General features: G+C 46.0%; 1 protein-coding gene and 1 pseudogene across 1 annotated transcript; both read right to left on the bottom strand.

The window, feature by feature from the left end:
• Positions 1 to 23,477: 23,477 nt before the first annotated feature.
• LOC133907216 (acyl-[acyl-carrier-protein] desaturase 7, chloroplastic-like) lies at positions 23,478 to 30,914 on the bottom strand (annotated as a pseudogene).
• Positions 30,915 to 60,405: 29,491 nt separating this feature from the next.
• On the bottom strand, positions 60,406 to 61,751 carry LOC133907773 (uncharacterized). The gene has a single exon (XM_062349857.1). It carries the CDS (start codon positions 61,513 to 61,515, stop codon positions 60,583 to 60,585), a length of 933 nt encoding a protein of 310 aa, XP_062205841.1. The 5' UTR covers positions 61,516 to 61,751; the 3' UTR covers positions 60,406 to 60,582.
• Positions 61,752 to 72,089: the final 10,338 nt, after the last annotated feature.

Here is a 72,089-nt window from a genome sequence, read left to right as displayed (position 1 = left end):
TGTAGCTAGGCTTGAGTCTATTTAAATATTACTTACCTATGCTACTTACCATGATTACAAGTTGTATCAAATGGACATGAAAAGTGCATTTCTAAATGGACCAATCTCCGAATTGGTGTATGTGGAGCAACCACCCGGATTTGAAGATCCCATGTATCCTTATCGTGTTTTTAAACTCCATAAGGCGCTCTACGGGCTTAAGCAAGCACCTAGAGCATGGTATGAATGCCTTAGGGATTTTCTTTTCAAAAAGAGCTTTAAAATAGGCAAAGCCGATTCTACTCTCTTTACTAAGAATGTTGATAATGATTTATTTGTTTGCCAAATATATGTCGATGACATTATATTTGGTTCTACTAATAAAAACTTTTGTGAAGAATTTAGTAGGATCATGACCAAGAGATATGAGATGTCAATAATGGGAGAGTTGAAGTTCTTCCTAGAATTTCAAATTAAACAATTTAAGGAAGTAACTTTCGTATGTCAAACCAAGTATATCAAAGACATGCTCAAGAAGTTTGATATGGCCCATCAAGACTCCTATGCAAGCAAATGTACATCTTGATCTCAATGAAGATGGCAAGGCCGTGGATCAAAATGTATATCACTCCATGATTGGTTCTTTACTTTACCTTTGTGCATCTAGGTCCGATATTATGCTTAGTGTGTGTATGTGTGCAAAGTTTCAAGCTGCTCCAAAAGAGTGCCATTTGGTGGCCGTTAAAAGGATTCTTAGATATTTGGTTCATACCCCTTATCTTGGCTTATGGTATCCCAAAGGTTCATCCTTTGACCTTTACGACTATTCGGATTCCGATTATACTAGTTACAAAGTGGATAGGAAGAGCACTTCAGGGACTTGCCAATTCTTGGGTAGGTCCTTGGTGTCTTGATCTTCAAAGAAACAAAATTCCATAGCCCTCCCTATCCACCGCCGAAGCCGAGTATGTTGCCGCGGGCGCTTGTTGTGCTTAACTTCTTTGGATGAGATAAATCTTGAGAGATTATGGCTACAACATGACCACAATCCTACTTTTATGTGACAATGAGAGTGCCATCAAAATAGCCAACAATCCCGTGCAACACTCAAGAACCAAGCACATAGACATCCGTCACCATTTTCTAAGAGATCACTCAACCAAAGGGGATATCGATATTCGCCATATGAGAACCGAAAAACAACTAGCCGATATCCTCAGAAAGCCACTTGATGAGCAAAGGTATTATGAGTTGAGAAATGAGCTAAATATTCTCGATTCTCGCAACATGGCTTGATATGTTGCAAGCAATTGACTATTCTAGTTTTATAGTTTTGGTAGCTAGAATTTTGCAAAAATCTCTTTGATTGCTATTTTCAAAAATTATTTAATTCTTGATCTTTTGATCATATCTTGCTACTTGTGATCATAAGTGGTAGAAAGTTCTTATATGTACTTTTGTTTGTTGGCTGATCACAAGTGGTAAAAAGTTCTTATATGTACAACAATCCTTCTCCCAATTCTATCCTTGTCGAGTTCTAGTACCCGGAGTCTCTGTATTAATCCGGAGTGTCCAGATTCTGGACATCCTGCTGTTTCTGTTGAGTTGATAGAACCCAGAGTCTCCGGGTTCACCCAGATACTCTGGGCTCTGTCACTCGACCCAGAGGGTTTGGGTCACCCTCTGGGAGGAGTCTCTGTCTACTCTCTAACTCCAACCCGGAGTCTCCGGGTCACCCAGGCCTTTTATCCTCCCCTGACAGCTCCTCTTTTATTCTATCTCCACAACTTCTCTTTCACCTCTCTCTCCGTGGAAAGGTCCCTCTAGTGATCTCTAGCTTTTTCCAAGGATTTTGGAAGTTCCTTTTCAAGTCAACTTCATCCCTAGGCCGGATTCTCCAGCCCTCCCTCCCGATTGATCGTCGGTGCTTTATTTGCCCTAAAAAGGTATCTCAAGAACATATTCACCCGATCTCTCAATACTTTGATCTAGAGTCGGTTTCCTTTGGTAGATATGCTCCATATACTTCCTAGAATCACATACTTCAAGGTTGTTGCAATGCTTTGATTCAATCTCTCAAACCCTAGCACTTTGCCCTGGAGTCGGGCTACCTGAAGTATCCGGGTTGACCCGGATACTCCGGGTTATTCAGTTTTCTACCAATCAGCTTCGTTCATCAATTCCTTCTTCTTGTGCAATCCTTCTAGAATCTCAAATTGTTCCACTACTACTGTATCTCAGAACTTGTGAAGATGGGACAAGAAAAGGGAAATGCCTATCAAAGGAGAACAAAAGCAAAATACGATCCGCTAGCTCAACCTCCTCCACAGCAAACAGAGGGCAGCGGGAGTAGCAATGGCAGTGGCAGTGGACATGGTCGCTCTTGCACAGTCATTCAGAAGGTGCCAACTTCATCAGCAGGCACTCACATTCATGAGACCGTTCCAACAACAAATGCACCTCGTGGGAGAACGAAGATGCAAGCAATGAGAGGGAGAGGAAGGGGTGCAACAGAAGAGCGAGGCAAAGGGAAAGGTGTTGCTTCTGGGTCTTGGAGTAAATGGCAAGAAGAAAGTGAGGAAGAAGAAACTCCTATGTTGAGTCCTCTGAAGCTTCATCGGCCTCTTAGATTACATACGACAAATGACATGCCCAAACAAGCTGTAAATTACATGAAGAGGGCAAAAAAAGTCAAGAAAGAAAGATATGAGGATCCGTTTCAATATGTGAAGAATGTAGCTGATCACTGTTTTTGGAGTGACTTCCAAGCAGGTTTTTATGAAACAGCAATCCTTACCAAGAAGAAGCCAATAACTCCCATGCAATGGATTGATTGGGATTACATGGCTAACAAGAATGATCCTACTTTCAATGAAGTAATCTCAGCTTGTGAACACAAAATGATCAAATCCATCTTGGGTCTTAGATATGATTGGAGTGAGGAAGTGATTGCTCAGTTTTATGCAACATTCTGGTATGATCGTGAGGAGAATCAATCCATGTTCTGGACAATCGAAGGAGAGAAGTATGAGATTTCATATTGAGCTTTTGCTCATGTGTTTGGGTTTGATATCTGCGACACTCAAAAGACAAAGATTCATATTGAAAATCAACTATCTGCAGAAGATATGGATTTTATGTATTCAAATCATGGAAGAGTAATTCATAGCATGGTCACTGGCATGAGGCCCTTCTACAAATGCTTAAACTCATTATTTCGGCTCACTTTGGCTCCTAAGAGTGGAGATGCCACTACAGTTCAAGGAATTTCAAGAAATCTTCTTGCTATGATGTCAAATGAGGGAGATCCCTTTAGTGTGATTGACTTCATTTGGGAAGAAATTCATACTGCATGACACACTCCTAGCCGAAGCTGTCCTTATACCTCTTATATCATGTACATGATTGAAAGGGTCACAAAGAAAAGTTTCTTTAAGGAAATGAAGCATGAGCCATATAGAATGTGATTGGTGAGCAATAAATCATCTACACCTCCACCTTCACCTCCTCCTTCAGCTCCTAGTGCTCAAAGGCCAGCTCCACAACGTGTGTCTTCCTCCCGTGGCTCTCTATCTTCCATCAAAAAGGCTCTCAAAGCAATATTTAAGGTGCGTGCTCACATTGCTATTAAGATCAAAGAGCAAAAATATAAGACAAATCTGATGTTGAGGAAGATAGAAGAGAAACAAAAGGCTATCTATGCTAATTTGAGGATTGAGCTTCCTTGCTCTCCAATTGCCTCCGAAGAAAAAGTGAGCGATCCAGAAGTGTTCGAAAATCCATGGGCATGGTATGATGAAGCCCAAACAGCTGCAGCAGGAACTTCCCATGCCCAAGATGATGATGAGGAGACTGAAGAAGAAAATTTGGGAGGAGCCGAGGAAAGTTTTCTGGAAAACAATGATGACTCCGGTGATGATGGAGATCAGGACTTTGAAGGAGATAGTGACTAGATCATCTTCGATGCTTCTCTTTCTTTTTGGTGCTTGATGCCAAAGGGGGAGAGAATGCAAATCTTCTTATGATGTCTATCCTTTCTTGTTTATCTCTTCGAATCTTTATCATATCCGTTGGACATGTAAGGCATATGTATTTTATTTGTGATGAACAATGTGTGGTGTGGTAGTCGTTGGATTTATATTTGTAAGATAATATTTGTGCTAGTGTGATGCCATGAGATGTTTTGATATATAATGTTGTTTCTCTCTTTCTTATGTTTGTAAGATATCTTGTCATATGCATCACGTGATATCATGTTTACTCACACTTGCACCCAACAGATTCTAATATATAGGGGGAGCTCTCACAAAATTTCTTTGAATATGTGCATTTGATCTCAAGTTCCAATTTCAATCAATGCACACATTTAGGGGGAGCTCAACATAGATCTTAAAATTCAAAACTCTTTAATTCGATTATCTTGTAAGCTTTAATCCTGCTGTCATCAATCACCAAAAAGGAGAAAATTGAAAGTGCATATAGGCCCCCTATGTGGGTTTTGGCTTATTGATGACAAATGATTAAGGGACTAAAGGGTTTGCTGAAGTTATGAACAGGTTTTAAGTCCAATTGGATAAGCTAAGAGATGGTGGCGTCCCTCAAAAAGAAAAGAGAAGCAGCGTGTAGTTACTCAACAGGCTTTAATTCATTTTATTTTGAATTTGAGTTAAGGATAGCCGTACTATCAAGATGGATGCATGTTGATAGTCTTGAAGGTGTCTCAGTGCTCAAAATATACTTTTAGAACCAAAAGTTGAGAGACACAATCACCCACGGACTCCGGAAAAAACGTTTAGTTGTCTGAGCCCGAAGTCTCTGGGTGAACTCGGATGCTCCGAACTCTGATCAATTGGTCTGAGTCTCCAGGTGAGACTCCGACAGAGAGTCTTGGTTTGAGTTTGAGAGCTTAACCCGGAGTCTCCGGGTTAGCCTGGATACTCCGGTGTCTGGTATGTGGTCGGAGCCTCCGAGTGAGACTCCGGTAGAGAGTCTCAGTGTGAGCATGAGAGCTCAACCCGGAGTCTCTGGGTTAGCCCGGATACTCCGGAGTCCGGTTTGTGGTCGGAGTCTCCTAGTGAGACTCCATGAGAGAGTCTGGGGTAGGCCTTTAGTGCTTAACCCAGAGTCTCTGGTTTGTCCCGGATACTCTGGGTTCTGGTGTCTCCAGACCCTTTGGAGAGGCTGTCACGCCCCGAAATCCGTAATTGCATGTTTAGTATTAAACATGCATCATTAGCTTCATATTTGAATCTGGATCGCTTTCGATTGCCAGATTGAAATTTGCATTGCGAATTCGCGATTAGGATCTCCTAAGGATTTGAATTAGGACATAAAATTTTCGGAGTTTTTGGAGCTCTACCGCACCTTGATTTGGATTAATGAGGTTGTGGAAAAGAAAATTGGAGAGAGAATTGAATTAGAAGCAAAATCGAACTTTTTCTCTAACTTGTGAGACCCACATGAGGGAAATATCCCTCACTCTCTCTCTCTCAAGTGGGCAGCAGCCCACCCTCTCTCTCTCCTCCCTCACTCCCCCACGTGCTCCTCTCTCCTCTCCCAACCGGCCACACCTCAGGGAGCCCCCACTCTCTCCCTCTCACTCTCTCTCTCTCAAGCTCTCTCTTTCCCCCTTGGTTCCCGCCACTACAAGCAAAGTCGAGGTACGTGTATGGTACCCACGCGACCACACACTCGAGAGCTACTCATCCATCTGTTTGGTTTTCGCCGTTTCGAAAGATTTGAGCTAGTATTCACCATTTTCTTCCCCTAGGCACGCCCACCTTTCGGAAGCCAGATCCGGAGTTTGGAGCTTTCCGGTGGAGAAGTGATCTGCTAGACAGTTCGCCAACGACAAGGTGAACATCCCGATACCCTCTTTCCATATTTTTATTGGTCGAATCGTCGGCATCTAGATTTTTGCCACGGAACAACACTTTTCCAATTATAGATCTACTTTATGGGTTCTACACGTTTGGGCCACAGATGTCGTCCAAACGTCCACGTGAAACGTTCACATACGTCCTAGAGTTATTTTAGTCCAAACCGTTTTCGAAGTTTTCGCCGAAATCTCCGTCGACGGCCCCTCAAAAGTCTAGAGTTTTAAAAAGGTATTCTGTCGCCGTGCTAGCGGTCTGACCGCCACCAGGACGGTCTGACCGCAGGGTTAGAAACCTACTGAGTGGGGGTGGTCTGACCACCAGAGGCCAAAACTCTCTGTACACTGGCGGTCTGACCACGTTTCTAGTGGTCTGACCGCGACTCTTGGCGGTCTGACCGCCCATATGCCTGCGGTCTGACCGCTGTCAGCTGTTTCAGCACAATTTTCTGTTGGCTGAAACTTGTAAAATTCATAACAAATTCTTTGTAACTCCACAAATTATGAAACCAATTTTGTTGGTTTCATAATACACTACTCTATCTATTAAAAATATCCCCAGCCAATAAATGTTGAATTAAGTTTCTGAGATTAATTAATTATGTTAAAGCTTTATTAATTCATCGATAATTCTTCACAAGTACAAAGTGGGTGAATCCAATTTTGCTAGTTTTATTATGACTTGTTCTAGCTAGGAAAAATGTTTCAATGAATTGTAAAGCATATTTTTATGGCATTTCATCTTGTGCATATTGAGGCATGCATTGTTGCACTTTATTCATACTCATGGCATTGCACGCGTGTATGTCTTATAATGACCGCCGATCTATCGATTCCGGAGGCCGAAGTCGATCCCGTCGCGCCGTATCTTTCTGATCCCGGGCAACAAGGCAAACATCTATCATATTGCACCATGTTAACTTGAAAGTCTAAAGTGTTATCTATGCTTATGTATGTATGCATGTGTCGGGTACCTTTGGGTAGAACCTATGCCGTTGCATTCTTCTACCTTGGTCACGAGTTCATGTATGTTCCTTGAATCTTAGAGGTGATGTCGATGTCTAAAGGTCTTCGCTATGTTTAGCGATGCTTAGGTATTTCGGTAGACGGCGTTCTCCGTTGTTTGCGAGGATAGGATCTACTACTGTTTACAATTACATGTTGTTGGTGATGGTATGGTTGGTGAGTGGTAAGTATGAAATGAGATGTGAGCAGTGTTAGGGGTGTCGTCTGCCTCGGTGGAAAGTCCAGGGGGCAGGTTGGGAGAGGAAACCCGAGCACCATAGACCGATTGCATCGTTTAAGGCCGATCGTCGGGGTAGTTGACTTTAGCACTTACCTTACTCACCACATGCCGATCTAATGGTAAGGCGAGCTGAATACCTTCGCAGATGTAGCTTTGTGGGCGTGAACATCGATGGTGTGAGCGGACGGGCTTGTAAGCGGTACTAGTTTATTCCGGGAGTAGTTCTAGTATCACTGCGCCGAGCGATGCATGCCCCACACGGTTGGGGCTGGTTGGGAAAGGTTGTCATGGGTACCCCCTTGTGTGCACTTTAGCAGGTGGCACAAGTCGTATAGTCCTCATATTGTGTGGGTCCAGGAGTATCCCCTGCAGGGTGTATAAACAGTTCGAACTGCCACGCTCTCGGTTATGAGCATGTCTATCGCTTATCTGCACCCGGTCGTAGAGTTATCGTTGTGGTTTGTCGATGATGGCATGAGGTTGATGGTTGGGCATGTGATTTTGGTCTGGGTATGGTGGTTGGTGGTTCGAGTTGGCACTTGTTCACATTGATATACTTGTGGTTACATTTACATATACTCAGTTGTTGGTTGTGGCAGGGTAGTTTCATATAAGTTGGTTAAGTTAGTTGCTCACACCTATGTCTAGGATGCTTACTGCTTAATTAACTTAACCATATTTAATTCTTGCTACCAGCTTAATGCATGATCCTTGGAGTCGGGAATATATATACCCATACTTTGTAAGGCTTGCGAGTACCTTCATACTCAGGGTACTGCCCTTAAGCTGTTGCAGGTTCAGAGGTCGGTGAGGAAGAGGCGGTGTTCGGCTACTTTGTGCCTGCCGATCACGGTGGTGGGCAGGAGTAGCACACTCTACTCCAAACTCGATACTTTTGGGACGGTGCCTAAAGGCATATGGCGCCGTCGGCTTTTGTTGTATAGGTTTATCTTCCGCTGCGTAGTTGTTGTTTCCTTTTGATGTAAATTGTGGAAACAACTTCTTGTTTAAATACTTGTAATATAAATGTTTAATTACCTGCTCTTTATTAAACTATGTTGTGATGAATATGTTGGAAGGCATGTGTTCCGATCCTTGGGCACAAAACACGTGCTGGGACTGCCGGAGCGGTATTTTGATTAATCGTCGTGGTTGTGATTATGCCAATGATCCGCCTAATGATTAGTTCAAATAATGTTTGGTCAGGTCCTCAGAGAGGCTCTAGACAGTATTTTTGCATGCGTTCCCATGTGTTACCCGGAGTCTCTGGGTGAACTCGGATACTCCGGGTCAGTTCAAAATACACAATAACGGCTAGTTTTTGAACTGAGCTATAAATACCCCACACCCCACCTCTTGAATAGCTGCTGAACCAACTTATGGACAAACTCATTCAAAGCCATTCAATAGCCCTCATAACTCCTCTAGAGCTTTAATTCTTGCAATATTTGGAGATTAGGGTTTGGGAAGTGAGATTGAGTGCTAGAAAGCAAAAATCCACTCTTGAGCACTTGAGGTCATCGCCAAGCTTTCAACTCGTGTTCTTTTCTCTTGAAGCTTTGCGCTCCTAGACAGCAAGGCGTCACCTGTAGAGCACCCAAGCTTGTGGAGTGCCCCGAGAAGTTTGTATTACCCCCTTGTTTTGTGTAAGAACGCTATCTTGATCTTTGTGGTCGCTTGGGTGAGGAAAGGGTTGAAAAAGACCCGGCTCTTTGTGAGCTTCTCAACAGAGACGTAGGCACCTCTTTGTGAAGTAGCCGAACTTCGGGAATAAATCCTTGTCTCCTTTACTTTGTTGCACATTTACTTGTTTTAGTTAATCTTTGGGGATTTTTCGCGATCTACTTGTTTGTGTGCGTGTGACTGCAGGTTATTGGTGATAAGGTATTTAGACTTCTTTTAGAACCTGTGGTAACTTATAGAATCATTTAGATTTGCCCAAAAGTTCATAAGTTTTAGTTTCCTATATAATCCGGATTATCTGAATAAGCTCAAAGTATCCTGGTTCTATATAACCCGGAGTTTCCGAATTGACCCAAAGTATCCGGATTCAATAATCCGCTACAATGTTTTAAATTTCAGGAAATGCCTATTCACCCCCCTCTAGGCGACATCTCGTACATTTCAGCTACGAGCAGACAGAGTTTGTCCCCGAAGATGTCGAGCGTGCGGATGAGAGTCAGGCACGCCTCGATAGTTGGTATGTCGAAACTCCCCTGATCACAGAGGAACAGTGACATGGCAGCGCGTTGCTGAGGTGACGGAGATGTTGCCGGAGTTGGTGAAGAAAACGACGTGAGCTCGAATCGACTGGTGAATCGATAGGGTTTAAACGGGATTAGCTCTAGGATGTCCCTAGCCTTTCCTACTCGTGCGACCGGAGAACTCGCTCTAGCCGTTGTGGCACCCCGCCTTTCCCACCGACGCCCATGCCCCACAATTCCGAGCTCCAAGCTGTGTCATGCCGCCATGCCAAAAAATATCCACCGTGGGCTAGATATTTCTGAGCTCTCCACTGCCTCTCTCCGCCTACAAATAGGCCAGAGAGACCCTCCATTTGCCTCACCACTGACCCACAGCTCCCACTGCTCTCATTCTCACCTCCCATCTCCATTCCTCCCCTCGTCCCCCTTGGATCCGGTGAAGGATCAAGCCGCTATCGTCGTGGATCTCCCGCCGACTACCCTTGACCAAGACAAGCCCTAGGTAAGAACCACCACTCTCTCCCTTATCCTCCGCCTACTCTCTCTCTATCTCTCTATCTCTCTCTCTCCCTCTCTCTCTCTCCCCCTCCCTTTCCATGGCCTCAGCAGCGCAGCACCGAAGCTCCCTGTTTGCCACCACCTTTCTTCATCTTCAGCCATCTTCGGTCCCCTTTGGATGTAGCCAACGTTGTGGATGAGTTCCCCATGTCGCGGAGCACCCCTCCTGTAGGAATCATTGACGTCCTAAGATGTGGGTGAATTAGGACACTTAAAACTAATTAGCTCCAAAAACTTCACAAGATAATCCTATATCAATTTCTATTTAAATGTGTTCTAGGTTTATTTAGTGTGTCTACTCTACCATTCAAAAGAGATTACAACCTATCTAGAAAGGTAAATTTCAAGAATGTAAATGTGGAAACGTAAATAAGGTAGAAAGAGCAAACTCGGCGCAAAAGATTTTTATCCCCTGGTATCGATGGCATAAATGCCACCCCTAGTCCATGTTAGAGTAGCCACCTAGGCTATAGCTCTCGGATGGCACCTGGTCATGGCTCTTAAGCCACATAGGCCTCAAGTAGGTTGAGCCACCAAGGCAAGGCCTCACCACAAGACTCTCTTTCTGTCACTTGCCGCCGTCTTCACTTTAGAGCTTGAGCCAACAAAGCAAGAGTCTCTGTATCCCTGTACAAGAGTCTTGTCGCCGTTTCACACCAAGTTAGAGGGTCAACCAAGATCCAAGGTGTCGACGAGTCACCAAGACTTCAAAGTGTCGGCGTACCACTTGGTACAAGCTAGGATCAATCCTTGATCCTCTCTGTAGGCAGCAACATGTAAACACAGCTCTCTCTAGGCCTATTAGCACTAATCACTGTCTAACCATGTGCTTAATTACCTTGGATTATCACTTTAAGCACTTCGGTGGCTTGGATGTCTTCTCAAGTATATGTGAGCTTCTCTGTACTCCAGCACATTTGAATGACCGAGTAGAGGAGTATTTATAGCCTTAACCCTATAGACTAATTGTTGCCCCAATGGTTCAACTTTACTGTATACGTCAGATCATCCGGTGTAAACAATATTGTACTCACTGGACCATCCGGTGTGTACATTCTAAAAAACTAGCAGCTGGAACCTCACTTAAATCCTCTGTGAACATCGGACATTCCAGTATACTCTCCAACTCCATCGCCGGACCTTCCAGCGTGTACACTACTTTTGCCTACTGAGCCACTTCTTCTCTACACAAAATGCTGCAACATAGGCAATCTTCAGTGCCGGACCATCTGGTGTGTACAACCACGCCAAACTGTCGTTGAAGTCTTCTCTACAAGAAATACTCTAGCGTGTAGAACTTTAGAGCGCCAGATCATCCGGCGTGTAGCATCTTCAAATCCTTCCTCAGAAAATACTCCGGCGTGCACCTTCTTCATACGCCGGATCCTCAGAAACACTCCAGTGTGTACAACACCTCTATCGTCGGACCATTTGGTGTAGTCATTTTTCATAGGACTTCCCAATTCAACCAATCTTTTTGTCCCGGCTTTGGTGGCTTCTTCATGTAGGACCTATTAAAGCATATACTTAACAAACATATTAGTCCTATTGACTATATTATCATTAATCACCAAAATCACATACATACCCTAAAATGGTTGCTACAATCTCCCTAAGGGCATGTTTGCTACACCTCCCGAGCACGCCGTTAAGAACCCCTCAATCGAGTGGGGATGGGAATAGAGAGAGCCAATGAAGGAAGAAGAAGAGGGTGAAGCTAACATGCGTGCCTGATCTAACTTTGACAGGTGGGCCTATATGTTTTTTCCTTTTTATCTGCTTATTTGCTCAGTGGTTCCATGTATTGTGTATGCCATTGTCCACGTAGTAAAACTACTAACACATCAGCGCCACCTCAGAGCAAAACAACATTTGGATGGGGCAAGAAGGAAAAATAAATGGTTTTGTATTGTTGAGGGAGCCTGCATATCTGGTTTTGCGGCTGAGGGAGGAAAATCGGACTCTGGCAATAGTTGAGTCAAAATAGACTTTTTCCAATAAAAAATGTTGTCATATATCCAACTGCAGCATCTGATTCGGTGGACTCCACCAAGGTGAAATTGATTTATTGTGATACTACAGATGGTGAAGAAGAGTTTGGATATGACATATACATTTGATTTCAAGTTTGCACGTTGAAATCTGGCTTCCAGATGAACTTTTTTGTGAAACTTTTCATGATTTTTTTCTTGAATTCAGTGAATTGTCTTGTTTTAAACGACAGGGATTTCATCCTCTTACTCACCTTTCCAATACCCAAATGATGAACTTAGTGGAGGATCAAGATGTAACATGTATTTGGGTCGAACCATGTGACCAATGTTGTTTTTTAGTTAAGGTGTTATTTGTGAAAATCAAATCAACCACAAGTGGGGCTCAATTCACATCCAAACTATCACAACTTGTGGTACAAACTAGTGATGTTATTACTAATATGCAATTCTATGATTATATGCGCAAACTTTGAGTAGTTGATGAAATAGCTTATAGAAAGTACAGTTAGATTTTTATTTTTGGTAATTTAGGCCACATAAGTGTAGTGTGTAGCTCTTTGAAACTTACCCAATTAGAAATATGTAACAAACTGAGGTCCTATTTGGTTGAGTAGTGGCTTTTGGAAAAGCTGTGACTTTCAAAAAGTATATTATGGAATGGATTCTAAAGTCAATAAAGTGTATAATATATGCGATATCTGTAGTGGTAGCATCGGAACACCATCGTCAGTAGTAAATGCAATATATTAGGAATCAAAAGCTAAAACAAACAGGGCTTAAAAAATATAAAGTATAGCATTAGAAACAATTGTAATAAACACATTGTGTTGAAGGCTCGTCACTTGAGGCCCCGTGACCACCTCCCATTAACAAAGAAAGTTACATAGAGGTTGATAACTGTCCTTTGGAGGACATATTGTGCTGATTTCTCAGCATAATTATTGACTTAGTCTCTAGGTCTGTTTGTAAAAGTAGGGAAAATGAAGGGATCTCATTGAATTCCTATGAAACCTTTTCGAATAAAGGAATGGACTTCCACAAATCTTATTATATTTCTATGAGATGAGTCGTTCCATGGTAATTTTAGGGTAATTATAGCATAAGGCTCAATCTCTTGGCAACATTCCTTTATGTCAATCTCTTCACTGAAATTCCTATCTTTTTCCTTCGTTCCATCCAAATGGTTATTTCTGTAGCTTTCCTATCTTTTAGCAATCTTCTGTTTAACTATTTTGCGTTTGCAGTCCTTAAAATATCCTATAATTTTTCTATTCCTATGTCTTGTCCTTCTTGCGTTCCAAAGAGATAACTTTTTTTATAGATAAAATTGTGCCTGCATCATGAACTAAGCTTATATTTTGTTATACATGAATTTATGGTTCTGCTAGCTATACTTCTAAAAAAAGATTGATGATTGTTTACTTGGCATTTGTTTACATGAAGTGCCAACTAATCCTCCCTCTTGTTCTAAATATAAGTCAATATACCTCGCTTCGCTCTTGTACAAATATAAGTGTAGCGAACATGGCCCTTTTAGGGCATGCATATGATTTTGGTGATAAATGACAATATAGTCAATAGGACTAACATGTTTGTCAAGTATATGCTTTAATAGATCTCATGGATACAACATGTAAAGAAAACAACAAAGCAGGACAAAGATTGAATTGAACTGGATATGTCCCAGGAAAAATATACACATCGGATGGTCTGATGCTGAAGGGCTTGTACACGTCGAAGTGTTTTGTCAGAAGTGGAAATTTGAAGTTGTACATGCTAGATGGTCCGGCGATAAAATGTTGAACATGTCGAATGGTTTGACGTATACACCGGAGGCTTCGCCGGAGCAATGTCCAGAGGGATTTCGTTCGGTTCAGTGGAAGAATGGGATATACACGAAAGATGGACCAGCGCTTGCATCAGAGGAATCGTTGGAGGATTCATAGAGCTGCAATGGATAGTTAACAGCTAGTGACAGCTGGCAACAGAGGTTGTGAGTGGAGGATACACACCGGATGGTCCGGTGTTTAGAAGTGGTGCACGCCAGAACATCCAACGTTCACGAAAAATGTGACTGTTGGGGCAATGACTAGTTCACGGGTTTGAGGCTATAAATACCTCCCACTTGGTCATTTGATTATGCTGGAGTCCAAAGGTCATATACACTTGAGAAGACATCCAAGCCATCAAAGTGCTAAAAGTGATCGTCTAAGGTAATTAGTACAAGATTAGAGAGTGATTAGTACTATTAGGCCTACAGAGAGTTATTTCTAGGTATTGCTACCCAGAGAGAGGATCAAAGAGTGATCCTACCTTGTATCAAGTGGTACGTTAACGCCTTGATTGGAGTCTTGGTGACTCATTAGCACCGTGAGCCTTGGTGGCTCGAGCTTATTGACCTTTCGACTTGGTGTAGAGTAGCAGCAAGATGCTTGTATGGGAACGCGAAGACCCTTGCCTTGGTGTGCAGGGATGCTCAAGCTCCGAAGTGAAGATGGTGGCAAGTGACCAGAAGAGAGGCTTATGGCGAGCCCTACCTTTGTAGCTTGGTGGCTCAATCTATTTGAGATCTAGGTGGCTCAAGAGTCGTGACCGGATGCCGTCTGCAAGTAATAGCCTAGGTGGCTGCTCCAACGTAGACTAGGGGTGGTGTTTATGTCATCGATACCATGAGATAAAAATTATTTGTGCCTAGTTTGCTCTCTCTACCTTCTTTACGTTTTCGCATTTACATACTTGCAATTTACATTTTCATTTTTACCTTCTTAGAGTAATTTACGATGATTGGCTATAGGTTGCAAAGCTTTTTGAATGGTAGAGTAGACATATTAGATGAACCCAGTGCGTATTTAGATATAAATTAATATAGGTTTATCTTGTGAAGTTTTAGAGCCGATTAGTTTTAAGTGTCATAATTCACGCAGCTCTTAGAACATTACCGATCCCTTTCAATTGGTATCAAAGTAGGTTCTCACAACCTTTCAATTTGTATCAGAGCTGAGGCTCACACATTTCACAAGGAAGACACTAATCCAAGTAGTATTGAGACCACGACTAGGCTTTTGATCAGTTAATCACATTTCTTTTTAATCCATTAGGCTTCACCGCCTAGTGAGTTGTGACGTCCGGGGTATAGATGGATATCGGTAGTGCTCCACATTTTGACAGCACTAATTTTCCCCGTTGGAAAATTCTAATGATTTATTTTCTTCAATTCAAAGGTTTAGATGTTTAGAAAGTCACCGAGAAGGGGATGAATGAATGTCTCACAAATAAGGAGAGGCAATTCGATGTTTTAGCAAAGAGTACCCTTTTATCATCTTTGTGTGTTGATGCATTCAATCGAGTATATTCACTCATCAATGGACTTGATATTTGGACTAACCTCATTGAAATACATGAAGACACAAAGGATGTGTGCAATGAGAAATATCATCCACTAGTATCTAAGCTCAATAGCATTGAACAATTTGCCTATGAAAGTGTTAGTGGTATACACTCACATTTGAATATTCTTATCAATGAGATCAATAGGCTAGGTTTAACGCTAATTGAAGAAGATCAAGTGGCAAGATGGATACTTCAAGCTCTTCTTATTAATGAGATCAATAGGCTAGGTTTAAAGCTAGTTGATTGTCTCTATCATCTACGATAACCACAACATTAGCAAGATGACTCTAAGCCAAAGTACACAACAAGATTATCGTCTATGAGATGACCATGAACATAGGGGTTGAAGCTTCTTCCTCATTCGATGTCAAGAACCTTGCCCTCATAAGCAAGCAAACTTCTTGCCCACACGTGAAAGAGAAGATGAGAAGACAAGAGCAAGATTCATGCTCAAGCGAAGATGATGGTGGTAAAGATAAAGAAAGTGATGAAGAAGATGAGCAAAGCACCTCAAGTGATGAATAAATAGATACAAAGATCACCAAGCTTATCTCAAAATTGGAGAAGAACATCAAGAGGATTAATGTCAAGATTGATCATCTAACCTCTATTAAAGACTTGGTCAACAAAATTTATCATATGAAGAAGGAGAAAACAACCAAGAACAAGAGAGACAAGGGGAAGGTCCAAAGCATTTGCAAGCATAGGAAGATGGGTGAGTAAAGATGAAGATTCAAACTCAAGCGATGAGAGTTTCACCATCCACTCCTTAAAGAGAAGCGCTTACTCAAGGTCGTCATCACGTAAGTCATCATCACACAAGTGTCTTATGGCCAAAGGTATGGAAAATAATGTAAGTGATAATGAATCTGATGAGGATTCACCCTCTCAAGAAGAACTTCTTGAATTGATCAATGAGCAACAAATGACCTTAAAGAAATAAGCTCAAGAACTTAAGAAATTTAATGCCATTAATGACATTCATGCTACATTTATTTCTAATTATAAAACAATTATTGAACAAATTTCAATTGCTAAACAAGGAGCATGAAGAGTTTAAGGCAAAAGTTAAGGGTATTGGATCTCAACCTAAGGCCCCTTTGAAGCAATCCATCTCTCTATTTAATTTATGTTGAGAATGTTGTTGTAGAATCATGTAATGATCTCATTGCATAAGAGAATGATGAACTCAAGAAAGAAGTGGAGAAGGTCAAGAATGTTGGGACCCGTCCAAATTAATTTTGAATTAATCATTAAGACGATCATTTAATAAGATGAGAGTTAGTACGCGTCCGTCTCTCGACGCACCATGACCTAACCCAAATCTCACCACGAAGATTGTAGCCACTAATGATTAAAGCGAATCTAATTCTGGCAGTCTCGGTATGTGTGCTTTGATAACTCCCAGGGGAGTTGTTATCCACACATACCTTTCACCACATGAATATCACAACATCAAGTTAAACAAGATTACAAGTGATTACAAGCTGATGAAATACAAAGACAAGTGTTATCTAGCGTAAATATATATATAAATCATAGCAGAAAGAAAACATCTAAAATAAAAGAAGACCTTTGGTGCCATTTGCCCTGAAGGCAAACCGACCAGGGTTAGTAATAGTGTAGCGACTGCTTGCCACCACACCGCTCTCGGTGGGATTTGAGTAGCCAACACACATCTTCACCTGAAAAGAAAACAAGCAGCATGAGTATGAAGGTACTCGCAAGACTTAATCTATAGTGAGTACATATAATAACCTGACTATAAGAAAAATGTATTTGAGGATGCGTAGCAAGGAATCGGCCATAAAGGTTACATGGATTTATAAAGCAAAAGCAATTTTGACTCAAGTGTGAGCATCTACAACCTAAAAATTGTACCCTCCTATACTGAGATCATCAACATAATATATCTATACCTGGAACCAACTCAACTCATCATTAACATCACCACCACTTCCCAATATATCAGAACCCAACCTCGGAACTCTACGACTGATGTGGATGGAAAGAAGCGTGCTTATAACCGAGACCGCGGTAATTCGAATTGATTTTACACCCTGCAAGGGGTACTCCTTGGCCCACACGTCACGAGACTACCCTCCATACAACCCATCGATTGCAAGCGATGATTCACGTGACAATTGTTCACGTACTCACCCCGAACCTTTGTTCCCATGCCAAACCATGTGAAGGCCATCTAGATCCCGAGCGTACGATGACTTACCGGCCCAACCTCGGATGCCTCTACAAGCCTTCTCGCTCACATCTCAGTGCATGAGTCAAATGAATGTGGCGACTTACGATACTTGACTTATTTTACCATTAGATTGACATCTGATAAGTACAAAAAAGTGTTAAAGCCAACTGCACCAACGATCGGTGCTTAACTGATGCAAGTGGTATATGGCATCCGGGTTCCTCTCCCGACCTACCCCTAGCTCCGCCCACATCTCGTCTCATTCTCACACTCATACAACCCCAATATTGTTTTCATTGTGAAAGTAATTAATTCCTATACTCACGAACGATGGAACATTCCACCGTTTGACTTCTATCGGTAACCCATGCATTGCTAAGTATATCGGATAATTTTAAGTTGAACAATGACATGCTATACCTGGGTTACAAGGATAGGAAACATCAGTAGTTCAAGGTAGGAAATACATCAACATAGGTTCTACTCATAAAACCCGACACAGACTCGCTAACATGCATAGCATACATAAAGCAATAACTTATCAAATTAGACTCCATATGATCCAACATATGAGGTGAAATATGCTTAGATGCTTGCCTTGGTGCATATTTGCTTCTCACATAATTTCACAATCAGGTTCCACCTTAAGAATACCCTGTCGCTCAACAGTTTGTCGATCACTAAAAGAAATGTGCGTCGCAATTAACGTGATAAAATGCTATGATACATGCACCAAATGCCATGAAAATATAACGAGAGATGAGGTACTAAGTAAAGAACATGATGCAAAAAATATCATATATATTCAAGTGCAAAAGCTCATGGTACAAAAGATTTATTTAAGGTCTGTTCAAAAAGGACATTAATTAAGCTAGCTATCAAGATTAAATGAGCTTCACGATGTAAACAACACTTACATACCAAGATAAATTTTTTATAGATAGCACTAATTATAACATAAATTATCAAAGTGGTTTCATAATTTTAGGATATGGTATTAATTAACTATGATTTAATTAAGTCAAAACACATTTATTAATTAATTAGTTATCAGAAATAATTTACTGAGTCACAACATTTTTAACATGTAGTCCATACTAATATGATGCTAACATAACTAGTTTCATGATTTTTTGAGTTCGTATGAATTAACTACAAAATATACAAGCTATTAGCAAAGTAAACAAAAAAGGAAAAACGTCTGATGAACAGTACATTCCAGAAGTTCCGGGTTGAACTCGGAAGTTTCGGGTATAAGAAACTCTAGGTGAGGTTCCGGGTGAGGGTTCTCGGTTAAAAAATGCTCGGATTAATCTGGAACTTTCAGGTTTTAGCAAAACGTGAGTTTTTCGATGATTCATCGGCTGATTCAACTTGCATGTCTCAACCCAACCCACCTAAACATGCATAGACACTAAAGCATTGGTTCTAGACTTAATTTACCCACTCTACAAACATGAATCATGCACTCTACCTCATCTAAACATCCATTCTAGCTTTATTGCCTCAAGAACGAACATGCATCGCTATTTTCAAGAACGTAGCTCCTAAACTCAAACCCAACCAACCCAAACACGTAATTCTCACCAATAAAACCTGGGAGACTCACCCAAAGTCTTGTTTGAGGCTGATGACCGTCAGTTGGGGAAGAATCGGAGGGAAAAGCTTGGAGGAGATGAAGAAGACATGCTGAAATTTTAGGAAAATGAGGTGTGATGAAAATGATTTGCACTCCTTCAAATCTTCATGTATGTGAGAAAGAATTGGATGGATGGGAAGCTAGTGAGGTGTGGAACACCTTGGTGTGACATGCATACCTAACTTTTGCTTCTTAAGGGCAGATTTTTGGTGGAGAGTGAAAGAGAGCTTGGGAGGGGAAGAGTAGAGCAGCAACACTCTTGTGCTGCTCGATTTGGGAAGGAGAGCGAGAGTGAGCATGTGGGTGAGAGTGAGAGAGAGAGGGAGAAGAGCTGCTGCAGCAATGGAGAGAGGGAGGGGGAGGTGGTGGGGACCACTTGGTAGAGAAGCAAGAATTATTTCAGCTGAAAATCCTATTCTTTGCCTCCGCATTTTACTATCCCAAAGAGGTGTTCTACTGCTTCAAAAATTCTATGTATTTAGGTGCAAGGATTACAATGCGAGATGAACCCATAAAATTGGATTCACCCGCAACGTCTATGTGGAACTTAAACCAAATGAAAACTCTAAGGCCGGGCACTTTTAAACTCATAGTAAATTTTTAAACCATCAAAAGAAATTAGCAAGTACTCAACAATTAAACATGATGCTCATAATACATGATTATGCTTAATGACATGAGTATGCGTTTGGAACGTGACAAAGAAGGATTTAGCAAGATTCAAGGGCAAAAATCATGTCCAACCTCCTCAAGATAACCGTGATAGTATAGTGAACATGCTTGCGGAGGGGTCTACCATGATATGCTTCAAATGTTATCAAAAATACCATAAGTCCTTCCAATGCAAGTCAAAAAGAAGATAGAAGAAGAAGACAACGAACCTCTCGAACAAGACCTTCAACATCTACACCAAACCCAACTACAAGATCAAGACCAAGAGCAACCACTACAAGCTTAATAAGAAGGACAATGATAAAGTGATTGCACACATGGTTAGGTGAAAGAAACAGAGGTAGAACCAATCTATTTGGGTGCCCAAGAAAGACATCATCAATATAAAGGAGCCCCAATCAGTTTAGGTTCCAAAGAAAACTTGAAGTCCACGGGTCGACTATGGGGATTTGGAGACCTAGCACACAAGATGAAGTAAAGGTTCAAGCAAAGAAGCTAAATATACAAGATTGTGCGCATTGATAAAGATCTTGATCATAATATACCCTAATCCCCCATCCAAAGGTAAAAGAGGTAATGGTGGCTAGATTTTTGTTCATGCATTTTATTTTGCATCCAGTACCTTTGCATTGTCTAGGATTGCATGTGCATAGTTCATTTCCTTGTAATGCCTAATGTAGGTTTTTCATATGGTATATTATTTGTGTTTCTCTCTAACCCATGAACAACCTATATAGTTTATTAGTTGTAGGTTTTTTTTATGGTACTTGTTTTTAAGTAGTTTTCTTTATGTTTCATGAGTCCAATCTCTAGGATAAATTTCTCATTGTTATCAATGACAAGTGCTATGTCTCACAAGTATTCGACACTTGTATGCACCTATTTAGGGGGAGCATATACTATGGGTTGTGATTTTGAGACTAATATGTGTTGCAAGTAGTACCTTTTGTAGTCTCATGGAGTAATCTATATGTCTCTGAAAGTATGCAATGCTTATTCGTCAATTGGTATTTTTATCAATTTATTCGTTCATTTAAGCTACCCACATGCATAATATAGCTTAAACTTCCTATCTCTTTATATTATCTAGTTGTGCATATATTGTTATATACCTACAAGTGGGTCTCATCACATGTATGCATATATATAAGGGGAGTCTATACCATATTATATGGTTTTCATGAATTGTGATACATGTTTTTCTTCTTTTAAATGGTATCCACATAACCCTTTCAATTGGATTCCTACAAGTAGCATCATCTTATTAGATCATGGTTCATAAATATCTCTCCACTGTGTTCTAACGTTTTCCTTTAAGTTCAACATGTGTTTATAGCCATTTTGAGATTGTTGACAAAGGGGGTGAATTTTGATAGCCAAAGCAAGATGCAAGATAGTTAACAAAGGGATAAGCATGATGCAAGAAGCGTGCAAGGATGTATTACAAGTGATATCAAGACAAGAAGCACGCAAAGCAATAAGTTCTTGCATGGGTCGATCAAGGGAGATAGTGGTGATGGAGAAAGGGGGAGAATTATCTCCACGACATTCACAACAAAAGAGGGATAAAGTGAAAGTAAGAACAAGGCATGACAAAAATGAGATCTTTTCCTTACAAGTAGTATCATTGATTTTCTTACAATTGGTATTATTGGTTGTTCTTACCATGCATCCAAGTAAAGTGGTAAGACATTGATCACTTTAAAATTGTTGTCATTCATTATTTATGTAATTTATAATTGATATAATTTATTATTTACCACTTGCTTTGGTTGTGTTGTCATCGATCACAAAAGAGGGATATTTTAGCAAACATGACCCTTTTAGGACATATATATCATTTTAGCGATTAATAACAACATAGTCAATAGAACTAATATGTTTGTCAAGTATATGCTTTAGTAAGTCTCGTGGATGCAACATGTGAAGAAGCCACCGACGTGGGATAATGATTACAATGAATTGGACAAGTCCCAAAAAAATTGTACATGTTGGATGGTTCGGCGCTGAAGGGCTCGTACATGTCGAAGTGTTTTGTCAGAAGTGGGAATTTGAAGTTGTACACGCCAGAGTGTTTCTCAGAGGAATATTTAGAGTTGTACACACCGGATTTCCGATGTATACACTGGAGGCTTCGCCGAAGCAATGTCCAGAGGGATTTCCTTTGGTTCAGTGGAAGAATGGGATATACACGTCAGATGGTCCGGCGCTTGCATCAGAGGAATCACTGGAGGATTCACAGGACTACAACAGCTAGTTAACAGCTAGTGATAGCTGGCAATGGAGGCTATGAGTGGAGGATACACACAGGATGGTTCGGTGGCTGGAAGTGGTGCACCCCGGAACATCCAGCATTCACGAAAAATGTGACCGTTGGGACAATAGTTAGTTTGCTGGTTTGAGGCTATAAATACTCCACACTCGGTCATTTGAGTGTGGATGAGTCCAGAGAAGGTCATATACACTTAAGAAGATTTCCAAGTCACCAAAGTGCTATAAGTGATCATCTAAAGCAATTAGCATAAGATTAGAGAGCAATTAGTACTCTTAAACCTAGATAGAGTTGTTGCTAGGTATTACTGTATAAAGAGTTGATCCATCAGTGATCCTACCTTGTTCCAAATGGTACACCGGTGTCTTAAAGTCTTGGTGACTCACCGGCACCATGAGCATTGGTGGCTCAAGCTTGTTGACCCTTTGATTGGGTCTGGAGTGACGACAAGACACTTGTAGATGAACATAGAGGCCCTTACCTTGGTGGCTCAAGCTACGAAGTGAAGACGACAACAAGTGATAAGAATAGAGGCTTGTGGTGAGCTTCGCCTTTGTGGCTTGATGAGTCAACCTACTTGAGGCTTAGATGGCTCAAATACCATGACCGGATACCATTTGGAAGTAATAGCCTAGGTATCTGCTGCAACATGGACTAAGGGTGACGCTTATGCTATCAATACCATGAGATAAAATAATAAAAATTCTTTGTATCGAGTTTGCTTTCTCTATCTTCTTTACATTTCTACATTTACATACTTGCAATCTATCTTTGCATGTTTACTTTTCTAGAGTAGTTTGCTAGAATTGATTATATGTTGTAAACTTTTTTGAACGATAGAGTAGACACACTAGATGAACCTATAACACATTTAGATACAGATCAATATAGATTTATCTTGTAAAATTTTTGGAGCCGATTAATTTTAGGTGTTTTAATTCAACCTTCTTATGATGACACCAATCCCTTTTAATAAGTCCATGCATCAACACTAGCTTAGTCACCTTTTTGCTAAACTCTCATGATTGTCCTATTTAAATGTGCTTTATCAATCAATAATTCCGTGCATAAGTCGAAACAGTGAGTAGGTTAGGAGCAGCACAACACTTGCTACAAAGGATCAATATAATGCCTCCCAGACGATGCTAGAGCTTTTAATTTGCAGTACATGCGTGTCACAATATCAATCATATAGGCATTATATTTTGCAAAGCGAGACATGAGGTTCCAAACAACATACCGTGATATCAATCACTAAATGTCTTGATAGGAGTACGAAGAGATTGATAAACACAGCAATGAAATACCTGACCTGAACTAATTAACACCGGAATGCAGTAACAACTTAGCGTACTCCTCGCAAAAGAAAATAATATAGCTTGGGGGGGCTTCATTGGCTGCGAAGAGCAAGGGGCTGGAGCCCCTCCTTAGATCCGCCCAGCACGGGATTAGGGTAGAATGACACTGATAGGCCTATCAAATATCCAGCTAATCGGGATGGGTGTGGGCTACTTTTGGGCCTTGGACGCGCTATCATGGGCCTTCTCCTCCGTCCTCTGGATCTTCCGCGGCAGCGCGCACAATTAGTCCCGCGCACGCCTCCCCTCGCTGTTGAGTCCCCCCGCGAGCTCCTCCACGCCCCACTGCCTTATCAGGTAATCCAGGTGCCACGGTAGTCGGACACCGTGTACGTGCGAGCCTGCTGCGCGATGGAAATGAAGTGTGCGTAGAAGTCATCGCCGTGGTGGCTGTTGAATAATTCTTGTGCACCGTTGATGCCTTAGCTGTTGTCTCGGTTTAGCTAGTGGTTGCATGGCTGGTTGTTAAGCCATGCGAGTCTTGGGGCTCTGACTCACGCTGTGTTCGCGAGGGAGCGCGTCGTGCGCCATGTTCCAGGCGTCTGGGATGGCATTCGTGCGATGACGAGCGTGGCGTGCATGTCGGGGGTTATGGACCCGATTTAGATGTATTTGTTTCCTATATACAAGCAATAGAATCATGAGAAAAGGGGGCTAAGTTTCAGCAGCACAAACGAGATCGTGTTTCGTATGTTCCAACGGGTTCGCGTGAGTTTGTGTGCACGGGCGCTTGAGCTCGCCGGCGACAAGGTAGCGTCGACACTCCGGCGATCTCTGACAAGTGGTATCAGAGCCGGTTGCGGCCGGGGAGTCGATCGCGGCGAGGTTTCATCGTTGGAATCAAGACCGGGCAATCGAGTACGCACTGATGACGGGGCCGACGCCATCGAAGGGCGATGGCAAGGGCGATGGGGCGAGCGGCACCAAGGACGACGTCGTGGTCCAGCGAGTGATTCGTGAGGTGGGCAGCAGGAGTAGTTACCCCGTCCGCACCAAGAGCAACTACTCCGACTGAGCGTTGTTGATGAAGGTGAAGCTGAAGGCCCGTGCGCTCTGGATGGCGGTGGACAAGGGTGGGGTCGACCCTCAGGAAGACATGATGGCGCTCGACGCGTTGTGCAGCGCCATCCCACCGGAGATGGTGTCCACGATCGCCGACAAGCCGATGGCCAAGCAGGCGTGGGAGGCCATCGCCACGATGCGCGTCAGTGACGAACGTGTGAAGAAGTCGACGGCGCAGCAGCTGCGTCGCCAATTCGACTTGGCGACGTTCAAGGACGGCGAGACCGTGGAAGATTACGCGCTCCGTCTAAACGGCATGGTGGCCACACTCGCGAAGTTCGGCGAGGTCGTGGAGGAATCCAAGGTGGTGGAGAAAATGCTCCGCAGCATGCCAACGCGTTTCAAGCAGATCGTCTTGGCGATCCAGACCCTCCTCGACACGGAGACACTCACCGTCGTCGAACTCACCGGGTGGTTAAAGGCTGCGGAGGAAGCCTTCGAGCCACCACCACCGACAATGCAGCTCGACGGCAAGCTGTACCTGACGGAGGAGGAGTGGATTGCGAGGAGGAAACGGCGTGAGGCGGAGAACCAAGGGAGCGGCGGCGCCGGCGGAAGTTCTGCGCGGTGCGGGACAAGACGTGGGCGTGGCAAAGGGCGTGGAGGCAACACCAGGTCCTCTTCGTCCAGCGGGCCGGCGAACAACTCCGGCAGGCCCGGCAAGGACGAGTGCCGGTGTTGCGGGAAGACGGGCCATTGGGCCCGTGAGTGCCCGCAGCTGTCCAAGAAGGAGCAAGCCCACGTCGTCCATGAAGAGGAGGAGGCCTCCCTTCTCCTGCTGAGGTCAACGCCCTGCATCCGCCGCCTCTCCACACCACCGCCACCACGAGACGAGATGACACCGCCACCACCAGCTTCTCCGACCGCGTCCTGGAGCTCGTCCTCGATGCGTTCGCCGTCTCCTCCACCACGCGAGGCAACTGCCTCCGGGCGCTTTGGTGCCCCAACACAGCAGGCGGGCTAGGCCCCTGCTGATGGCGGATCTGGATCGAGGGAGACGGGGCCGCAAGCCCCAGTTCGCCTGCGGGAGCAGAAGGTCTTTGTCCACCTTGGAGGAGAAGAGGATCGCGAGGCCAGGTCGTGGGTCCTCAACACCGGGGCCACGAATCACATGTCTGGCTCCCGGGCGGCATTCGCGGAGCTCGACACGGCAGTCTGCGGGACGGTGCACTTCGGTGATGATTCAATGGCGCGCATCGAGGGCTGCGGGACAGTCCTGTTCGCGTGCAAGAATGGGGAACATCGATCCTTCTTCGGAGTCTACTACATTCCCCGGCTCACGACGAACATCGTGAGCGTCGGCCAGCTCGATGAGGTGGGCACAAGGTCGACATCGACGCTGGGGTGATGAGGATCCGGGAATCTGGTGGACGGCTCCTGGCGAAGGTCATGCGCGCGGCGAACCGGCTGTATGTGCTCAACATCGACATTGCACAGCCGGTCTGCCTAGCGGCGCGCGGCAAGGAGGAGGCATGGCGGTGGCACGCGCGGCTGGGCCACGTCAACATGGCCGCGCTGCGCAAGATGGCTCGGGAGGAGCTGGTGCACGGCCTGCCGACGGTGGAGCAGGTGGACCAGCTTTGCGAGGCGTGCCTGGCCGGGAAGCAGCAGCGCACATCGTTCCCGGAGCAGGCAAAGTACCGTGCACGGCGCGTTCTGGAGCTGGTACACGGTGATCTGTGCGGACCCATCACACCTGCAATGCCGAGCGGTAACAAGTACTTCTTGCTCCTTGTGGATGATCGCAGCCGGTACATGTGGGTCGCGGCGCTTCCCTCGAAGGATCAAGCAGTAGAGGCGATCAAGGACTTCTAGAAGCGGGCGGAAGGCGAGTCCGGGCTCAAGCTGGGGGCGCTCCGGACCGACTGCGGCGGTGAATTCAACTCAGTGGAGTTCACCGAGCACTGTGCAGCCGAGGGCATTCGTCGTCAACTCACCACACCCTACAGCCCGCAACAGAACGGTGTCGTCGAGTGCCGCAATGGCACGGTGGTGGCCACAGCCCACAGCATACTCAAGGCAAAGGGTTTGCCGGGATGGTTTTGGGGTGAGGCAGTGAACACCGCGGTCTACATCCTGAACCGGTGTCCGACGAAGAACGTTGAAGGGATGACCCCGTTCGAGGCGTGGTACGGGAAGAAGCCGACTGTCCACCATCTGAAGACCTTCGGCTGCATCGTCTACATGCGAAACACGGCTCCACACCTCCAGAAGCTTGAAGACCATGGCCGGAAGATGATCTTCGTCGGCTACGAGCGCGGCTCCAAGGCGTTTCGTGCCTACGACCCCGTCACCCGACGCGTTCACGTAACGAGGGACGTGGTGTTCGACGAGGAGGGCCAGTGGGACTGGTCCCATGGCGAGGAAGAGGACGTGGCGACGGTGAGCGGCGATGACATCTTCACCATCGAGTTCACGACCAGGTCCGTCCGTGCCGATCAGGAGGAGACGTCGGGCGCGGAGACGGGAACGCCAGGGTCACCCTCTGCCTCGACACCAGCATGGCGTGGTGGCTCGGGCACGCCAGCGGCGACGCCAATAGGAGTTCAATTTGTCTCCCCGCCACCACACCTGGGCGAGGAGCTGGACGCCGACCACGACGAGGATGTGCCACTGCGTTTCTGAGCGGTGGAGGATGTCGTGGGACCAGGGTCGCCACCAGGCTATGCTGTGTGCGATCTTGGCGATAGACGGCTATACGCGGTGAGCGCGGAGGAGCCGGCGTCCCTGGCTCAGGCATAGAGGGAGGCGTGCTGGCGCCGGGCAATGGAGGAGGAGCTGCGGTCGATAGAAGAGAATCGAACTTGGACGTTCACTGAGTTGCCTCAAGGCCGGCGTGCCATTGGCCTCAAGTGGGTGTTCAAGGTGAAAAAGGATGAGCATGGGGCGGTGGTCCGACACAAAGCTCGGCTCGTCATCAAGGGACACGCACAGCGTCAAGGCGTCGACTACAACGAGGTGTTCGCCCCAGTAGCCCGCATGGAGGCAGTGAGGCTACTGCAGGCGCTGGCAGCACAAGAAGGGTGGCAAGTCCATCACATGGACGTCAAGATGGCATTCTTGAACAGCGACCTTCAGGAGGAAGTGTTCGTGGAGCAAGCACCGAGTTTTGCTCGACCTAGCCAGGAACACAAGGTATTCAAACTACACAAAGCTCTGTATGGTTTACATCAAGCTCCTCGTGCCTGGAATAAAAAACTGGATGATAAACTGGGTGTTCTGGGATTCAAGAAATGCCCTTCTGAACAAGCAATCTACTGTCGAGGTGTTGGTACTGAGAGGCTTGTAGTAGGGGTCTATGTGGATGATCTGATAATCACAGGGGCCAGCTGCTACAGCATCAAGATGTTCAAGGCACAGATAGCAGAGATATTCAAGATGAGTGATCTTGGATTACTAACATATTATTTGGGCATTGAGGTGAAACAGGATGCAGAGAGGGTATCACCCTGTCTCAAGGAAGCTATGCAAGGAAGATTCTTGAGAAGGCTGGCATGGTAGATTGCAATTCCTGTGCAGTGCCTATGCAGGCAAAACTGAAGTTGAGCAAGGAAAGTGACAGCCTATGTGTGGATGCTACTGAGTACAGAAGCTTGGTTGGGAGTTTGAGGTACTTAGTGAATACTCGACCTGACTTGGCTTTTTTCAGTTGGGTATGTGAGTAGGTTTATGGAGGAGCCCCATGAGGAGCACATAGCAGCAGTGAAGCACATTCTAAGATACATTGCTGGAACTAGTGACTGGGGTCTCTGGCACACAAGGAAGAAGAGAAATCAGTCTGTACTCTTGGGCTTCAGTGATAGTGATCTTGCTGGTGATGTTGATAGCAGAAAGAGCACTTCTGGAGTCATCTTTTTCCTTGGGGATAGTCCAATCAGTTGGCAGTCAGCAAAGCAGAAGGTTGTAGCGCTCTCTAAGCTGTGAAGCTGAATACATTGCTGCTGCAACAGCTGCCTGTCAGGCTGTTTGGTTGGCACGACTGCTAGCTGAGATAATGGATTCAGTTGTGAGCAAGCCAGTGCTAAGGGTGGACAACAAGTCCACGATTTCACTGATCAAGAATCCTGTGCATCATGATCGGAGCAAACATATTGACACAAGGTTTCATCTGATCAGAGAGTATGCACAGAATGGGCAGATTGAGGTCGAGTTTATCAGAACTGATGAGCAGCTGGGTGATGTGCTTACAAAGCCACTCTGCAAGATCAAGTTTGAAGAACTCTGTACCAAGATCGGCCTTCGTATTTGTAAGTAATTTGTGCACAAGACTTAGGAGGAGATTTGTTGAATAATTCTTGTGCACCGTTGATGCCTTAGCTGTTGTCTCGGTTTAGCTAGTGGTTGCATGGCTGGTTGTTAAGCCATGCGAGTCTTGGGGCTCTGGCTCGCGCTGTGTTCGCGAGGGAGCGCGTCGTGCGCCATGTTCCAGGCGTCTGGGATGGCATTCGTGCGATGACGAGCGTGGCGTGCATGTCGGGGGTTATGGACCCGATTTAGATGTATTTGTTTCCTATATATAAGCAATAGAATCATGAGAAAAGGGGGCTAAGTTTCAGCAGCACAAACGAGATCGTGTTTCGTGTGTTCCAACGAGTTCGCGTGAGTTTGTGTGCACGGGCGCTTGAGCTCGCCGGCGACGCGGTGGCATCGACACTCCGGCGATCTCTGACAGCGGCCGTCGGTGATGAACGCGGTCGGCATGTCGATCCGGCGCCGCATCATGTACGCCATCGCGCGCACGGCGGAGTCCGGGTCTGCCTCGAAGAGCTTCCCCATGACGTGAGTGTAGGCCGTCGTGCCGCTTCTCGTCGGCGGCGACGGGGCCGCAGATGCTCGCGAGCGTCTCGTCGCCGGCGCCGCTCGCGCCCACCAGCCGCGCGGTGTTGCCGTGCGCGGTGGCCGTGGCGCGCTCCTGGAACAAGACGTAGACGAAGCCGTGGAACGGGTTCGCCGGCGCGTGCACGGCCATCCCGGACCGGATGAGGCGCTGCACGGTGCGCTTCACCTCGCGCATGTCGAAGCGGCCGGAGAGGTGCATGTAGCGGTTGAGCACGTCGCCGTGGCGGTTCTCCTCGGCGAACCACCCGCGGATCCACCGCGCCCAGGCCGTGCCGTCCGTTCCCGTGGCGTCCCGCACGGCCTCGAGGCGGTTCAGCACGCTCTGGTACGTCGGCAGCGCCTCCTCCGTCACCATGTTGGCCACGAGGCACACCAGGAGCTCGCCCGGCACGCCGGCAGCCCCCGCGCGGAGCTCAGGGCACGCCGCGTGGAAGCCGTCGCTGCCCAGAGCCGCCAGGTCCGGCAGCATGTCGGACGGCTGCCATGACGCCTCCACCGGCTTGAACAGCGGCAGCACGTGGCTCCTACACCCACGGCTCCAGCTGCGTCAGCACATCCAGCCTCTCCAGCGTCAGGTAGCTAGCTCCGCCATTTCCCTTCGTCCTTCTTCTCTCGCCGTCCAGAGACGGCCATAATCTCTGTACTTGTAGTCATGGTACTCCTGCACCTCCTGCACATGGACTCAGCACGCACGTCAATAATCACGCAACAGAACTAGCCTATATTAACCACATGTCATTTAGTAATAGTTCGCGGTTGTTGTGTTGTGCTTAATTGTTGGCACTACAAATATTGATTTGTGCAAGTTATAGTGTCGTTGTGTTTAGCTTTCTTTTTAAGATATCAGTATAATTACCACAAGCGTCTCGCTATCGACGAATACGTCACCTACCATTAAAAATATTCTTGCCTTAGTGAGACATACCAGAATCAAACATACCAATGGGTAGGGATACAACCAACTCCACTAACCATCTAAACCGAGGCTTAGTTCTGGTGTCGTTGTGTTTAGTTGCCTGCATGGTTTGGTCACATCCATGTGCACTATGTTATTTGCTTTGAGTCAAGTAGTTAGTGTATGAGTATATGCATGGTTAGTTGAGCACATTGCTGAGGCATGGCTCATGGTCAGGTGAGTTGACCGCTTCATGCAGATGGTGGCGAGTCTAGTTGGTGCATAGGTTATAGTGGCTTAAGAATAAGGATTAGCAGTTATGAGCTACTACTGTGTCGGAGTCTAAGTATTGTAATCAGGCTTACTTATATAAAGACATGTATGAAAAGGGTGTTGGCCTGTGTGTTGCATCCCAAAAACTGCCGGTCTGTCGGAGTCTAAAGCTAGAAGAGTATGTGCATGTGTGTTTGTGTTAAACACAAGAGAGTTAGAGTTGATTGAGTGGATCAACTCCAAAAGTACTGCGCGTTAGTACATTTTTCGAAGCTACCGCTATGAAATCTTGCACCATGCATGAGACGTCAGACGTACGAGCTGCTGCGACAGGTCGCGAGGACACCATTATCGGAAGCTATTGTTGATGGCGGCTTGCAGTAGCAATAGTTACTAGGAGCAGTAGGTTTGCTGTAGGGCGGATAGCCAAACCTGAACAACGTTGCCGCCATGGCCATCGTTGAAGCCAGTTTCAGGAGAGTGCAACTCCACTACTAAACGCTGTGAATTTGCGCTATTGCATATATGCTGCACCAGGTCCGAGCGTTCTTATATACCGGGCTGCATGCTACAGCAATACAGCTTGTGAGTAATTTGCCATGAATTCGGCCCTCGTCCGTCGTCTTCCCAACTTATTAGTCTTCAGTTGGCCAGTCGCACATGTTGCAGCTAGGCCGCTAGTACCTCCTTGTCCTTTCGTATGATATTTTACATGTTCTTTCATATATATATATGATATTAATTTTGCCAGCCTTTTACGTATTCTTCGTCTGTTCATGTGAATTCAAATAATTTCTGATTTTCTTTTTTAGTTTGTCCAAATTTAATAAAGGGGAACTTACACTACCACATAATAGGTCATCAATGTTGGTTCAAAATCGCCATCAGTGATGGTTCTTAAACCGACACTGATTATTCGGTACTTATAGTCACCGACTATCAGTGCCGGTTCCGGCACTAAAAGTGCTATCAATGCGGTTCTTAACTGGAAACGGCAGTGATAGCCGGTTTCAAAATCGATGTTCCGAAGCAAAAAAATGAATTTTTTTTTGAACCAACCAGCGACCGAGACTCGAGCTACCTCACACGCACACGCCGTCATCACATTTTTTTATGCATGTGCGTTCCGTTGGATTCGAAGCTACAACCTCCTCCCTCGCGTGTACGTTATTTACCATATCACGTATGTCTCATTGCTGATAGCACTACAAGATATTTTTATTTTGACCCATCCTGCCGAAAGTTTATCATGATTATTTCAGCATTTAAATTACTTTAAATGAAAAAGTTGTCAACTACAAAGTTATAGATCTCATCGAAAGGTATAATTTTCATATAAAGTTTATCTCCACCCGACATCATATGAAAAAGTTATAAATTTCAGAAAATCGGTTATCATCAACTATTAATGCCGGTTTGTGACACGAACCAGCACTGACAGTCCCTTCATTATCAGTGCATGTTGTGGCACGAACCGATATTGAAAAGTCACTATCAGTGTCGGTTCGTGACTAGAACCGATATTAATACATCAATACCAGTTCTAACCACGAACCAGCACTGATAGTGATTTTTCAGTGCCGTTTCTTAGCGCCTAGCCATTGTTTATGCATGAGATTTTAACAACCGGTACTGATACGTCTTCAGTAACTTTTTTTACATAACCGACAATGATAAAATACTACTTATAATATATTCTGTAGTAGTATTAGCTTGTAAATTCTCCTTCACTTCAAGTTGAATAACCACCCTACAAGTAGATTACATGCATTTACTAACTCATAATTCTAACCCCGTTACCAAATAGGATCATGTTAACAATTGTTGCAATAGGACCACGGGTGCTCTATGTAACCGCCGTCATGGACAAGAGGGCATGGGAGAAGGTTTAACAACAGACCGATCAAGGTTTAACAGTTGATTGAAGTATAAACAATTTTTGGGGTGACTGATTTTTAGCATAACTGTGCTAAAATTGGTACAAATGTTATATTAAGTTGTTGTTTAGGTTCAAATGCTTTCAATATTTTAACAAGCTGTTTTCCATGAGCATGGGACGGAAAATTGGGGTTCCCTTCCCTGTATCGGAGAAAAGTTATTGTTTAGGTTTGAATTGATACGGGGAACATCCTACCTTTTCAACATAGGATCATTGAACATAAACAATAGGGAATCGTATATATTGACCTGTTGTTATTACAGTGGCTTGCACCTCTTTAATCCGTCAAAGATAGAACACGGAACTCATCGAATCTGTACATGTTCATCTGTTGCCACTATAGAGACTTGCAGCTGTACAGAATAGTTGAATCACACACTAAAAAATAACTATTAAACTCTCAATTCCCAGTGAAAAAACAAGTGCGATCTTTATTGGAGGGTTAGTTGCATCTAATCATAGTAGGAACGAACATGATATCTTCATCATGGAAGTAGCTTATAATTAAAATATTACTACATAAAAAATAGATAAAGGAGATATAGAATTAGTGATGGGTCGTAATATGATATGTCACTTATGTTAAAAGTAATGGGTCGTAGTTGTGATCCATCCCTGTTGACTCGTCATTAGCGACGGATCATCCTAGACCAGTTATAAGTGATGGGTCAAGTTGTGTCCCGTCACTTATGACTCTTCATCAGTGACGGGTTATCCTAAACCAGTCACAAGTGATAGATCAAATTATGACCCGTTACTAATGACTAACTCATCAGTGACAGATCATCCAAGAGAGTTATTAGTGACGGGTCAAAACTTGACCGGTCACTAATGACAAGTTTTGACCATGAGAACAGATGAAGGAATCTTAATTAGTCGATTATAGATGTATCAGTCAATCAGTTATGACCTGTCACTTATGAAGGTTATAAGTGACGGGTTAAATTTTGACCTGTCACCAATGATCTCATTGGTGACTGGTTCTTACCCTTCATTTATAACTAGTTATCAGTGACACGTTCAGAGTGACGGGTACGGGACCCGTCACCTGTCACCTATGGCAATTATAACCCGTCATCTTTGAATTTTTTCACTAGTGTATATTCATAATATCGAGTCTGATTTACATGGACCAACACCCCCAACTTATATAGTCACCTAAGATACATGAAACAGGAAACAAACTATGATACATAAAACAGGAAGCAAAATTACACGACTTGGACAAAAAGAAGGCAATTGAACTGCAACTGCCATCGGTTTGTATTGTAAATTGTGGTGCACTTGAAAAGAAAAAAAAGTCTAGGACTAGTTTCATTGCGTGAGACATTAAATTAGCTTTTTGTAGAGTACTCATATGTCCAAAATGGACTCCGTACGTGAGAAATATGCACTTTTGAATTCGTGTTTGCTTGTTGTGAAGAGATCAATCCAAATTGAATCCAATCCTTTCTAAGAATCAAACTTTGTGTTAGGCATGACTTGAATATGTGCCAATCATAAAAAGGAAGTCTAATAAATACATGGAAACACATAGAATAGATGGATATTGTCCAATAATTCCGTATAAGCCTTGGACTCTACATGTTCAGCAGTCATCACGTTCGTCACCGTTATAACTTGTGCATCATCCAATGAAATTACTGTAACTCTTGGTAGGAAGCTTCAGATCCTATACGGTTTGATCCGTTAGAAAGTAGAATTGATAAACTTTCCAAATATCAACTTTTAAGCCTTGGAATTCACTATGTGAAAAATAGACAAATGAGACACGATTTAGTGACAGATTATTCTACGAGCCGTCACTTATATAGCCTCGGGTCGAGACCGAACTATGAACCATCACTGATGACAAGTCATTAGTGACAGGTCGTAAAGTTACCCGCCACTGATGACATTAGTGACAAGTTATAACAACACCCGTCGTTAATGTATAACACATTAGTGACGGGTCTCCCTACACTAATTGTTGGGGGAACACCGTAACCTGGAGATATTTAGATGACACAACATGGTATTACTCTAGCTGTCATAGTATCTTAGCCACCATGTGGAATGTAAAGGGTGAAATATACAAAATACCCCTCTATGCATATGATTGTAGCATAATATCTGAGAGGCAGGTTGGTAATTTTCCCTGCCTTTTCTCTCTATTAATAAGTCCTCAAAGGGCAGGAGAGACGGATCCTAGAGGTTTTTCCCCTATTACATTGGCTTCGTTTCTCTCTCACTCTCTCCTTTCGACTCACTGTTCATATCCAAGCTTGAGCCTCCTCTTATGAGCGGGCTGTCGATGTATCTATTCGGGACACATCTTCGTGCTCCAACAGTGCGTCGTTCATGGGGTGGGAACAAAGAACTTTGTTTGAAGGAGAAAGCAAGAAAAACAGCACTGAGCATCGTGATCAAAGCATCGACGTGCAGGCCGTCTCCGGCCCTGACGTGTCAACACCCCACGAGCAAGCGCGGTCTAAAGGAAGCACATCAACAACGAGCAGCGCACGGTGGCATGCCATCGGCTATGTGAGCAGTTGTGGCCTAAGCTGTGTGCGTTTGCACGTGCCGGCTTGTGCTTGGCGACACCTGCAAGCATGAGCTGGGACATGCCCTCGTGCACCCTCCGGAGGGAGAACGAGAACCTCTCAGGCCCCTCCTACTCGACACCCAAAAACACATCTAGAATAAAGGGGATGTACCTACAAGTACCACTCTGTGAGCACAGCCCAATTGGCGTCGTCTTGCGAGTGAAGAAGTCGCGGTTAAATTGGCCCAGGCGAGCATGAACGATGGTTGTGGTGTGCTACGATCCGCTCCTGAGGCCGTTCGAAGGCAAATCATGTACAAGTGTGGCTCCCCATGCCCATCCAACCTCGAGCGAAGGCTAAACAGTGTGGGAGCAAAAGCAAAGGTAAAATCCATGCAAACCTATACGCACAAGGTAAGAGCATGCACCCATTTGTTGTGCAGCTATTGGATATACCTTTATTTATTACTAGTGTCAGTTGATGGTCAGATGGACCTGCAAGTGGACTAGCTAGTACTCCTACTAGTACTTTCATCATTTCATGCTTATCTCTGTGCAAGCATCCACTGCACCTTATCACTGTCAGCTTTGGGGGTGTTGGAATGTTTTGTTTATTAGTACCAAAGATCTACGCCCAAGCTAGAAATATAATGGTGAAAAAGAGGGCATACTCATTTAAATAGTATGGTCATAGTTACTCCGTCATGCGAAAGTGCCGCAAAAGGCTGAGGCTAGTCAGAAGGTACGAAACCCACCTGACACATGCACAGTCCACAAAAGGGTATGGTGCCATAATACCTAACTAAAAGTCCTTGTGTTCACACCATGACCCAGAGATAGTTATTCTCATTGTGTAAGATATAGTAGTATATTTTGCTTGCCGTACGCATACAGAATCTATATAAGTCCATAGTCTAGATCAGAGGGTGCATGTGGACGGTACTAGAGGATGGCTCGTGGCTTTTGTGGTGACCACGTGCCCTTTCCACTAGCAAGCTTATCTTGTGTCAGCTTGTTAGAACGTTTAATGTACCTTTCACTACTACAAAATCTATTTTTTGAGACACCTAAATTTCATTTCTACAGGCGATTCATAGGACCTACCGCCTGAGAAAGTGGCTGCGTCCCCGTACGGCTGAGGACCGCCTGTGAAAACCAATTTCCACAGACGGTTCCTTATGTGAAACGCCTGTGGAAATAGCTCTATTTTCCCAGACGGTTCACATAAGGAACCACCTATGAAAATGGAGCTATTTCCACAAGCGGTTCACATAAGGAACCGCCTGTGGAAATTTATTTTCACAAGTGGTTTCTTATGTCAACCGCCTGTGAAAATAGCTCCATAAATAGTGCATCGTCTCGGGAAGCATTCAGACAGGCTCTACTGTTGTCCAAATAGTAGAGCAGCTCAAGTGGTGGCGGATTTGGAAAATAGGGGGGAAGGTTTTGTTTTTGAATTCCTTGGATGAGCCAAATAAGGTATGTGTATCCCATCCCTAGCTTGTATTTTTTTGAGGTTTAGATTTAGATTTAAGGCTAAATTAGGGTTTAAATGTGATCTAGAGATGCTCATGGTTCTTGCCATTTAGATCATCAAATTAGCTCAAATTTGTTGCAATATTGATTTAATTGTGTAGATTCACATGATTTCTAGCATTATATTTTAAAAATGTAGCTAGAATTTGATGTTTTTTAGCCTTAGGAGGTTTCATCATGAATGGGGATTTTTTTCTCTAGATCTAGATCTAGATCTAGATCTCTAGGGAGAGGGAGAGGGAGAGGGAGAGGGGAGAGAGAGTAATGAATTCACATTATTTTGAGCCATAAATTTACGTCAATGTAGATTCAATTGCGTAGACATATTATAATCATAACAAGCCGATTTTTTCCTTTTTAAGAAAAAATCCTTTTAATTCTAATTTTCAAATTAATTAATTGATGTATCTAATTTTGTGGTTGCAGTTAAAGATGGACAGAGCATGGATGTACGATGCGCCAAGATATGAAGAAATATACATCAAAGGACTCTCTGCTTTTATTGAAGCCGCTGAGAATGACGCTTTAACTAAGAAGACAAAGGAAATATACTGTCCATGTTCTAACTGCAAGAACCAAAAATTGTGGGACAAATCAAGCATAATCAAATCACACTTGATCTTGAGAGGTTTTGTTGAGGATTACAAATGATGGTCCAATCACGGCAAACAACATACAAGCGAACCAAACGAGGACATCGCTGCTGATCAAGTGGATGGTGGTGATGAGGGAGCAGTCGAAGGTGACACTGATGTTATGATAGATGATGATGCTGATTTTGATCTAGATGATGATGCTAATTTTGATCTGGAGGAAATGCCGCGCCACGCAGAACCGCATGTTTTAAGGGACACGAGAGGTTTAGATAATTTCGAGGCGTTACAGAAGGCATCGAAGGAACTTTTGTATGAGGAATCAAAGGGTTGTGGTAAGAAGTTTACGGTGTTGCATTCGGTGCTTGAACTTCTAAGGTTGAAGGCCAGCAATGGATGGTCCGACAAGAGTTTCTCGGATCTGTTGAGTCTCTTGGCAAACATGCTTCCGTGGCCTAACTCCTTGCCCATCATCACTTATTAGGCGAAGAAGCTTATCTGCCCGTTGTCATTGGATGTGCATAAAATACACGTGTGTCCAAACCACTGTATCCTCTACCGTAAAGAGTACGAAGCCTTGAATAGATGTCTAGTGTGCAATGCGAGTCGGTACAAGAGGAATGATGATTGTGAGGACGAAGATGCTTCCGCCAACGTGAAGAAGAAGAAGAGTAATGCTGGTCGTGACGATCTAGACACTTCTTCCAGCGCGGAGAAGAAGAGAAGAAGTCATGCGATGGTGATGTGGTACCTACCAGTGATCTCCCACTTACAGCATTTGTACTCGAACCCTAGGGACTCTGAACTGATGCGTTGGCATTTCGATAAGCTCAAGAAGGATGGACTAAGCTTCAACACCCCGCTGATGCTAGGCAATGAAGAAAGTTCGATGCCATGTATCCAGAGTTCACTGAAGAACCAAGGAATGTAAGGTTCGCATTGAGTACCAACGGAATGAATCCTTTTGGTGACATGAGCACCTCACATAGAACTTGGCCAGTGGTCCTGGCCATCTACAACCTTCCTCCATGACTATGCATGAAGCGGAAGTACCTTATACTATCCATTCTTATCCAAGGACCAAAATAACCTGGCAACGATATAGATGTGTTTCTGGAACCATTGATGGAAGATATGACGAAACTGTGGAATGAGGGGGTCCGGGTGTGGGATGAGTTCCGACGACAGTACTTCACACTGAAAGCCATGATTTTTGTTACCATCAATAATTATCCCGCCCTTTTTTCCCTATCGGGATAGGTTAAAGGGAAGCAAGGATGTGCAGTGTGCTTGGACGAAACCGCGTCTGTGTACCTTCCGTACTCACAAAAGGTAGTGTACACATGACACCGACGGTTCTTACTCAGAACTCATAGATACCGCAAGATGAAGAAACATTTTGACAACACGGTTGAGGAAGATACTAGCCCGAAACCTTACAGCGGGGCACTAGTGTTTCAAATAGTCAGTAGCATCGAGGTTGTTTTCGGGAAGCCGCCGAAGGGTAAAAAGAGGAAGAAAAGTGAGACGCCGACCAGCACACTGTGGAAGAAGAGGCCGATTTTCTTTAAGTATTTGCCCTACTGGAAGGTCTTGGACGTCCATCACAGCATCGATGTCATGCATGTTGAGAAGAATGTGTGTGATAGCATCCTTGGCCTCTTATTGGACATACCGGGCAAGACAAAAGATGGAATCAAGTCACGTAAGGACTTGGTGCATTTTGAAATAAGGCCAGAGCTACACCCTGAAGACAGACCAAATGGGAAACATTATCTTCCCCCGGCTAGCTACTCTTTGACACCTGAGGAGAAAAAGGCTCTGTGCAAGTGCTTACATGGGGTGAGAGTCCTGGCTGGTTACTCATCCAACATTACGAACCTAGTCTTGATGAAAGATTTGAACCTAGTCTCACTAAGAACCTAGTCTCATGATTGTCATGTGATGATGACGCAGATGCTCCCTATTGCAATCAAGGGTATCAAGCCAAGATACATAAATGTGGTCATCACACGGTTGTGTCACTTCTTCAATGCAATTGCTCAGAAGGTGATCGATGCTGAAAAACTTGGTGCTCTACATAGTTACTTGGTACAGACTCTGTGCCAACTTGAGATGTGCTTCCCTCCATCCTTTTTCGATATCATGGTACACCTCTTGGTGTTCATATCGTGAATGAGATAATTGCATTGGGCCCTGTATTCTTGCATCAGATGTATGCGTTTGAGCGGTACATGGGAATTCTCAAGAGCAATGTACAGAATCGTGCTCACCCAGAGGGTTCCATGATCGAGGGCTACAATACCGAGGAAGTCGTTGAGTGTTGCATCGATTACATAAAAGATTCTAATCCAATTGGTGTACCTGTATCTCGACATGAGGGGAGGTTGTCTAGGAGAGGGACCAAAGAAAAGAAAAGATTCATCGATCATGATTACAAAGCAGTGGAAGAAGCACATTTCACCATCTTGCAGCAGATCCAGTTAGTGGCGCCGTACGTCGAGCAACACCTAAATGAGCTCTACACAAAAAATCAAGGCCGCTCGTATGATTGGATCTTGAAAGAGCACAAGCGTTGCTTCACCACATGGTTCAAGAACCAAAACCTTCCGGATGGTGAATCTGTAGATAAAAAAATGTGAAAATGTTGGCTTGTGGCCCATCAAGTTTAGTTATGTCATGGCAAGCGTATGACATTAATGGGTACATGTTTTATACCAAAGCAAAAGATAAGAAGAGCACGACCCAAAACAGCGGTGTTCGAACAGAAGCCTATGACACAACAGGGGAAAAGGTCACCTACTATGGGTTCATAGAAGAAATCTGGGAACTCGACTATGGAGTGAATCTGCAGATCCCCGTCTTTTGGTGCAAATGGGTCAAACACCCAAATGGCGTGGCGGTGGACAACTACGGCTTCACAATTGTCGACCTTAGCATTGTAGGCCACAAGATGACCCGTGTGCACTCGTTGATCATGTCGCACAAGTTTTCTATATAATCGACCCCGCGAATGAAAAGAAGCATGTAGTTTTTGCTGGAAAACAAATAATTGTCAGAGTCGAGAATGTGGAGGATGAGGAAGAATACAATCAGTTCGATGACATGACGCCTTTCGGAGATCCAGAAAAGATCAAACTTGTAGAAGCAACCCTTAATAGATCTGTGATGCCGTACATGCGTCTGGATGGTGTAGGGAAAACAGTTCAAGGCAAATAGTGCCATGTTATGCAAATTATTTTCCAATGTGACAGAACCCTGAAATTTGTATATAATTAGGATAAGCTTTAATTTGTATTGAGGACTTGTATGCATGATGTAACAGAGATTTTGCTTTAATTTAGGGCATGTATATGCTTTAATTTAATATGCTTTAATATGTAATAGAATAGTATTTCCCAAACAAGCAAAAATCATTTCACAGGTTTTCACAGGCGGTTTCTTAGGTGAACCGCCTGTGAAAATGGATTTCCACAGGCGGTTGGCTTAAGGAACCGCCTGCAGAAATAATTTCCACAGGCGGTTTCTTACGTTAACTGCCTGTGGAAATCTTTTCTATTTATATAACCGCGCGTGGCCCCAAAAACCCTAGGTCTTTGACAAACTTTCGACCACGCCGTCAGGCTGTCCCTCCGTCCGCCGCTCACAACAGACAGGAGGCCGAGCTCCTCACCGGAGGTAGTGCTCCGACCGTCTACCATGCCGGGGGGTCGAGCTCCATGCCGGAGGCTGAGCTCCTCACCGGGAGGTAGTGCTCTGGCCGTCTACCTCATTGAAGGCTGAGCACCTCTGTTGGTTTTGACATCCATGATCGAATAATTATAGAAACACAACTATACAAGAACACACAAGTTTCCGAGGCCGTGACAGCTTAGCCTTAGTCTTTTCTTCTAAATTCGAGCTCGCTGTATACTTAACCAAATACTTCCGAGCTTCTTGACCTTACAACTTGATCGACTCTATTCTCATAGCATCTCTCTTCTCCAGCGCACATTATATGGTGCCCCCATCCCTTCATTATATAGGAGCTAAGTACTAGACTCTGAATCGTACTCCGATACAATCCTATTCCTATTCAGACTGTAATCCTACTCCTATTAGGACACTATTTTAACTTTGACATGGACTCTCATACATACCAAAACTAAACCTACCATAGAACAAGATTAATTTTCAACATTCCCCCTTAATCTTGTTTCCTTCATGTTAGAGTAGCGCCAGGTGGTCATCCTCCTCTGCAGCCATAAACAACATCTTCTCCTGTTTCTTCAACTTCTTGCATTCCCATTGGAAGTGTAATCATTGCACTTGTAGCACCTCACTTTAGCCTTGTCGAATTTCCGATTCTTGCTGCCTCGTCCACCGTTGTTGGAGGAGCCATCACCACCATCCTTCTGCTCCTTAGCCCTCCATTGTTCTCGGGTGAGTAATAGATGCTTATCTTCATCCTTCTCCTTAGCTCTCCATTGGGCTTTGGTGAGCAACACAGGCTCAGCATTGATGTTGACGTCATCATCATTGCCGCGCAACCTTTCTTCGTACGCCCAGAGCCTGCCAGAAACCTCCTCGACTGTCATGGTCTCGAGGTCACCGAATTGCTTGATTGAAGCGACAATCTGCAAGAACTTGTTTGGTGTGGCTCTGAGGATCTTCCTTACCACATACGAGCCCTCCATCTTATCGTCGAGCCCACGAATCGTGCTGACGATGGAATTCACCTTCATTGCGAAGTCGTCGACCGACTCTGTGCTCTTCATCCGCAAGCCATCCAACTCTTCTCTGAGGGTTTGAACACAAGCATCCTTGACGTGTTTGGCACCTTGGTACATCATCTTGATGCACTCCCATACCTCCTTGGAAGTTTCCTTCTCGGATACTGCCCGCAGTGTCTCCTCCGGGATGCCTTGATAGATGGTGGCAAGCGCTATCTGATCCTTCTTCATGTCCACCTTTTCCTTCGGGTCATCATTCTCGATAGCATCCCAAACGCCTTATGCACGCATGAACACCTTCATCTTGATCGCCCATGTTGTGTAGTTGCTCCTCGTGAGCATTGGATAGTGTAGCGACACCAGTGAACCCTCTTTCACCAATGCTCCTGATCCAGAGATCTTCACCGATGTTGATTTGCTACCTTTGCTATCCTTCGACCGCACACAACAAATTTCCTAGCTTCTCCAAGTACGTATCTTCCGAGTACTTACAAACTTGCCGAGTAGATCCGAGCTCGTTAAGTACTTAACCGAGTACTTCCAAGCTTCTCGACAAATTCCAGCTCTAATCTTCACCTAGGCTTTGATACCAATTGTTGGTTTTGACATCCAAGATCGAATAATTATAGGAACACAAGAACACACGAGTTTCTGAGGCCACGACAGCTTAGCCTTAGTCTTTTCTTCTAAATTCGAGCTCGCTGAATACTTAACCGAGTACTTCTGAGCTTCTTGACCTTACAACTTGATCGACTCTATTCTCATAGCATCTCTCTTCTCCGAGGCACATTATGGGGTGCCCCCTCCCTTCATTATATAGGAGCCAAGTACTAGACCATGAATCCTACTCCGACACAATCCTATTCCTATTTAGACTATAATCCTACTCCTATTAGGACAATTTTTTAACTTTGACATGGACTTTCATGCATACCAAAACTAAACCTACCATAGAACAAGATTAATTTCCATCATCCTTGTCGGAGGTGCTGCTCCAACAGTATTCCATGCCGAAGGTTGAGCTCCTTACTGGGGGTGGTGCTCCGACCGTCTACCTCATCGGAGGCCGAGCTCCTTGCCGAAGGTGGTGCTCCGATCGTATTCCATGCAAGAGGCCGAGCTCCTTGCTAGGGGCGATGGTCCAGCCATCTACCTCACCGGAGGCTAAGCTCCTCACTTGGGGGTGGTGCTCTGGCCGTCTACCATGCCGGGGGCTAAGCTCCTTGCTGGAGGCCTCGCTCTGGCCACCCACCTTGACAGAGGCCGCGCTCCATCCATTACCCTCCACGCTTATGAGCTAAGGAACTGCACCTCCTCGAGCTACGTCGGCTACCGTAGGAGCTCGAATGAGCTAGCCTACCCCTACACACCATGAGCTCCACCATCTTTCACAGTAGTAATACGAGTTGGCAACTCGACCTGCCTAAGGCAGGACAAAAGAAAGGTGATGAAAAGATCAAAAGCAAAATCCAGTAGTCTGGTACCACTTCTTCTATCATGTAGTTATTTAGTTCTGCATATCTGCATAAAAGCTAGCATGGTTGGTTGCTTGGCCCCCCTATGCATGTTTGAAATAATTGTTTGTCTCACATGCACACGGAAGCACCTTTTCAAATGTGCAAAATTTTGCATGGTTGCTTGCTAGACTAGATTGGCTTAGCTAGCTGCTGGTAGTTCACCACGCAGGTCGTAGACAGCCCACACGTGACCTACCGGCTATGAGCTATTGCCTATGATATTATCAAGCTATCGCAAATCGAAATACAATACACCACTCGAGCAAATTGCGGCCAGCTGCAAAGCCTGTTCATTTCATAGCGATAGGAGATTTCATTTTCACGATTCATAACGCATGCATGTAGCCCTTGCTCTCTATGACACAGAGGCATGCACTCGTTTCCTCACACATAAAAGTAGTAGAAGCATTAAGTCAAAAATTTCACACATGCAGGTAGCTCTTGCTTTTGTGATACACATGAATGTACGCACAACTCCCTCTGTTTTCCATGAATAGGAAGCAAGACATTGAGTGGGAACAAGGAGTAGTTGGGACCCGGCTTCGCATGGATTAAAATGGTGGAGTCCCTCCGGGCGCGTGTGCGAGGGCCCCTTTGGCCTTGCTGGCTACACCCTAGGCCTGGTAGGCCTCCGTTCGTGGGTGCCTCAATTTGCGCGCCTGAGCTCCCACTAACCACTAGGTACACCTCATCCCTGTCGTATTAATATTAGCATTGTAGCTTACTTTCAACCTTTACATTGCTTACTAAAGGCCTTAGGTTAGCGCATGCTGAGAGTAACCATCTGAGCTAGGGGTATTATCTACTGCAAGTTGGTGATTCGCTGACAACACTAGACTGTTAAACTTAAGTCATATCTCTGTTCAAACAATAGACAGTAAGGCTTAAGTTTTACCTTTGCTCAAATAGTGCACAACAATTTAAAACCTATGCAAACGGAGATGTCTTAAAAACCCTCCAACATCTTTAAGGCCTAGCCTACATGCCGAAGAGGTATGGACTCACTGGCACCTTGAAGGTATAGCCACTGTGTTGGCGTGGACATGAACCCTCTGACATCTTTAAGGCCTAGCCAACGTGTCAGAGAGGTATGGACCCACCGCCACCTTGAAGGCATAGCCTCTGTGCCGGCATGGACATGAACCTTCCAGCATCATTAAGGCCTAGATTACGTGCCAGAGAGGTATGGACCCACCGACACTTTGAAGGCATAGCCTCTGTGCCAATGTGAACATGAACCCTCCAGCATTTTTAAGACCTAGCCTACGTGCCGGAAAGGTATGGACCCACATCACCTTGATGGCATAGCCTCTGTGCCGGTGTGGACATGAGCCCTCCGCATCTTTAAGGTCTAGCCTATGTGCCAGAGAGGTATGGACACACCGAATCCTTGAAGGCATAACCTCTATGTCAACGTGGACATGAACCCTTTGGCATCTTTAAGGCCTAGCCTGCGTGCCGGAGAGGTATGGACCCACCGGCACCTTGAAGGCATAGCTTTTGTGCCAGCGTGGACATGAACCCTTTGGCATCTTTAAGGTCTGGCCTACGTGCCAGAGAGGTATGAACCCTCCCCACATTGTAGAGGTATGGATCCTCTGGCATCTTGAAGGCAAAAGTCTTCATACCGAAGAAGTCCAACACCTTACGCTCCAAAAAATATGCAGGTCATGACAAACCGCTAACTAACGAAGAGTTTAGCTCTGCTCACCCCTAATGCAACTGAGCACCCATAAAAAATCGCACCCTCCGATCGCTAGCAACCGCAAAATGCGAGGGGGCTAGGATAGGGAGACAAATGAAGCGTTGGTGCCACCAAAGTCGTAAGGTTAAAGGTGAAGTCAGCATAATACAATTTTATTCATACATATTCATACATACATACATACATATATACATACACACATACATACATTCATACATCATACCTACATACATACATGTACACACATACATACATACCTACGTACATGCACATATACTCACATGTGGTATAACCGCTTTAGAAGCTTCCCTACCTTGGCTACAACCATGAGAATAACACTAATAGAACGCGCCCTCCGCCCGCTCACGGCCGAAAAGCGTGAGGGGGTCGTGGATTCAGGGAGCCAAAAGGCTTGATCGATCCTGCACAGGTTGCATAAATTCACTAGCTCCAAAAGGCTTGATCGATCCGGCACAAGTTGCAGAATTTTGCTAAACTCTGTGAAAACACATTATTGTCAAGGAATTATAGGACTAGTGCAAGAATTGAGGTCGACTTCATCCCCGGCTACCGCCGCGGGGGGCTCCAGATGGCCCAACCTCTGATGAACCCATCACGCTTACCGATGAGGAGGTTGCGGGCTACCTCCCTCAACCTCACCGTTGACTCCACCTTTGGCATCCACCATTGAGGGAGTAGTAGACTGCCCCCTTGTCTGCGTTGTGGACTCCATCTCTGGCTCAAGCCACCAGGCTCCAGACGGCCTTGCCTTCTTCAAGCCTCATCGTGTCCACCATTGAAGGGGTAGCAGACTGCCCCCTTGGCCACAACGTCTCCTCTGTCTCCGGCTCATGTCGCCAGGCTCCAGATGGCCCTGCCTTCATCAAGCCTCGCCTCGTCCACCACTGAGGGGGTAGCAGACTGCCCCCTCAGCAGCAACATCAATTCTTTCGGCTCATGCCGCCAGGCTCCAAATGGCCCTAACTTCGTAAAGCCTCACCACATCCACCGCTGAGGGGTAGCAAATGACCCTTCTCGACTGCATCGTTGACTCCATCCCCGGCTCATGCCGTCAGGCTTTAGACAACTCTGCCTTCATCAAGCCTCACCGTGTCTATCGCTGAGGGGGTAGCAAGCTGCCCCCCTCAGCTGCGTTGTTGGCTTTGCCATCGGCTCCTGCCATCGGGGGCTTCGGATGGCTCTTCCTCCATCATGCCCCTCAGCCTCGTCTTCAAATTCATGTTTGGCTTCACCGCGACACTCCGGTTGGCCTCGCCTCAGCCAAGCATCATCATGGAGCTCTGGACTAGGTCACCTCTATCAAACCTCATCGTTGTCGCTTACGGCCATCGCTAAGAGGTTTTAGAAGGATGGGAAACTATTCGGGATATCCTTACTCTAGGATAGGGCTAGAGCTAGTTCTCTATTCATCCGCTCACCGCTCGGAACCTCAAAGCCAGTGGATGAGGGGGTACTGTTGGGGGAACACCCTAGCCTAGAGATATTTAGATGATGCAATGTGGTATTATTATAGCTATCATAGTATCTTAGCCACCATGTGGAATGTAAAGGGGTGAAATACCCAAAATACCCTTCTATGCACATGATTATAACATAATATCTTAGGAGCAAAATGATAGTATTCCCTACCCCTTATCTCTATAAATAAGCTCTCAAAGGGCAGGAGAAATGGACCCCAGAGGTTTTTTCCCCATTACATTGGCTTCGTTTCTCTCTTGCCCTCTCCTTTCGACTCACTATTCATCTCCAAGCTTGAGCCTCTTCTTATGAGCGGGCTCTCACTATATCTGTTTGGGGCACGTCTTCATTCTCCAACACCAATCATAAGTGATGGATCATGTTACGACCTATCACTTATCACCTGACATTAGTGACAAGTTTGCCTAGGCTAGTCATTAGTGACGGGTCTAACATAACTCGTCACTTATGACCTGGCATTAGTGATAGGTTATGTTACAACCCATCACTGATGACTTAACTCTGTTATTAGAGCTAGCCAGCTACTGTGTGCCTAGCAATTACAAAGCTAGGTCTTAGCACACCCTTCTGGTGATTTTCTTTTGTTCTGCTAAACTCTCTAATATCTTGTTGATTTGAAGTTTGAATTGTTGCTAGGTCTTTGAAGGTTTGCATCTCCCCCTTTCCTCCTCCTCTAACCCCTTTTTGGTAGATTTTTGTTCTTTGAGTTGTAATCAACTATTTTACATCTTTATCCAATGTCTTAGTACATATCTAGTGTAATTGTATAAAATTTTAAATCACATACTTAATCACACAATTAAGGTAATTGTTAATGCAAAACGAATGCTTTTACATTGTAGATTCCGGACATAAGTTGGATGTACCTTGAGATCCGGACTTGTCCAGAGTACCTGAGCGGGGTGAAGTATTTCATGAGTACTGCGTTGGTGGATATGAAAGATCAGGGTAAAACGGTGACGTACTGTCCACGTCACAATTGCAAGTAAGAAGTTCCCGAAAACAGACAATGTCCATGCACATTTGGTCATGCATGGATTTAAAGAGAATTATATGTGTTGGAACGAACATGATGAGGAAAGCCTTAACAAAGGAGAGATGGATCGGGGCCTTCATGCCGACAGTGTGAATGAAGGACTTACATCCGGTGATATGGATCATGATCTCAGGGAAGATGACATATTAGGTTTCAATGATAATGATCTCATAGATTTTGTGGAGAATGTGGACCAGATGGTGTGGGATATCGAGCAGCACGACGAGTATAATAATGGTAAGTTTTCTAAATTTCAGGAATTTGTACGAGATTCCATGGTACCCCTTTATCCTAACTGTAAGAAGTACACGTGGCTATTTGGGACCTAAAGCTACTACAGCTGAAGGCAACCTATGGTTGGACTAACAAGAGTTTTGAAGCATTATTGGATCTGCTAAGGGCCATGCTACCGGAGGGGAACCTGGTGCCCGAGGGTGTCTATGACGCAAAGAAGATAATTTGTCCTTTAGGACTGGAAATATAAAAAATGCATGCATGTAAGTAGTATTGTACCTTGTTTCATGGAGAGTATGCAGAGTTGGATCAATGCCCCATTTTAGGACCCATCATATAAGCATAGAAATGACGGTGGTGACAGGGATGGAGGCAAGAAAAGTAAAAGGCCTCCTAGGAAGGTGGTGTGATATTTTTCTATAATTTCTCATCTAAAGCGATTGTTTGCCAACAGAAAGGATACCTAATTAGTGCATTGGCATAAGGATGGTAGTAAGAACGATGCAATGATTTGGCACCCGATGGATTCCGTTCAGTGGCGAAGCATTGATTCCACATTTGGTTGGTTCACTGAAGAATTAAGAAATATTAGGTTTTCTATGAGCACATATGACATGAATCCATTTGGAATGAGTACCTCATATAGCACCTGGTCTGTTGTATTGTCGATCTACAATCTTATACCTTGGCTTTGTAAAAAGCAGAAATACATTATGTTGTCGGTCTTGATATCAGGACTAAAATAACATGACAACGATATTGATGTGTACCTCAGGCCTTTAGTCTATGATCTTAACAAACTCTGGTCAGAAGGCGTTGAGATTTGGGATCAGTACAAGTAAGAGTATTTTACCTTGCATGCCATGTTGTTCAATACCATCAGTGATCTACCATCACTTCCTAACTTGTTACGTCAGAGCAAAAATAAAAGGTGAAGCTTGCCCCCATTGCTTAGATGATACATGCAGTTTGAGGTTGAACTCAATGAAAATAGTGTACATGCGACATCGACGCTTCGTTCCCAGGAAGCACCACACCGAAACATGGATAAACAGTTCGGTGGCACAAGGGAGAAATCGTTGCCTTCGCAAGCAAAAAAGTTCCAAGGCATTTCAATGGGGAAGATGTCCATAATCAGATTAAGAATATCAATATTGTCGTTAGCAAGCAAAAATGATCCTTCAAGGATGATGAACAAAAAAGAACGTGGAACAAGAATTCAATACTATTCAAGCTAGAGTATTGGAAAAAAATTAGATGTGCACCACTCTATCGATAATATGCATATAAAGAAAAATAGCTGGTAGAGTTTGATCGGTACATTGCTCCAAATGAAGTGAAAAGGAAATGATCATGAGAATGCATGAGCTGACATTGAAGAAATAGGCTTAAGGCCAGAGCTTCATGCACATGATACAGACAAAGGAAAACACATACCCCTGGCAGCTATCACTATCTCCAAGAAGAAGAAAAAAGAATTTTGCGAGTTCTTGCACAGTGTAAAAGCTTCCTCTGGTTACTCATCCAACATCGTAAGACTTGTTTCAGTGAATGAGTTGAAAATGAATTCATGATAAAGTCCCATGATTACCATGTGATGATGACTTCACTGTTTGCGGTAGCTATTAGGAACATCCTCCCAATTAAGGTTTACGGGGCTATCCTGAGCCTGTGCTTTTTCTTCAATGCAATTGAACAAAAGGTGCTCAATCCAGACTCGCTGGAGGGGATAGAAAATAGATACTTTGAGACTATGTGTATTTTTGAAGTGTATTTCCTATCATCATTTTTCAATATCATAGTTCATCTCACTGCTCACCTTATGAAAGAGGTACACTACCTTGGCCTTATGTTCCTACATCACATGTTTTAATATAAGAGATTTATGGGTGTTCTCAAGTTATACGTAAAGAATCGAAACTTTGCTGAGGGATGCATCATGCAGGGTTACACGACAGAGGAAGTATTGGAGTGGTCTGTTAATTACATTGACCCAAATAACACTAAACCAAATGCTCTCTATTACTATTTTTTCCTTTTGATCTAACAGTAAATTTTTTTTCCTTAGTGCTATCAACAACCACTAGGCAACGCCTATGAATTCTATGTTGGTACAACATGCTCCTAATCATGATCCGAGTAAAGGATATCAAATTCCCCGATGTAAGTTCAATACAAGATTATTCATAACTAATTTCAGTAATTAGTTTAATTCTATGATAACATGATATTAGTTACGCGTTAAATTATGCAGGATTATGAAGCTTGTTTTTTTGACAATGGTACACTCCTGGGGAGTCAACAATGGATCACCGAGTTCATAATGTCTGAAGTCATCAACCCACGTGGCTAGTTCCACTGTAGAAACCCTAGGTTGTGAGATCTTATATAATATGGAGTGATTATAACTTTATAACTTATGATTCTATGATGAATTGATTAGAACTTTATAAACTTTGTGATTCTGTGATGAAGTTAATTCTTATATAAGTGTGCTTGTTGATATGCATATGGATGCATTGTTATTTTTGTTTGCAGGGAGAAGACGGCTGCCAAATCCTGGCTATGCACCAAGATGCAGCCAGAAAACAGAAAAAACCTATGGGGGTGAGATCAATAGTGACAGATGAGGACAATTACCCGTCACTTATGACCTACATATAAGTGACGAGTAACCTCATCACCTGTCACTGATGTGTTTCTCCCCAGCATATGGGAGACACACATCAGTGAAGGGTGAAAACCATTAACTGTCACTTATGACCTACACATAAGTAACGGGCCGTCACTTATGTGTTCACATCAATGACGGATAACCCTATAACCCATCACTGATGTGTTTCTGCTTAGTAAATGGGTTACTATTATGACATGTCACTAATATGATCATTAGTGATGGGTGTAGGGATCGGTAACATCCTAAGAAGGGGGTGAATTAGGACACTTAGAACTATTTCAGCTCCAAAAACAATATAAGATAAACATATATCCATTTCTATCTAAATATGCTCTAGGTTTATCTAGTGTATCTACTCTACCGATCAAAGCGCTTGCAAACTATCTAACAAGGTAAATTGCAAGTAAGTAAATGTGGAAATGTAAAATAACGTAGAGAGAGAAAACTCGGCACAAGGATTTTTGCTGTGGTATCGATGGCATGAATGCCACCCCTAGTCCACGTTGGAGCTTCACAAAAGATATGCTCCTAGTCGGCACCCGATCAGGCCTTTAAGCCACCAAGTCACAAAAACAAGGCTTCCATCTGGATGAGCCACCAAGCCAATAAGGCAAGGTCAAGCCACTAGCATCTCTTCCTATTCCTCGCCACCGTGATCACTTCGGAGCTTGAGCCACAAAGGCAAGGGTCTCCATGTCCCGCACAATTGCCTTGCCGCCGTTCCACACCAAGTCGGAGGGTCAACAAGCTTGTCGGTGAGTCACCAAGACTCCAAGATGCCAGCGTACCAAGAGATACACTGTTAGATCACTCATTGATCCACTCTGTAGGAAGCAATCACCTAGCAACTCACTCTCTAGGCCTATAAGCACTAATCACTCACTAATCTTGTGCTTAACCGCCTTGGATGATCACTTTAAGCACTTTGGTGGCTTGGATGTCTTCTCACGTGTACATGAACTTGTCAAGATTCTAGCACACTCAAATGACTCAGTGGAGGGGTATTTATAGTCTCAAACCCACCAACTAGCCATTAACCCAACAGCTCTGAGAAGTTGTTAACACCGGATGATCCGGTGAGAACAATAATACCAACACCGAATCATCCGGTGAGTACACTCTCACAAACTAGCCGTTGTAACCCCACTCAAGCCTCTGTGAACACCGGATACTCCGGTGTATACTCCATCTTCATCACCGGACTTTCCGATGAGTATACCTTAGCTATCTGAGCCAACATCTTTTTTATGTAAATTGCTCCAGTGTATTCTCTGGTGCACATCACTTCATCACTGGACCATTCGGTGCGTTATCCTTAGCCAGTCAAGCCAATGCAACCCTCTCTGAAAAATATGCTCTGGTGTACACATCTTCAGAGCATTGGACCTTCCGGTGAGGTCACTGTATTCTCCCTTTTGTCAACAAAGCTCTGGTGCTTTTCTCTAGTGTGTTCAAATTAATCATCAGACTATCCGTTGAGGCTTTCATGCCTCTGTCCCCCTTTGACAAAGATGCTCCGGTGAGTGCAAATAACTGGAGCATCGCACCATCTGGTGTAGTTATTTCTCCTGGGACTTTTTCCAATTCAACCAAACTTTATCCCGGCTTCGGTGGCTTCTTCTTGTATTGCATCCATAAGACCTACTAACATATATTCTTGACAAACATGTTAGTCCCAATGACTATGTTGTCATTAATCACCAAAATCACAATCATGGTATAATAGGGCTATTTTCGCTACAATCTCCCCCTTTTTGGTGATTGATGATAACACAACCAAAGCAAGTGGCAAATAACAAATAATTTCAAATGTAAAGATCATAAATGAGCATAAAGTCTTAATATATTGCTTGGATGCATATTCTTATCACTTAGTTCCCCTTTGTTGTGCCCCCCTTTCTACATTGCCACTATTTCCCTTGAGTTGACCTAAGCAAGAGCTTATCCCCCTTTGTTACCTTCATGTATCTTGCACTTGCTACAATCTCACCACATTGTTCATCTTGCATTCGTTGCTTTGGTCGTCAATTCTCCCCCTTTGTGAATAATCTAACAAAAAATATTATATGCATATGTTGAACTTTAAGGGAAAAACATTAGAGCACATGGGAGAGCTTAAATGAACAAATATTTGACAATGATACCATTTGAAGTGTTTGAGTATTGTATACCTTCGGGAACATGTTGATTGCTTCATGAGACTACAAAAGATATCACTAGCAACACAAGTTAGTCTCAAAATCACAACCTAGTCCACGTTGAAGCTTCAAAAAGAATATACTCCCGGTTGGCACCCGGTCACGGCCTTTGAGCCACCATATCATAACGACAAAGCCTCCACCCGGATGAGCCACCAAGCCACCAAGGTAAGATCTCACCATTAGCCTCTCTTCCAGTTCCTCGCCGCCGTGATCACTACGGAGCTTGAGCCATAAAGGCAAGGGTCTCCATGTCCTCGCATAATCGTGTTGCCACCGCTCCACACCAAGTCAGATGGTCAACAGGCTTGCCGGCAAGTCACCAAGACTCCAAGTTGCCGGTATACCAAGAGTTACACTGTTAGATCACTTCTTGATCCACTCTCTAGGTAGCAATCACCTAGCAATTCACTCTCTAGGCCTATAAGCATTAATCACTCACTAATCTTGTGCTTAATCATCTTGGAGGATCACTTTAAGCACTTTGGTGGCTTGGATGTGTTCTCAAGTGTATATGAAATTCTCAGGACTCCAGCACGCTCAAATGACCGAGTGGAGGGGTATTTATAACCTCAAACCCACCAATTAGCCATTAACCTAACGGCTCCAAAAAGTTGTTAACACCGGATGATCCATTGTTACTATTATTATTCTTAACAGATCATCTGGTGAGTACACTCTCAGAAACTAGCCGTTGAAACCTCACTCAAGCCTCTGTGAACACCGAACACTCTGGTGTATACTCCATCTTCATCACCGGACTTTTCGATGAGTATACCTTAGCTATCCGAGCCAATATCTTCTATGTGTAAATTGCTCCAGTGTATTCTCCGGTGCATATTACTTCATCATCAAACCATTCGGTGCATTATCCTTATCCAGCAGAGCCAATGCAACCTTCTCTGAAAAATATGCTCCGATGTACACATCTTCAGAGCATTAGACCTTCTGGTGAGGTCACTGCATTCTCTCCTTTGTTAACAAAGCTCTGGTGCTTTCCCCCAATGTGCTCAAATCAATCACCGGACTATCCGGTGAGGCTTTCATGCCTTTGTCCCCGTTTGACAGAGATGCTCCGGTGAGTGCAAATACCCAGAGCACCGGACCATCTGGTGTAGGTCATTTCTCCTGTGACTTTTTCCAATTCAACAAAACTTTTCCTGGCTTCAGTGGCTTTCTTCATGTATTGCATCCAAGAAACCTACTAACATATATTCTTGACAAACATGTTAGTCTTAATGACTATATTATTATTAATCACTAAAATCATAACCATGGTCTAATAGGATTATTTTTGCTACAATAGGTCATAGCCTGTCACTAATGATCTCTCTTTAGTAATGTGTTTGAGGTAACAGATGCATTACTCATCATTAATGATAGTTATCATCGTCACTGATATGTTTTTTTCCGTAGTGATCCTCTGTACACCTATGCACAAATTCACAAAGGTGACGAATATGGCTGCCTCATCGTTATCATGAATGCTTCCATTTTATTTTTTGAATGAAAGCTTACCATGCTTAGGATTGCGTTCAATGGTTAGTGGACTGCATTGCACCCCTGAGTATAGTCTAAATGAAGCATATTATCTCCTAATCCAATCGCATGCTCCGGTCACCAACCAACCAAACATAGGCTATCTATCTTTAGGCAGGTCACTCACGCCTCCGGCCAAACTAGGGGTGGAAACGAGTCTGGCCGAGCCAGACTCGGCTCGGTTGGAACGAGCTCGACTATAGGTGAGCCAAGCCAGACTCGTCTCAGTCAACTTATCAAGCTGAAATTTATGCTCGGCTCGGGTTCAGTGGAGGTGCGAGCTAGCCAAGGTAAATATCTCATAGGTTTTGTTTGCTTTGTTGTACTACTAACGGATTGAATACCAGAATATTACAAGTACATAAATAATTTGACCAGAATTACAGTAGCTATGAAACAACGAGCAACAAGGAGAGGATCATATCACAATAAGTCAATAATCCTGAAAAGGCCCCAACTGACCTGCATCAAAGTATCAGACCAAATGACCAATGCCCTATATATCTTACTAGATCTGGTCGTCTGGAGCCAGTACCAGGAGAGCAGATGTGTTGCTTAATGTGCAAGCGTGTGCTACATCCTTGATCTACAGCTGCTTTTAGCAGATCAAGAACTCCATAGCAGCCAAACTCCATGTTTCATCCTTGATCTGCAGCTGTTTTTAGCAGATCAAGAACCAGAGCTAAATAACCTCCACCACAAAAAACGAAAACAAAAATTGTGCCTTCCATAGCAACCAACAACGGCAAGAGGGAAGATTGGTGGAACGACAACGGTGGGCAGGCATGCGAGTTGCGGGTGTCAAGTGGAGAAGCGGCACCACAGGGGGACTGCGACTCGGGACTTGAGGGTGGACAGCCGGAGAAGCCAATGGCTAGAGAGGGTGGCCCCGCGACGGCTTGCCTCTGTCGTCTGGAGGGTGACGGAGGGACGGGAGGGAGAGTCTCAGTCATGCTGGGAGTCTTGGAGGCGTGTGACGGGCAGGTGGTGAACTGGCTGTGTTGGAGACTTGAATCAGAAACCCTAAAGCCAATGCACGACGGTGACTCTCCTTGTGCAGCTGTGCTGGGGTTTGCATGGGCTGGGTCGGCCACTGTCGGTGTATCAGGAACCGGGGGTCCCTGAGTCCTGAGACCAGGCCGGCCATCCGCCACGTGTCACCATCCCGCGAAGTCCCTCCTGCAGGATGAGGAAAATCTAAGTTCCGGGAGAAGGTGCTCGGGACCACAGCCTCTGGTTCCCGAGCACCCCAGTTCCCCGATGACCCGCAGAGTCCAAGTACCGGGAAGAAAGTGCTCGGTGAGGTGCCCGCTCGCCCCCGAGTACCATAGTCCCCCGATGGGCCGAACAGCCAAGTGCTCGGGAGAAAGTGCTCGGGGCTGCACGTGGCAGCCCCCGAGGACTCGGTTCCCCGAAGGATCTACACAAGTGCTCAGGAGAGAGTGATCGGGGCTGCACGTGGCAGCCCCCGAGCACTCGGTTCCTCGAAGGTTCTACAGGAGTGCTCGGGAGAGAGTGCTCGGGGCTGCACGTGGCAGCCCCCGAGCAGTGCAGCCCCCGAGCACTCGGTTCCCCGAAGGATCTACAGAAGGGCTCGGGAGAGAGTGCTCGGGGCTGCATGTGGCAGCCCCCGAGCACTCGGTTCCCCGAAGGATCTACAGAAGGGCTCGGGAGAGAGTGCTCGGGGCTGCATGTGGCAGCCCCCGAGCACTCGGTTCCCCGAAGGATCTACAGAAGGGCTCGGGAGAGAGTGCTCGGGGCTGCACGTGGTAGCCCCTGAGCACTCGGTTCCCCGAAGGTTCTACAGAAGTGCTCGAGAGAGAGTGCTCGGGGCTGCACGTGGCAGCCCCCGAGCACTCGGTTCCCCGAAGGTTCGCGCAAGATCACCCGACGCCCCGACGACCCGGAAGGACCCATCGGCGAGGTGTCAACCAGTCAAAGGTCCGAAGCCGCATTTAATGGGCATGCGCGGCCTGACATCCTGACATTCCCAACTGCCCACACCGCAGTGTCAGTCCATGCCATGCTTTGGCAGAGGGGCGTGGGTCCATTAATTGCACGGGTTCCGTCCCGTATCATCCGGGGTATCTCGAGATAACGTTGCCAGGATCAAAGCGTTCCGCCTGCCACCCTACCCTGGCAGAAGAATAAGACAGGGTGGGCGCGCCGGGTGCCTCTGTGGCCGCCCGGTGGGCCCTCTCAACGGCGCCAGGACGTCCACAGTGACGGGTGGTCGGATGCGTGCCGCGTTTTTCCGCCTCCCCTGTCACTTCGCCCAGACGGAATGATGACGCCTTTCTCCGTGGCATCTTGGAACTCGCGCCCCCTCTTTCCCATTTGGGGTAAGTCGTGGTCGGCGAGTGTATAAAAGGAAGGGATGGATAACACAGGAATGGAGACCGAAAAAGACCCAGAGTAACTGAGTAGCGCTAGAAGACCCAAGGTAACCGAAAGATCGATCCGAGATCAAGTAACCTGAGACGAAGAACACCACAAGCAAGCTCGAGTAGAGCTAGAGCAAGGGAGCCTCAAGCTCTCTGTTAGACAATACACCCTTGTAACTAGACACATCCTTGAAGGATTCCCTTCAAGGAAGGATATTGCATCCACACAGGAGTAGGGTATTACGCCCCCGTGCGGCCTGAACCTGTCTAAACTCCGGTGCATTTATTTCTTTTTGCACTAGGTCGATCATCCCCCACCACCGGCCGTTGCATTTATTTCCGCTTCCATTTATTTCCCCGACGAACTCGTTCAGGATCATCCCCCGGCCGAATCTTTAAAAAGGGGTCTCTCGGGATCCCTGCGACAGGAGTTCATCCTCCGACAGCCACCGAGCCACTGAGCCTCTCGCGAGTTAGCTCGGGCTCGGCCCATTTGGCCATCGAGCTAGAAAGATGACTCGGACTCGACGTGTTTTAACATCAAGCCAGGCCGAGCCGAGTCAAACCTGATCTAGCTCAGGAGCCTTAAGCTTTATGTTGAGCCCTAGGCCAAACTAGCCACAACCCACAAGTCGGATCGGGGCACGACGGCTTGGGAATAGTAGACTTCGTGACTAAAAATGACCGCTTTCCTTGGCAATGAGTGAGGCTTGTATCAGTAGCCACTTTCGGTATGATTATGGAATTATTATAATTGGGAAAATGCTCAATATGCATTTCGCACAACACATAACAATGCCTGCATTGTATTGACTGGAATTCAATCATATGTATGTATGCTTTATGTATTACACTAGAAATTAATGATGCCATGATCTCAGGGGTGGTGCAGGTAACGGCATCGTGTCATCAAATTCGGCTAGGTTGAGTGCAATGACCAAGGACGTGTTTGGTTGCTTCTCTCCACACGTGAAAGCATCTATTGGTGTAGTCGCTCGTGCTTAGCCGCATGTTTGGTTGCCCAGACTGGCCCTCTTGTCTGCACCCTCCCGTGCAAATGCATCGAGTGAGCCTGGCTCCGCGCGTACGCCAGAATCGGGCGTACACGCAGAGCCTGGCTCGCCCGGTGCAAAAACACTGTACATGATATTTTTTTATTTAACTTTAGATTTTATTTAGGGGTACAAGAGTGATCCAAAAGTTCTAAACATTTTCGTGAGCAAACTAGAGTTCATTAGCAACCTATTTTAATTAGTTTGATCAAAAAACCTAAGTTAATATTTAATTAAAATTCTTCAAAAATTATAAAAAATCACTAATATTCTTATCCTGTGATGTACTAATTTATAAAAAATATTTTCAACCCTATATTATTTGGTAAAAAAATGAGTTTCTTTGTAATGCAACATATACTGATGCGGACAACCAAACACAATCTCTTCTCAGCTAAGCTGAGCACATGTAGCCAATCAAACAGACCCTACTGTATCTCTACAGCCTGTCTCAATTCAGCCTGCATGACTCATACAAGTCAAACTGAGGGCATGCAGCAACCAAACAGGCTCTAACAGCAGAGGCTGCGACTTTCGGTGTGGTTTTCGCAATTATTAATTGTGTACCTTACTAGCAAATAATGGGAGAAACTAAATAGACGGCACAGATCAAGTTCGAGATATTATTTTTTGACAACATGTCCCATAAAACATGGGAAACAACTTTGTTTCAAAATAGAAGTGGAACCGAGGTACTCCCTCTGTTCTAGAATTTAATTTAAAAAAATCAAATATTATAAACTTTGATTAATAATTAGTCAAATAATATGATTGTTTAGTATACAAAATTTGTTATATTGATTTGTATTTCAAATTACTTTTAATATGATGTTAATTTTATAACAATTGATAATATTTTATTAGAGAAATTAACGGTTAAAGTTTATTTTTGATGACCTTTTCAAAATAAAATACATCTTATATTTTTTAATAGAAGGAGTATTAATTTGCTCATTTAATTTTTAAAAAGTCATTGGAAACAACATGAAAGTGCTAATATTCCTAGGATGCGTAATGGCACCTTGCAAAAGTTGAATAACTACGCTTCATTTTGTAGTGTTCCCGCCGCCGATTTGTTAACTACTCCATTTTAATTCTGATGGATATCTTTTTTTTAGAACCAAATTCTGATCGATATCAACAAGGGACGCTTCCATGGGTTCCATCGAGGAAAAGCATCTCCCAATGCAAGAGTTGCATAAATTCCCAGGAACCTCAGCGTGCGACAATGTAGGTGCAGCAACCCGCGACGGCGCAGCCAATGGCCGAACACGGCGCGGCCGACGACTTCGTTGTGCTGCGCTGCTTCGACGGCGAGGAGTTCCGCGTGCTGTCGCTGCTGGCGCGGCGGTCGGGGGTGGTCGTGGCCGGCATGGGCGCCGGCGAGCATGCGCCATGCGGCGAGCGGAGCCGTGCCGGTCCCTGATGGTGTCGCGGGGCGGGTCCTCGCGGCGGTGATCGCGTACTGGACGGGCCGTGACAGCGCCGCGGATCTCGGCAGGTACGACGAGGAGTACGTCGCGGGGCTCAGTCACGACGTGCGCGTCGATGTCATTAACACGGCGCACCACCTGAGCGAGCACGGGCTGTTCGACCTCTTTGCGCCGCCTGTCGCGCCGTGCGCCTGATCACATCAAAGTATTATGAACTGTACTAGAGAATGATTTGAATTGAGAATTGAGCGAGACGGCATGTTTGATAAATTGGTGAACTCCACATCCCAATTGTGTAAAAGTTAGAGAATGGGCTATTTTCCAACTCCGTCGTTTTGCGATGGTGATTAGCAGGTCAGTTTTTTTTCTTTTGCGTTGTTAGTGTCCAAGTCCGGCCCTTTTTGTGATGGTATTGAGCAGATTTACTTTATCTTACTTCCGAGATCTCAAATCTGATCCAAACTCAAAATTGCAATAGTCCCGGTGGGGACACGAGACCCATCGGGTGACCCAAAACCTAGCCCTCTATCTCTTAGCCACACACGCCATTGCCACCTGCTCTCTCCCCCGCTGCCCCCTCCCTCTCCCCTGCGGATCTGAACACCACTCATAGCTCACATCCGAAAGCAACACATCGCTCGCGAGCAAGAAGACCAAATCCACCCTCACGGCGACGACGATGGGGCTAGAGATGGAGATGATGGTGGTGTCGATCAACGTGTTGGTGCCTGTCCTCTGCTTTCTGCTTTGCTTCGCAGCCACCATCCCAACAAGCTTCATGCGGTGCGTGGTTCCTGACGCTACGAGAACAGGGTGCCACCTCTATGCGGGGCTCACTGGTGCCGCCCTCTCCTTCCTCTTCTTAGGGGCCACATCCAATCTCCTCAGCCATCGCACGGGAGACCTGACCGCCGGACTTGCCAGTGGAGCTTCTGTGTGGCAGCGACGGATCAAATGGGCTGTGGAAGTGTGGCTGGGCCAAACAGGTTGTGGAAGTGTGGATGAGCCAAGTGAGCTGCAATACCATGTTGAGCGACATGTGGGCACCCACGAAGAAATATCCGACCCAAATCAATTCGGGTACTCGACCCATTAGACCTGCGTGCAAAAAAATTGGACCCAGATTCGGACTCGAGGTGTAGAACCCACGGGGTCCAATTTTCATCCGTACTTAGTACAGTATAAAGCATCACTGTAATTGGTGTAACATTAATATAGTTGCAAGTAATATTAATATAGCCTCCCCCCCCCCCCCCCCCGACCAGGGCGGCAGCAGCAAACTGGTCTAACCCCAAATTACATTGCTACTATATTAATTTTAACGGAAGCAATTGAGTACCAAGAACAAATATCCATTGCAACATGCTATTGATTCCAATTACCCAAATACAAACATCATATCTTGCAATATTTGATACATGCATAAGTAAAACAAAAAAAAATACTTGACGAAATCACCAAATGCAACACCACATATCACCCTCTTCGATCTTTAATAAGTTCGTCGCAGACTTGTAACAATTGCATCACCATCAGCGACGCCTCGATTAGAGACCCACACCCATGGCGCCAAGCAGGGCGGAGATGAACAGAGCGGCGCCAATGGCAGTGAGGTGGGACCCAGGCCCGTCCCTCCAGGCCCCACTGTCATAGGGGCTGTTGTCAACAAGCGGCTGGCTGCCGAACCCCTCCACGGCCGCCGCGTCGTGCTCTCCCTGACCGGCGGCCCCGACCAGTCCTGTCGTGGCGCCACCGAAGGCCGCTGCTCCTCCGCCGACATCGGCCGCCTGCGGCAGCTCTCCCGTAGGCAGCTCGACCGAGTGGCCGTTGCCGTCTGGTACCTGGCCGAAGGGCAGATTACTGCTGTGCGCGCCGAGGGGCTCTGCGAAGGGCGGGAGCGCGGCGGCGAGCCCGGGGGAGCCCGGCGCGCCGCACCGCTGCGCGTGGCGCGGCTCGTCGCTGGCACGCCAGGCGAGCTCGCCGTCCTTGTCGCGGATGCGCATGTCACCGTCGTCGACGAGCTCGAGGGTCTGGAGGAAGTTGGTGCCGTCGCGGTTGGTCTCGCCGTGCCACACCTCCTCACTGCCGTCGAACACCTCCAGCCCGTCCCACGAGAAGAGCAGCGCGCACGTGTTCACCGTGCTAACCGGCCGGCACTCAGACTCCCACACGCTCGTGCCGCCAGCGGCCTCCACCTCGCCCTCGGCGCCGCCGTGGGCGGCCGTTGCTTCGACCACCTCGACGTAGCAGAAGTCGGCGCCCAGCCCGCCGGCGCCCGGCACGGTGTGGGTGCGCACGAAGTAGGCCGCGTACTTGCCGGACGGCGACTTGAGGAACAGCACGGGCGGGCCCCCGGCCTGCGGGATGCTCGCCAGGATCTGCTGCTTCGTCACGCGTTCAATCGTCCCCGCCGGCGATATAGCCGCTGCGAGCGAGGAAGAGAGGAGTAGGAGGATGGCAGTGCAAGGGAGGAGCTCCATGAATTGCTACCAGCTTCTTGCAAGAATGGAAGCTCGATGTGTAACTAAAAAGTATTTCTTGTGTGCTTTGCTTGTGGTTGTGCATGGAATGGTTGTGTGTATATATAGTTGAGGGGTGATGGAGTTGGAGATGAAGTGATAAATTAGAGTTTGATTGAGGGGAATAGATGGGGAGTGGTTGCAGTAGAGGTTTGTAACCTGCTCCAATACACAGCAGCAGCATCAGTTGGGGATTGGGTGTGAGACAAAATTTGATTTTTTTAATACTATTTTCTTGCATTTTTTTTTTTTTGCATTTGATACAGGGAGTTGCCTGACCCGGAAGATTTCGATTTGACTAGGTTGTCTAAGTGCATATATGACATAATGTAATCTTAGTGTTGCCTTTGCCCAAAATAGCAGGTTGGTCATCCAGAATGGTCATGCTTCTTTTTGTTTTGGGCAGCCCCTATACTAATTTATGCTCTATGGTCTAGGTAACATGTTTCTCTTCTATTTTTTTTTTTTCAAACAAGTGCATAGCCTAATGGTGTAGCAGCTTGGCTCTCTGGCTGAAAACCATAGTTTGATTTCCCAAAACCACAGATTATGTTACTTGAATGACTTTATAATTACCCATGGGAACTTCAAATCAACAGATGCTTCCCGTTCCTTGTGCTACTCAGAATTTTTGAATGCATCAGGATGAAGTTCTGAACTTATGAATTGGACTCTAGAACTGTGAACAAGAGTCCAAAGTTATGTTCAAATTGCATTCCAAAGCATTCATGTGGAATTTAAGGAAACTTTCACGTTGGATTTTACAGCTTCCAAATAGGTGCGAAGGAGGGGATGGATGGATGCCATGGTATTGGACCAATGTGATCACTGTGATCCTTGGGAATCATGATGTAGGAGGAGATGGCAAGAGGAGGAAACTAATAAAAAGACTTTCGGGCTGCCTACATCTCATAATGTAGAGGCCAGAAGGGGGAATTGGAATTTCGTGTTTTTGTCGGATTCTTCATCAATTCAACTCTCCCGCTGTGAATGTGATATCTAATTAGTTCCTAGTTGACGGTAGGTTAAGTTAGATGAAGGATTTGCCGTCGGAGTTCGGGATTTGTTGGTTTGAATGACGTGTAGCAGTTTAATTTAAAAACTGGGACTATTTGGTGTCAAATTTATCCCTAAGATTAAAAAGAAAATTGTAGGTCTCGTACGATGTCATTCTAATGGCACTAGACTACTTTATTTTGGTTAAGCGGTTTAGAACTAATTGATAAAATAGTGTTATTGTCCATCGAACTTTAGTCTGTACAATTTTCTCTATTCGGTTTTCGACCTATTTAGAGGATGTTCCTGCTCAACGTCATGCAAGCAAAGTGGTAGATAATTTTCCGTAACTTTGTTAATGCCTTGTATGCAGGGGTTTTTGGCGTAGGAATCGTGTATTTGTTTTGTGTGGTGTTGCTATGTTTTGGTGCTAAAATGTGCTTGTACAGATGGTAGTACCCCCGATCGTGCTTAGGCGAGCTTTCTTCATCATCTTGGGTAAAAGGCAAGTAAACATAGCGGTGGTTGCTATAACTATAACTTATATTTTTACTACCTCCATCTTTAAAATAAAGCACACATGATGATCTTAATAATCATAATATGATGAGTTTCTTTCTACTCTAGCATGATTACTATTTTTAATGATGTTATTAAAATTAAATGTGAGTGAAGTATTTGTTGTTAATACGTCTTGCGTAAAAGATGAAGTTTACTCATCTTTCACATATGAAATTGTTCAAGTCCAAATTGTGAATCATTTATAGTTGTCATATGCAACATGCTATATGCATAGCATTTACATTTGAGATACATGCCTTTATGATGTGTTGCATAGATGATGATGGTTGTATGTATTTCATTCCCATGGAAGAGTTTAAGTTTAGAATATGTAATGCGGAGTACTGTTAAAATGAAGTATGTCTTATGCACTTACTTAACCACTCTTAAGCAAGTGAACCTAGCAGTTGTGCTATGCTTTCTCTTACTATTAGATTACCTTCACCTCAATTGCAGCACATACATATATTGTAATGAACTAGATTTACGCCTGTTAGTTGTTGTTTATATTGTCTGAAGTTTATATGATTCCTCAATCATGGGGTTAAGGAAGTGGATTGCAGGGGTGAAAATGGACTGGCTTTTTCCCGCCCAATCGCCCGAACTATTTTAGGTGCTAATCGGATCTCGGATATTGGATATTCGAAAAAAATCTCAGATATTGGATCAGATCTCAGATAGTTGTATTAGATTAGGATGTAGGAAGCCAAGTATCTAAGTATCTATCAGATATTATATATCTGAGAATAAAATCAAATTTATCCAAAAACTATCCGAGCCTATATTCCAGAGCTTGTAACTTTTTCATACAGATTCGGGTGGAGACAATCTTTATATGAAAATTATAGATATCAATTAGATATACAAGTTTGTAGTTGATATATTTTTTTCATTTGAAATTATTAATATGTTCAAATAATCAATAGAAGATTCAGCTAACATATTTGACACTCGTAACTTTTCTGATTTTGCTCTAATATAACTCCTTCCATGTGAGTATATTACTGATTTACTTGTAGGACCTCTAATATAGTTGAGTTTTAGATTCATGGAATGGTCGAACAATCATAACATATGTGATATATATGGTTGTTGCTTTTACTCAATATTCGAATAAATATTAGTGACTAACATTGTCTGCATCTAACCCACACATATTTGATTTGTACTGATCTGTATTCATAACCAAGAGTATCTGTATCCGTATATGTATCTGACATCATCCGTGTCCAGCTCTGATTCAGATAAAAAAAAAATATGAGATATGATATAGAATCAGTAGTATCTGTCTGTATCTGATCCAATTACACCCCTAGTGGAATGTGTCATTCTTTCATATTCTTCATCTGAAAATTAATGAAGCGTGTAAGTATATTGGAAGTTGTGCTATTTAATTATGCACGAAGCATGTCATGTGCATTTCATGTATTAGAAGCTATGTCGCATAGCGTTTATGACCGTACTGGTACAACATCGTATGTTACCTGAGAAGGGGTACGGTGTACACCCTTATGTTACCCTAGAAGGGCTCAGAGTGAGGAAGAGCATGACATGTGCATTTATATTCATATCTACAATATAGCAGTATTTTTGCATTGGAATTGTGGATCAAATACATCTTTGCAATGCAACGGTACCTTGCATTGAAATGTGGATTGAATGCAGCTTTGTGATGCGATAGCAAATTGCAATTGAAGTACTATTGAAGTTGAGTGCATCGGTTCTTATGCATTGGAATTATTGATCAGGCATCATATGCTGGTTATTTGAGTAGTGTTACTACTTAATGATGATATGAGGATATATATTGTTTAATTTGTTGTCTTATAGTTTTTAATATGGTTCAGGATGCCTTATGATCTATGATGTTGTAGGATGATTAAATATAATTGAGTCTTACACCCTATAATTGTGATGACGTGAAAACCCATGTTTTGAACGTAGGAGTAGTTTTGGGTAATTGCAGTAAGAAGTTTATAAAATACTCATGTCTAGCCTTGAACCATGAAGCGCTTTAGCAAGATACTTGAGTTGGTGATGTTGTCTTTAACTTGAGCTTAATATGATGTTCTTATTGATTCTATTTATAACTTGAGCTTTATATGATGTTCTTATTGGTAATGGAACCGATATATGTTTAAAGTGATACTTAACCAACTTGTAGTTTAAATAGCTCGTTATAGCAATTTGATTGCTGAGATTTCCATCTCACTATTTTATCTCTCTCCCTAGGTTTTCCTTGAGTTGACAGGCATCGGGATGGATAGCAACTTATCACTTGCACTCTCACTTATGCTTTTGTGTGGTGATGTTGTAATGTTGATGAGTTGTTAAAAAACTCTAGTGGCCTTCACCAATGGCCTTTGAGTGTTATTGAAGTATGAATGTTTCGTCGTGTTGTTGAAGTATGAATGTTTCGTCGTGATGGTTCTAGATGTTGGAGTCTTTCGTTTATGTTGCTGTGATGATTGATATGATGTTAGTGTGTTGTTTCATATTTATCTGTATGTTGTGGCTTCTGTGTTACCTCTATTTTCTGGGGAGGTGCTGACAAAATTTTCTTGTTTGGCGTACTTGTAGGGTAGTTTAGTAGCATTCTGGGCTTGTGGTGGTCCCAGGGGTGAGTTGTTATTAGAGCCTAGGTAATTGAATGCTAAATCTGACACACTTGCATACATAGGATGGGTACAGGTTGCATTTCATTTCTTTAAATAAGTATTATATTGAAGTTACTTAATTGATCCTCTATATGCATAGGCTAGTGTTTAGTTGCTAACCTTGGTGTTTTGTCCTTTGTACATCGTTATAGTGTTGTTGTCCCTGTTGGAGTGGTAATGATGTGGAGAGGATGAGGTGATTGCCATGGCCTGTAGGACATGAGAAGCTTCGGAGTATAGTAGCATAACTATTGTGTAGCATTGCAAATAAGCTAAGTGGAGGGCCGCCATGATGCCTCTTTTGCACTATCAGGTGAGGTCAATTGAGTGTTAAGTATGCGATCCAACCATCTACATACAGAGCGAATATTTTGGGTACATGATGGATTAACCCCTATACCATGTACCCTAACTATTCGTTCTCGGGATGTCAAGAAGTGGGTCGATGCATGCCTTACCCTAGAAGGTAACTGTCGGTGAATCAGGAACCAGGGGTCCCCGAATCTCGAGGCCAGGCCAGCAATCCGTCACGTGGCGCCCTCCCGCGGAGGTCATCTCCGCGAGGTAAAAAAGACTAAGTCCCGGGAGAGGGCGCTCGGGGCCACAGACAATGGTCCCCGAGTACCCAGGTTCCCCGATGACCTGCGAAGACTAAGTGACCGGGAAGAAAGTGCTCGGGGAGGTGAACGGTGACCCCCGAGCACCTAAGTCCCCCGACGACCAGGAGAACCGAGTACCAGGAGGGGTGTGCTCGGGACTACGAGCAGTAGCCCCCAGGGCACCCAAGTACCCCGAGGACCCAAGGAAGGTCGTTCCGAGAGAGAGTGCTCGGGGCTGCAAGAAGCGGCCCCCGAGCACTCGGTTCCCCGAGGATCCATATAGTTAAGTCCGGGAGAGAGTGCTCGGGCCATAAATAGTGGCCCCCGAGCACTCGGTTCCCTAATGACCAAAAGAGGGCGCTCTCGAGAGAGAGTGCTTGGGGAGGTGAACAGTGACCCCCGAGCACTCGGTTCCCCGATGACCCAGGAAGCCCCCCGTCAGTGGCCCCCACAGGGGTCCAGCGATGAGGTGTCAGCCAGTGAAAGGCCCAATGCCGCATTTAAGAGCGCGCGTGGCCTGTCACCTCCAACTGCTCCCGCCACGCTCGGTGTCAGTTCCTGCCATATTCTTACAGAAGGGCGTGGGGACATTTAATGCACGGGTCCCATCCCGTGCCATCCGGAGCGCCTCGGGATAGCATCGCGAGGCCCGAGGTGTTCCGTCTGCCACGCTACTATGGCAGGCGAACAAGACCGGGCAGGCACGCCGGGCCGCTCTGCGGCTGCCCAGTGGGCCCTCTCCACGGCGCCCGTTGCCAACGCCATCATGATGACTGAAGACCGGGCGCGGGGCGCGTTTTCAACCCCCGTCACTTCGCGCAGAGGCTATGATGACGCCCTTTCCATTTATGGTGCCTTGGAACTCGCACCCTCTCTTTCGGGGCATGCTACTGCCGGTGGGTATTTAAAGCAGCCGGCAGCACGGACAAAGACAGAGGCAGATCGAACAGACAGCTGAAGTCCAAGCTCAGACAAGCGCACATAGAGCCAATAGAATCCAACAGAGATCGAAGAACACCTTCGTACGAGCATAGAAACCGAAGAACAAGGAGCCCAAGGCTCTAGGATAGACAGACATTCTTGTAACTAGCACATTCCTGAGAGACATTCTCAGGGCATTTATAGCATCCACACAGGAGTAGGGTGTTACGCGCAGTGCGGCCCGAACCTGTCTAAAAATGCCCCCAGCGCATTTACTCTTTTCTGCATTAGATCATTCCACCCCACCTACCATCGCATTTACATCCATTTATTTCTCCAGCAAACATATTCAGAATCATCCCCTCTGCCGAATCTCTAAAAAGGGGTCCCTCAGGATCCCTGCGATAGGAGCTAACACTCCGAAAGCCGGCGCGCCAGGTAGGGGGGTTACATCCCTGAATTTGTTTGTTTGTCTTCTCCTCCAGAAAAAAATGGCTAGTGGCCATCGTCTCCAGTGCGCCGGCTCCAGCTCTAGTGAGGAAATGGAGCCCCTCGCTCAGGAGGCCCCAATCGCTGCTGCTTCCCAGCAACAGTCGTGGTCCGCACGCACGGCTTTCCCCTCCCGGGGGACCATGGCGCTGGGCCCAGCAGGGCCGCTGCCACCGTCGCAGGCGCACCGTCTGACCCTCAGCAGGTGGCCGAAACTCCCACCGCCAGATCCACGTCTGGACAGCGCCAGGCACCGTTGCGGCGTAGGCTCGCCTTCGGTGAGGCCAGTCCTGGGAGCGCGCTGCTCGCGGCGCAAGCTCTCCTCAGGCACCCCTCAGTCCAGGCGGTGGGGGAAACCCCGGAAGACCGCTGGCTCCAGGAGGTGGCCGCCTTGGTCGACACGGCTCACCGCCAGGTGCTGGCCGAAAGTTCCCGCGCTACCTCCCACCTCAGCGCAGCCAAGACCGGCCCATCATCAGGTGGCGGTCGCACTGGCCGGGGGGCCTCCAAGCGGAGCGTCGCCCCCCTGGCCACTACCGGAGCTCAGGACCCCCGCTTACACCTTAATGAGCGGAGGGCCGTCGAAGACACGCGCGTTACCCTCGAGCGCCAGTGGGAGACCCGGCATGAGGCTGAAACCGTGGACCAGGCCTCCTCCCTGCCGGCCCACGACCACCGGGGCTCCCTGGCTCGCCGGCGTTCACTGCCTAAGGGCGCTGCCCACGCCGCAGGGTACGACATCGGCTGCCATGCCTTCACCAGCGAGCTCCGTCGGGTCAAATGGCCCACCAAGTTCTAGCCAGAACTGCCGGAGAAGTACAACGGGTCCATCGACCCCGTCGACTTCCTCCAAATATACACCACTGCTGTCCAAGTGGCTGGCGGCAGTGAAAAAGTGATGGCCAACTACTTCCATGTCGCCTTGAGGGGCTCTACCCACTCTTGGCTTATGAACTTACCCCCAGGGTCCATCGGCTCCTGGGATGATCATTGTCACCAGTTTGTGGCAAACTTTCAGGGCACGTTCACGCGCCCCGGCCTGGAGTGCGACCTCCACGCCGTCAAGCAGTAGGAGGGGGAGACGCTGCGGCGCTTCATACAGCGCTTCAGCCAGGTCCGCAACACCATCCCGCGGATAACCCCCCACGCTATTATTGTCACGTTCCGGCAGGGTGTCCGCGACGAGCGGATGCTCGAGAAGCTGGGAACGCACGAGGTCGAAACCACCGCGGAGCTCTCTGCGCTGGCCGACAAGTGCGCCAAGGCGGCGGAGGCTCGGGCATGGCATGTTCCGCGCCCTGAGCATCCCGCCGCCGATCAACCAGGTCCTTCCCGCTCCGACAGGCGGGAAAAGAAAAAGAGAAGGAGGCGCGAGGTTGTCCCCGTCGAGCCAGCCTTGGGCCCCGCCCATGGGCCGGCCCAGGAACCCTACCGCCGGCAAGCACGCCGGGCGGCCACCGACAGACGGCCCGCACCCACGAGGGCTCTGGCCCGAGCCCCTCCTAGGGCTCCGGCTCCCGCAAGGGCTCCCGCTCTGGCAAGGGCCCCCGCTCCTGCGAGGCTCGAGCCAGGGAAGTGGTGCCATATCCACCAGACCAAGTGGCATGACCTCACGGAGTGCCGCACGGTCAAAGGCCTCATCGAGCAGCGCCAGAGGGACCGCGAGGAGCCCCGCAGGGGCGGCGACGAAGAGCCACCCCCGACAACCAAGAGCTCAGCTTCCAGGAGCCCGAGCACACCGCCGCAGCGTCAAGACCATGCAGCACGAGGTGTGCTCGGCGACCCCGAGCGAAGAGGCCGCAAGGCCCTTGAAGTGGTCGGACGCAGGCGTGGGGCGACTACCCCTGGCCGACCACCCCGCCAGTACTGCAGGCGTGGGGCGACTACCCCTGGTCGACCACCCCGCCAGTACTGTAGGCGTGGGGCGACTACCCCTAGTAGTGTCCCCCACCATCTGCAATGTGAAGGTCAGCAGAGTGCTGATCGACGGGGGGCGCAAGCCTTAATCTCCTCTCCAAGGAGGCTTTTGAGAAGCTGCAGGTGCCCTCTAGGTGCCTAAAGCCATCGCTCCCCTTTTACGGGGTGGCACCCGGGCACTCCCTGCCCCTCGGGCAGGTCGAGCTGCCCGTGACATTCGGGAGCCGGGACAACTTCCGGACGGAGAACGTCATCTTCGACGTTGTGGAGCTCCACCTCCCCTACAACGCCATCCTCGGCCGCCCGGCGCTCGCTCGGTTCATAGTGGTCACCCACTACGCGTACCTCACGGTTAAATGCCGGGCCCTGCGGGCCCCATCTCCGTGTCTGCCGAGACCAGCAACGCCGTCTCCTGCGCCGAGCAATTATACTCGGCCTTGGTCTCAGCGAGGACCGAGGTCGAAGGTCATCCAGGGGGCCCGGGACCCTCTTCATCCAAACTCCGACTCGCTACCGACGCCTCCGTTCCTACGAAGGAGGTCGTGGTGGGCGAAGACGCTTCCCAGGTTGTCCGAATTGGCGGCGACCTGGGCGGCAAATAGGAAAGCGCGCTCGTCGCCTTCCTCCGGGCTAACGTCGACATGTTTGCATCGCAACCATCCGATATGCCCGGGATCCCTTGGGAGGTGATCGAGCACCACCTGGCTGTGCGCCCGGACGCACGGCCGGTGAAGCAGAAAGTCCGGTGGCAGGCGCCCGAGTGCCAGGAGTTCATCCGGGAGCAAGTAAGTAAGCTCCTTGACGCCGGATTCATACAAGAAGTCCTCCACCCCGAGTGGCTGGCGAACCCAGTCATCGTCCCGAAGGCCAACGGTAAGCTGTGCCTGTGCGTGGACTACACCGACCTATACAAGGCTTGCCCAAAAGATCATTTTCCTTTACCCCGCATAGATCAGATTGTAGATGCAACCGCGGGATGTGATCTTTTATGTTTTCTAGATGCAAACTCTGGTTATCACCAAATTCTCATGGCCATAAAGGATGAAGAAAAACCTCTTTTACCACTCCGGTGGGGACTTATTGCTATGTATCGATGCCATTTGGCTTGCGCAATGCTGGGTCTTCTTTCCAGTGCGCTGTCCGCATCACCCTTGACTCGCAGGTTGGCCGCAACGTCGAGGCTTACATCAACAATCTCGTGGTCAAATCCCGAGACCACGCCACCCTGCTTGAAGATCTTGCCGAGACTTTCAACAGTCTCTGCACTACCTGCTTGAAGCTCAATCCCGAGAAGTGCGTCTTCGGGGTACCTGCGGGCAAGCTCCTCGGTTTCTTGGTCTCCAACCGAGGAATCGAGGCCAACCCAGAGAAGATCCGGGTCATCGAGCAGATGCGACCTCCGGCTCAACTCAAGGAAGTTCAGCGTCTCACCGGCTGCATGGCGGCCCTCGGGCGCTTCATCTCCAAACTCGGGGAGCGAGGACTCCCCCTCTTCAAGCTCCTAAAGAAGACCGGTCGCTTCGACTGAACGCCGAAGGCCGAGCAGGCCTTCCACGATCTGAAGAAATATCTCACCTCGCTGCCCGTACTGGTGGCCCCCTCCGTGGGCGAGCCACTACTGCTCTACGTCTCGGCCACTCCTCAGGTCGTGAGCATGGTACTGGTGGTGGAGCGCGATGAGTGCTCGGGGCAAGGTGCTGGGTCCCAGCTCCCGGCCGCCCCCGAGCACTCCCCAGTCCTCACGGCTCCCCCCGAGCAGGGGGTCGAGCCCAAGCACTTGGCTCCTCCTGACCAGGGAGACTTGCCAGAGCACCCGGCCAACCCTGACCACGCCGCCGAGCTCGAGGGCTGTGACAGGCCCTCGGGTGAAGCCATAGTCCGGGCCCGCCGTATATAGCGACCGGTGTACTTCGTCAGTGAAGTCCTCCGAGATGCCAAGACAAGGTACCCCCAAGCCCAGAAGCTGCTCTACGCCGTGCTCGTTGCTTCCCGAAAGCTGCGCCACTACTTCCAGGCGCACAAGGTCTCGGTGATTACCACGTACCCACTGGGGCCCATCCTCCGGAACCGAGAAGGCACCGGGCATGTCGTCAAATGAGCGGTGGAGCTGGCGGAGTTTGACCTGCCCTTTGTCAGCCGCCTGGCGATCAAAAGCCAGGCGCTCTCTGACTTCATGGCAGAGTGGACGCCCGTTCCCGAGACCGACCAAGAAGAAATTTCCGCATATCCCGGGCACGATGCGCCCGGGTACTGGATTATGCACTTCGATGGTTCCCTCACACTGAAAGGCGCGGGGGCTGGAGTGGTTCTCACCTCCCCAACGGGTGAAGAACTCCGGTACGTCGTGCAGCTGCAGTTCCGAGCAACCAACAACATGACGGAATATGAGGGCCTC

This window comes from Phragmites australis, chromosome 24, assembly GCF_958298935.1.
Source record: "Phragmites australis chromosome 24, lpPhrAust1.1, whole genome shotgun sequence".
NCBI classification, from domain to species: domain Eukaryota; kingdom Viridiplantae; phylum Streptophyta; class Magnoliopsida; order Poales; family Poaceae; genus Phragmites; species Phragmites australis.
Note: the sequence above shows the minus strand (reverse complement) of the source record. Positions and strands in the feature narration are given on the sequence as shown.

Bases quoted from the DNA above. Each gene is read 5' to 3' on its own strand.
- LOC133907773 (XM_062349857.1), bottom strand. From the start codon at position 61,515: ATGGAGCTCCTCCCTTGCACTGCCATCCTCCTACTCCTCTCTTCCTCG.